Source organism: Pelophylax lessonae (genome assembly GCF_965119305.1).
Source record: "Pelophylax lessonae genome assembly, chromosome: 4".
NCBI lineage: Eukaryota > Metazoa > Chordata > Amphibia > Anura > Ranidae > Pelophylax > Pelophylax lessonae.
In genome coordinates, this window is record NC_138771.1 from 351,133,468 (window position 1) to 351,205,556 (window position 72,089).

Below are 72,089 nucleotides of genomic sequence, written 5' to 3' on the forward strand. Positions count from 1 at the left end.
GGGATGATCTGGGATAATCTGACGACTGAATTGGGTAGGCTGAGCTATGGTTGGCCATTGCCGGATATTCTGTTAATCCACCTGGGTGACAATGACATCGGGAGATTGCAGACCGTGAGGTTATTGTTTAAGATATGTTTTATCATCAAGAAATGGAAGTCATTTTCACCGGGTACAGTCGTCATTTTTTCTGAGATCATCCCTCGTCTTATTTGGTTACAAGATAAAGTAGGGAAGGTTTTTGAAAAAATGAGAAGAAGAGTAAATCATAAATTAGAAAAGTTCATGAGTTTGGGTTATGGCTTGTCCTATAGGCACGTAGATTTAGAGGGTGGAATCCCGGGCTTATATTGGAAGGATGGGATACATCTTTCGGATATAGGTTTGGATATAATGAATCTAGGCTTCCAGACAGCAATAGAATTGGCCGCGGGCTGGTGGGGTAGTCAGGAGGTTAGCACCTCCTGACTTAGTGGAGGATTATTCTATGGTTAGTGATAACCCGAGCGGCAAAGCTGGGTTGTTGTGTTATGTGGTGTGAAGTTATGGTAATGTTTAAAGTTAATAATGGTTGATTAATGGTTTATTGAGTTAATAAAATTTGGAAAAACCAATAAATAAAGGCTGTGGCCAAATTATTATCCAACAATGCTGTCTGGTGTAAATTATTTATTAAGGTTATACAATAGATGCTTGCCATCCCATATTTAGTGTTATGCAGTATTTGCAGTCTTTCCTTTTGCAATTTTTTGGGAAAAAATATATTTCACTGGATTTAAAAAAAAAAACTAAACAGTAAAGTGAGCTTCAAAATTGCGCACACTCGTGGAATGGAGACAAACATTGATACCTAAAAATCTCCATAGGCGACGCTTTAAAAATTTCTACAGGTTACCACTTTAGAGGTACAGAGGAGATCTAGGGCTAGAACTATTGCTCTCGCTTTAGCAATCGTGGCGATACCTTATGTGTGGTTTGAACACCGTTTACATACGTATGTGGGTTTATTCTTGAATTTTGTGTTTTTCACGCATGGGGCACTTGATTTACTTTACTATTTTTCATCTTTTTCTCTTATGCTCATTCACTTTTATCATGGCATTCCTTATTCACCTAATTTAAGCTGATACATTTCGGGTAACTATTTACATTTTTTTTTCATTACGGTAGTTTTTCTGGTCTGATCCAACACACATGACCACTTTTTTCTTTTTTTCTTTTTCACCCTATTATATATTTTATATATATAATCACATATGGAATATGATAAATATATAGTCAAAATTATTTTTTCAAATAATCTTGATTCAGAATATTTTGGTCACGATGTGCTCCCACAATTCCTGCCTATTGGTGCGATGTCCCTGCCTGCCCATTCCATGGGACCATTTCAGCTACCCCTTCTTCTCTTCCCGCCCCTGTTCTGACCTTGGCCAATATACCCGCCTCAGCCCCGGGTGAGACAGTTGCTATTGGGGTGGCTCCTTTTCCTCCCAAAGTTTTTGGGCTACTACAGTAAGTAGCCAAAATCTTTTTTATTTATATTGGAGCATGTTGTTATATTTCCTACTAGATATCTGAAAATCACTGTATTTTTATGATATTTGCAGATTCAAGTTTTAATCAGCTCCTGATGAGTGGACGCAGAGCCACGAAACGCATCGAGCTTATAAGATATGAAGATAGACTACTTGAAGACTGTTTACATGTTTATATATACTATGTACTATTGAATTTAGTTATTTATTGACTTATTACTATGGAAATATTTATATGAATTTATATACTTCATGTTTAGTCTTTGATTTGTGTATGTCTATTTTTTGTAGTCTTTATGAAATATTAAACAAATTATTCATTATTCTACATCTTACATATAATTGATATCTACTAATGACCAACCTCACTCAAAGTCCCATAACCCTTGTTCCTCTTTTGTTTTAATAGATACCCAATATCATGCTTCAAAATTGTGCACACTCGTGGAATGGAAACAAACAATGATACCTAAAAATCTCCATAGGCAACGCTTTAAAAATTTCTACAGGTTACCAGTTTAGAGGTACAGAGGAGATCTAGGGCTAGAACTATTGCTCTCGCTTTAGCAATCACGGAGATACCTCATGTGTGGTTTGAACACCGTTTACATACATATGTGGGCTCGACTTGCGTATCCGTTCACTTCTGCGCGCGAGCTTGGAGGGACAAGGAGCTTTAATTTTTTTTTCTTATTTTTTATTTTTACACTGTCCCTTTAAAAAAAAAAAATGTGACAACTTTTATTTATATTACAAGAAATGTAAACATCCCTTGTAATAGAAATAGGAATGTCCTTTTTAATGTCAGATCTGGGGTCAAAAAGACCTCAGATCTCGCATCTAAAAAGCAAAAAAAAGTATTTTTTTTTCATCATGAAAAAAATGGGCCCTTTAAGGCCGTTGGGAGGAAGCGATGTATGACGTCGCTCCGATCCTCAAAGGCAATAGAGTCGAGTGGGGGCCATCTTGCCCTCACTCGACTTTCTGCCTAGAAGGGGAAAGGACCAGATCGTTTTTCCCCGCTACCAATGGTTACGGTGCATAGGGAAAATGACAGGGAAGCGGCCGGAGTGGGGGGGCACCTCTCCCACCGCCCATAAAAGTGATTCGCCGCTGGGACAACTTTTATGAGAAAGAGGACTGTCCACCCAGAAAAAAAATATTGGGGTTATGACAGCTATCTGCAGCCATAGCCCCGGTATTTACCGTCATAGCGTCATATAACTGCGGTGGACGGTCCGGAAGTGGTTGGTACAGGCATCACCCCGCTATAACCACTGAAACCAGGGGACGTCCATATACACCCTGCTGGCGGGAAGTGGGTAGTTAGTTCATTTCTATTCACTTTTTGGATTTATATAGTATTTTTCATTGCACACATTGGTATATCACAGCAGCGCAGCACTCCTTATTTAAATATCTGGATATTCTTTTCTCTATCAAAAGCTGAAATAAAAAAAAGTCAAATTTCACTAGCCCATCGGATAACAACTTAACAGGAGAACAATGGCAGGCAATGAACAAATTACAGAATGATGAAATTCTAACCCTATGTCAGGGACACAGCCGTACTGGCATTTCTGCCAGTACTCGTCATGGACACTCCTGGCTCAATCGACACAGCCCTCTGCTGGTCCGTCAGGAAAATGGCCGTAGGACAACTGGCAACATTGCCAGTAATAGCAATGGTCGCTCCTGCCTCAATTGACACTGTCCTCTGCTGGCCTATAAAAGGTGGCCATAGGAGCAGACTCATTGCTGGATTATCTCTCAGATTCCTGTTTTCCTGTGCTTCCTGTTTGGACTTCCTGCTGTGACCCGGCTTGTTTCTGAACCATCTGATCTCCTCCTGGTGTTTGACCCTCAGCTTGCCTCTCGGACTTTGCTCTTGCTACTACCTGCCTGTTTTCCCAGTGTATGACCCCCGACTCTGTTTCTGCCTGCTCACCTGTGTATGACCCCGGCTCATCCCTGTTCTGCTACTTACCTTGCTCTTGGACTGATCACTGGTGTTTGACCCTCAGCCTGGCTTTTACTACTCCTCTAGTTGCCTGCCTTACCCAGATTTTCTGAAATCATCTGGTGCTCACCACAGGCGACCTGTGCTACTTGGGACGCTTCACCTCCTGTACCACTTCCAGGGGTGACTCGCACTGAGCTGCAAGGGAAGCCCTCTCTGCACTTCGGCCTCCATCCAGATTGTGACACCCTAAAAATGGCTGACAAAGGAGGAAATGTAGTGGTGATGGACACGCAGATGTATAAACAGATGTGTTTTGATATTCTTTCCAACAAAGACTGGTATAGAAGGATCCCTGAGGATAGAATTGTGGATTTTATAAAATAATTTGATGTATTGATTATTGAGGCATATGGGAATGGAATTATCCCTTCTGTGTGGGGGTCCATCCACGCAGTGTGGCCTCGGCTACATCTACAGTTTGAGCGTACCCTCATTGCATCCCAGACGGGACGCCGGGTCGATCCCATATACGTATTGCATTGCTACATGTTGTTTGAATGTTATATGCAGCAGTTTTGTATCTCAATGCGCCATGTTTTACCAAGGCATGTACCTAATATTTTCACTGCATATTGCTGTACCATGTTTCTTTTGCCTTCAATAAAAACCATTTAAAAAGAAAAAGAAAGAAAAGGAATTATCAATAAAGAGATATATGAAGCTCTTCAAGTCCCACGCTAGTTTTCCATCATTCTATGCTTTACCCAAAACGCAAAAGAATCTGATAAGACAACCGGGGCAGCCTATCTTTTTTAGGGATTGGGGATAAAACAGAGAAAGGAAGCCGTCTAGTTGATGCATTCCTATGCCCCATGTATTGGGTCTTCTATCCTAAATCCAGGATACTTTGGATCTGCTCAAAAAATGACATGGTGTTATGATACCACTAGATAGTCTCTTAGTGTCCATTGATGTGGAAGCCCTCTACTGTAGTATACCCCATGGGTCTCCACAGTGAAAAGATTCCTAGATGAGAGAGATTTGTTGGCCAAACCATTAAGTGCATTTATCTTGAAAGTGTTTATGCATATCCTTACCTGGAATGTTTTCACATTTGACAGCTCCCACTACCTCCTGGTGCCGGGGGTTGCGATGGGGACATGTTGTGCCCCATCGTATGCCAACCTGTACCTGGCGGGGTGGGAGCACAATCTGTTTTTGCTGACGAGTCCATATCTGTATACCTGTCCAGCAAAATATGCTGGTACAGATATATAGATGATATTTTTATGGTGTGGAACTCCAATAGTGAGACTCTACACAAACTCACGAATTGTCTGAATATGCAAATAGATTTAATTTGAAATTCACAATGCAGTATGATCCACTTATGCTACCTTTTCTTGACATAAATATTCTCAAACAGGAGGATGGCACATTGGGCACATCTTTATATAGAAAACCTACACCTGGAAATATGATACTCCATGTGGCAAGTGCCCACCTACAGCAACTGATTAAGAGTATACTATACGCACAATATTTACAGATCAAATAAAATTGTTTTAGGGAAGAACAATTCCTTAACAATTTGTTAAGGAAGCAGGTTTGTTAAAGTCTAGACTTTTTCAAAGGGGCTATACCAAAACCACCTTGAGGAAAGCATATAATCATGGAAAACAGAAAGACAGACATGAAATGCTATTTTGTAAAAACCAAAGTTCAAAACAAGTTGTCAGAATTGTAACTACGTTCTTTAGCCATCACCAGCTAGTAAAATATGCCATATCCAAACATTGGCATCTCCTAACTAGAGATCCTATACTAAGGAAGTACATAAAAGATAAGCCCCAAATAACATATAAAAAAAAGCTAGATCACTTAAAGACCACGTGGTTCATGTGAATACTGTGATTGGATTTTAGAGGGACCATCTTTTGTTTTGCCGAATGGATGCTTGCACACACTGAAACAATATGTGGATTGCCAGATCCAAGGCGTTATTTATCTTATGTTTTGTAAATGTGGAGCATTCAACATCGGCAAAACAATTTGTAATTTTTGGAGAATATATGACCATATATATTACATTAGAAAATATCTCCTCTTTACACAGATAGGTAGACATGTAGCTTTAAAACACAACCACGATACCTCGATGGTCCAATTTACCATTCTTGAAAAGTCCTTGAAGACTCAGGAGGGGGTCATTTAGACAGGAAATTATTACAGCGTGAGACCAGGTGGATATATAATTTGAATGCCACCTCTCCGCCTGGCCTTAATGATGCTTTAAGTCTTTTTTTTATGAAAACCACCGCTTAAATTCTAATTTTGTCCCCAGAATCTAGTCTGTCAATGTAAAGGGCAGCTTTCAATGAAATAGTTATTGATCATTGCTTTGATTAGGGAATTTTGGTAAATTGTGCTTCTTGGAACAATATATGTAAATCTGTGCTTTATGTAATGGCCATCGCGTGGCATCCACCTGGGTGTTTTTTACATATAGATGTATACACATACATGTGTGTGTGGGTGGCAAGGGATAGACATGTACATGGTTAGAGATATGGCCTTATGTATTAAGAAGGACCCTGGACATGTTTGTCACACTGGGAGCAGGATGGTACTATTTTACCATGTCTGGTTTACCCTAGGAGGTGAAGATGAGGTGGTTGCTCTAATATTGCTTAGGCTGTGGGCTCGTGGTGGATGTCATCCACTCAATTGCTATGATGGTGGAAGTGGAAATTGCAGGCACTATCTGCTAATGTGAATAGTGTTCTCCGTCTTTCAGCCTGAAAGGCGAGCTGCGGTGATATTGTATTGTGCATGCATGAGCGGCGGAGTATTGCGCTACTATGCATGCGCCACTGTCGCACTGTGATTGGTCCCATAGGCACGGCTGATGATTGGTCAGCCATAGCGCTGCTCAAAGTATTGTCTTATACCTAGGTCCTAGTATCAAATTATCCACCCATACCTATGTACATCTGCTGCCCTATTCAACTGTTTAATATCCTATGTCACACTGCATATGATACCACCATCTCCAGTCAATACTATTCAAGCGATGCCTAAGTTGACACAGAGAGATATTATACGTTATACTATGATGTTTTATGTATTCCATGTTGTTCATTATGTTCATTATGCCTTCTTTTTTGGCTATGCCATTTTAAACACTTAAGCCCCGGAAGATTTTACCCCCTTCCTGACCAGGGCCTATTTTGTGATTCGGCACTGCGTGACTTTAACGGACAATTGTGCGGTCGTGCGACGCTGTACCTAAACGAAATTGACGTCCTTTTTTTCCAACAAACAAAGCTTTCTTTTGGTGGTATTTGATCACCTGTGCGACTTTTTGCTCATGCGCTATAAACAAAAAATAGGGTCAACTTTGCAAAAATAACAATATTTTTCAAATTTTTTTATATGAAATTCCCCAAAAAAAATGTAAAAATCAAAATTTGTTAACATTTTCGGCCAATTTGTTTTATGCTACATATATTTGGTAAAAAAAAATCGCAAAAAGCATATTTTGATTGGTTTGCGCAAAAGGCATCGCGTTTACTAACAAAGGGAAAGATTTTTGTCATTTTTGTTGTTTTTTTTCTTAATGAGTAATGGCGGAGATCTGCGTTTTTTTTTGCGGGACTGCAACATTGCGGCAGACAGATCGGACCCTTGACTGACATTTTTTACACTTTTGGGGTTACCAGATACATTACTGCAGTAATCAGTGCTATACATATGCACTGTTACTGTAAAAATGACACTGGCAGTGAAGGAGTTAACTGTATTGGAGAGGGAGGGGTTAAGTGTGTCCTAGCGGCGTGCTTCTAACTGTGATTGGACATGGCTACTGGTGTAAGAACAGAGATCAACAGTCCTACATAGTAGAACCATCTGATCTCCATTCTTACACAGGGAAGAATGACAGGCGGCTTTGTTTACATCAGCCGCCTGCCTTTCTTCCGGTGTAACGGACGATTTACTCACTTCCGGTGTAACGGATGATCACGAGTGCCCGCCGGGCACACGCGCAGGGGGGGTCCGTGACCGCGCGGGAGTGGGAACGCGCCTCCGGCGGCGTGCGCTCGCTCCCTAGAAGCCTCACAGGCTAGCGACGTAGTACTACGTTGCTTTGCCTGTGAGGGGCTGACCGCTGCAGTAAATAGTCGTGCGGCGGTCGGCAAGTGGTTAACCACTTTAAGACCAGGCCTTTTCTGGAACCTTTTGTTTACAAGTTTAAATGATTATTTTTTGATAGAAAATTCCTTAGAATCCCCAAACATTATACATTTTTTTAACAGTGACCCTAGAGAATACAATGGCGATCATTGCAATATTTTATCTCACACTGTATTTGGAAAAAAAAAAGCTTTTTTGACTAAAAAAACCCAAAACAGTAAATTTATCCCAAATGTTTTGTATAATGTGAAAGATAATGTTATGGTGAGTAAATAGATACTTAAGATGGCATGTTTTAAAATTGCACCCGCTCATGGAATAACAACGGGATTTAGTGTCAAAGTAATGAGGTACATATACTGTGAGCAGTCGTCAAGTGTTAACTTTGCTGTCAAGATGACGAGGTCCTGAAGAATAAGCAGAACACGTCAACCTGTTGCATCACTTCTGCAGAGTATAATGATGATGGTGTAATAGTATGGCCTCTTATGTTATATCTATAAACATTACGATGGCTCATTAATATGGCCAACTGTACATGTATTGGAATTAATGATTTTATCCTTTATTTTTAATGTTTTGAAATAAAAAATATTTTTTTACAAATCCTATGTGGTCGTTTCTCTCTGGTACCAGTAAAGTCCAATTTTTATAGGTTCCTTTCAGTAAATTGTCACAATGGATGTGGTATTATTATAAACAGCCATAAATCCTCCCTTTGTGCTATATGATTATATGATTGATTTAGTTGACTAAATTAATCGTTTAGACATTCCCTAATAAAGGAATCACTGCAATGAGTTCCACTCTTTTTTTGATTGTAGTCTTCTGAGAAACCTAAAAATGGTGCAGACTGCAGGAAAGGTCTATGTTTTGTGTAATCTCCACTGATCTGTCGGTGCATTTACTTCCACGGTTTGCTTTCATAGACCCCTGGTGTAAAACCTTTTTGCAGCCTGAAGATTCATTGGCATAAAAACAGATTCCCCTCTGAAATCATGCCCATTGACAAAATACACTTGAAAGAGTCTGGATGTAGAAATCACAAGTTTTTTTGTCCAATTGGGAGCATGATAGAAAGTCGGCCTGGGAGTTCTGGATTCCCAGAATATTGATTGCAGAAATGTTGAAGGTTAAGGCCCGTACACACATACCGATTGTCGGCCGTAAATATTCGGCCAACGTCCGATCGGCCGATTGTCGGCTTGTTAGTATGATGCTTCCGACAACCGACTGCAACTTTTCGGCCAAACAAAATCTGGTCTGCATGCTATAAAATTTTTGTTGGCCAACACCAGAACGGCGGATTGTTCATCAGTCAGTACAGATTTCGGCCGACAAAAGCCAGATGAGCAAGACTGGGCATGCTCAAAGAAGAAAAAACACACAGAAAGTTAACCATCACATGACATCACTTCTGAAGTTGGTTGTTGTTGGCCGACAAAATTCGTGTGCAGTCTTGAGCACTTTTCAACCAACACGACAGCACTGGACAAAAGACGGCCGATCGTTCGGCCGACAATCGGTGCGTGTGTACGGGCCTTTACTCTCTCTTTAAACCATGATAAACTCTACCTTGTTTACTAGACACAGGCTGTGAGTTTTAGCCAACCTCTTGATTATTTGAAACAGCTGTGGTATTTTCCAGCCTCATCAAGCCTGAAGAGCCTGCAGTCTGGAAATAAATAGTACAAAGAAAGCAATAGGCTGCCCTGAGTTGAAAAACCTTTGAGAAAACACCTTGACCAAGGATGTTTCATTGAACTTGTAGGACCTCTGCTTTGCAGTGGGCTCTAATTGTGGTCTATATGGTTGGAACACAGTAATAGCAGTTGAAAAGATTATTTTCAAATAGTTTTTTTGCATTACTGGAGAAATACCTCTTGGAAAGGGTACATCCTCCCCCACTTCACCATAGGAGCTTTAGAGAACAAGGTCCACTATAGGAGCAATAGAGCGCATCAGACACTGAGAATCTGAGAGGTGACAATAGGGAAAGAACCAGGGCAATCCAGCTTCTTGGAATCTTCTCTGGGGCAGGAATATCATATTCTGAATCATGTTGAATTGGGCTCCCATAAACCCAAAGTTTTATGTAGGAGTCAGATGACTCTTTTCTTGTTTCACTACCCAGAAAAACTCCTGTAAGGTTCTGAGAAAACAATCTCTGTGTTCTAGGAGAAGATCTTTGTCCTGAGTGAAAATAAGGAGGTTGTCTAAGTAATGATAAAGGTGTAAGCTCTTTCTTATATTTCTTATAATCAGAGCTACTACAGCCAGGAAGACTTTTGAGAAAATGCAAGGGGAGGTTGAGAGGCCAAATGACAGATGTGTAAGTAAACTGCAGATGTCCTTGACCCATGGAGAAGTGAAGGTACTTCTGAAAAGAGACCACTATGGGTATGTGGAAATAAGAAACCTCTAAATCTACTGAGATAAGCCAGTCAGCTGGATGAACTGCTTGTTGAATGAGTAATAGTGTTTCCATCTTGAATTTTTTTTTCATTTCAAATTAATTTATTTATAATGAGCCAAATCTATAACAAACATCAGTCTTATGTTTTTCTCTGGACTCTGAACAATGGGAAGAACATGCCCCCTGAAGTATTTGAGTTTTGACAGAACTGGTAATTTTTTCAGTACAAATTTGAAACACGAAGAATGACTGAACGTTCCTCCATGGCTTAAAGAGACAGTTCTAAGAGTCTGCATATCCTAGATTGAGTCTTCCTACAGATGTTGAAAAAGGAGAAACTGAGTGCCCACAGGGCATCTCTGGGCATGCACACTCAAAAAAGTTTGTAAACATCTAAGCCTCATTGAGTGGAGCTTTTTGCTGATTTATGGAATGAAGACTAGCTCCTTTTTCAGCTCTTTCTGAAGTTCTGTCTCCTGAATTGCGTTTTTTTTTTTCAACAGACATCTGTCTTGTGACTTGAAACCAGGCTTACAGACTTTGGCCTTGAGTTATGGTAGGGTTTAGTTTGTTACAGAAAAGTGAGAACTCTAGAAAAGTGATCTTGCATCAAGGCCGGATCCACTTAGTCAACAGATGAATGGATGATGTTATTCAAGTCAGGAAAAGAAAGGTAAGTTTCATCTTTTGTACTACAGATATGATCTCCAAAATATTCTTCAGGGCTGAAAAATAGCCATGAGGGCTGCATCGACTAAAGGAGGTGACTCTGGACACTGGACATCCTCATGCTTAAAGGGATATTACTTTGACACCCTGTTGTGAAGAGACGATTTTTGCAAAATTTTGCTCCATTCTTCCAGAATGATGACTTTTAGCTCAGATATCACTGAGAAATTACAATGTTCCTTTTGACTTAGGTTGAAATACTTCTTCTACTTTTCAGGGGACTCTGCAGGATCTTCCTATTTCTACAGACAAAAGGTTTTAGATAGCTAAATAAATAAATAAAAAAAAAAATTCTAATAAGCAATGCCTTTTTGGCTGTGTTTCTGCCTTTACTATAAAAAAATATTCCTAAATGTACAGTAATTTAAAATTATATTGTACCATAGTTTAAAGGATTAGTTCAGCTTTTGGAACATGCTACATGTTGTACCCATATTTAGGGTGGAACATGTAACATGTTTCAGCTCCTGCAGCCACTGCTCTTATTCATCTCAGTTTAACAGCGGGCGGGCGGGCAATCTTATCCCTGCACCTTCTATCACAATTTAAAAACAGCCGGACTCTGTCCACATGGCCGTGTCATTCATTCACAATTTCTTGTGAATGAACAGGCTACAACTACAATAAGTCCCCGTGGCTGACATCTTGTAGTTCTGAATGGACAGCGAGGGCGTTGATGAGCACCCCCTAAAGTTCAATCACAAGCCCTGCAGCTTGTAAACAGTCAGCCCCTATTGGAGGTGTGGGCTGAAATCTACAGGGCTTGTCTGCCGAAGCCTGACATTGTACCCCTGATCCACTGATCAGGGGTGCAATGCTTTCCAAGCTACTGTAGGAAAAAATAAATGCACATTTTTTTCTGCAAAATATGTGCATTTATTATTTTTTCTTAAAAGGTGTTAGCCTTTAATGATTTGCCTTTTGTAACTTTGCATATTTTAAAGGAATGCTCTACCTCTAAATAAAGTGAATGATCCTCTACAATGCCTTTCTGAAAGCATAGCAAAAAAAGGTGTCCCTAGAATATTTTTTTAAATTTTGGTAACCATGCTAGATGTAAAGAGAGATTCAACAAAACAACCAGGTTAAACCGAAGCTGTGTGTTCATGTGCATTTTCTCTTTTCTCCTTCTTAGTTGTGTAAAAAATCTGCAATGTGACTCATCACAAAGAAATGCTGGACATCCTTGATATAAACTATGAATCAGCTTTTCTGCAACTAGCTCAAGACATCCATCAAAAACAGATTTGTGTGTTGCAAAAAAGTTTTCCATGCTGCAGTGTCTACAAATTTAAATTTTTACTGTCTTTAAAGTTTTAGCTATAGACAAATCTTTAAATCCTGAATGTGGTCTTATAAACATTTTACTTCAGATGAACCTCTCCGGAATATATTGCACTGCTTCTACTTTGCCTTCTTAGAAGTAGACAAACTACAGTATAATTGTATGAAAAATTGTTTTGTAGGAAAGAAGAGGATTTTAAAGATTTTCCTAGTAAAGGTTTCTAAGCAAGTCATTTTTGACTAATGCTCATTGGCTTCTGCAGGTCAAGGTATATAGAAATAGTGTGAATTTTCTTGAATAAAAATTATTGAAACAAGAAATAGTGTGAAGAGGGGTTAAAATACTCATCTGGTTTTTACTGCTGAAACTGTTGGAGAGATTTGTGTAAAAGCCTCTTATGCCTACGCAATGGTGGAGGACCCTGGGTGGCTCAGTGATGTAGCATTTCACTTCATAGCAGAATTCTTGACTCTTGATGGGGGTGGAAGAAATTGGAAACAGGTTACTTTTGGAAGTTTACTAAAGTTTATTGTAGTACCATATACTCAGAAAGAGAGGGTCTAGGGAAGAGAATACTCAAAAAGTGCTAAAAAATGTAGACTCAAGAATCTACTTTTATATTTAATATAGAAAAAGGACCTTTAAGCCAAACTCATCACTCTGTATTCCTGGGAGGCACCTCTAACACACACAGCCCCCTTTCCTGGCAAATGCTCGGGAGACAATAGAGCTTCCAGAGGGTCACCCCAAATACAGTATACAGTATATATCCTCCCTCAGCATGCATCATCCAGGTAGCAATGTGGACCCTGAAGAAGAACCCTACCACTCTGCTATAGGAAGAGGAGAAGACTTGTGACTTGTCACATTTGGGTAAATAAAAGAGGCTGCAATCTTGTAGAAGCTCTAAATTGTATCCATACATCTCACTGTTGTAAAAAATGCCACAATATCCATTTGGCAGGCCCAAAACAGTAACATTTTAGCAAGGCCGTAACTGTACCAGGTTAACACCAGGACATGCCAGAATCCCCAATTTTAAGACAGACTGACCAATGTATCAATACTGAGGTGTGCATGTATTTAATCTGGCCATATAAATATAGGCACGGCACAAAGTTGTCAGATCAGGCACACATGATTACAAAATGAATCCTTTTATTTTTGGGGCAGACAATTTATATAAATTAGGTAAAAAGAGGTGTATGTGTGTGTCTGATCTACCTGTTTATACTGTGAATGCAGTTTGTGTCTCCTCTATGAGAATTAGTGCACTGCTAGGAGTTTGGAGCATGCATAACAACCATTTTTCTAGATACAGTACATGCTGTGAATCCTTTTGCTCGTGGACTCCATCATTTCTACTAACTCAGTTGGGCTGATTAAGGCCTCATTAACACCAGTGGATTCCTGCAGATCGATTCACAGGTTGATGATTGTGTACAAGTCGATATTCACTGAATTTAAGTGTAGCACCCTCCTAGATAGGTGCTAGGTAGTGAGTATTTCTTGCTGTGCCTGCCTACCAGGGGAGTAGCAGGCAAAACCTAGTTGCTCTTTCTACTTATCAGGGAGCAGGTTTTCTAGTTAGGCCTGTTACATGTGTCCACTGTCTGATTCATCTGGGATGAGGGAGTGTCCCCACTGTATCCAATAGGGGAGGCACATTGGACAGTGAAGGAAACCCAGCCAGTGACACACAGGTTTTGTTACTGCCCCAGGGATTGGCACAGACTGCTGTCTCGGTGCATTATGGGGCAGGGTATATAAAGCCAGGGGGCACATGTGCTCAGGGTCTTTTGGCGGTAAGCCAGGTCCCGGAAGGAGGGTGACGGCTGTCTCTCCTTCTGTTGCTGTGCATGATGATCACAGGCGGTCGGCCTTGTGAGCCAGGAGTGTGAGGCTGAATCCAGAGGTCCAGGAAAGCTGACTGGTGGAGTTGAAGGCAGAGTGACTCTGGACAAACAGTGTCCATGAGTACAGAGAAGCTTGCCGGGTTCTGCCCAGGAAGGGGACCACTCCAGTGGATAGAGTCAGGGGACGGGTGTCGGCACACACAGTAAGAGAGAAAGGGGATGCCAAGTTTAGAACCCTGAAGAGATAATTCAAGCAGGAACACTTAAAGTATCTTCACTTCAGTGGCAAAGTGAAGCAGCAGCCTTGCCGCATCCTAAGTCAGTTGTCCTCAACATTGTGTATAGTTATCATTTGGAGTATCCCACTCATCCCTTCTCCTATCCCAGTTCTACAATAAATTACAAAACAACATCCCCTGGACTGTTCATTGTCTGAGCCAAGCATTTAAAGTGATAAGTTTCCACAGACAGGTAACCCAGGGGAATTCAGAAAAGACTATATCCAGCAGCCCTCTAGGGGGCAGTGCTACATAAGATTACATTCGAACATAGTGGACAGCTGTGGCTGCTGTCAGCCTGTCAATGCTTTGTAAAGGTTCAGCGGCCACAACTCTCAACAACTATCTGTAAATCCAGCTGCAGGAATCTGCTGGAATCCTGTCAAAGCTGACACAGTTTTGCTGTGTGAATGGGGCCTTGGTAATACAGACTGCTCATTTGGGAAAGTGAACTTTTACTTTACAGAGTAAAAGTTCAGTGAGCTTAGTACATAAAACTTTGTATACTATGCATACCTAATCCAAGTTACAGCACTAGGCTCAACCCCCTTGATGAATCAAGCCCAACATTTGCCAAAATATTTTTCTACAGGATATACATATGGAAAAACAGATTTTGATATCACCTACTAGGGATTTTTAAAGCACAGTAATTTTTTAAAGAACAACAAATGCTAACAATAGCCTAAATATTTGCTAAAATAACCTGTGATAATGGCACAGCGTATATATATATATATATATATATATATATATATATATATATATATATATACCCACATAAAGCATAAATGTAGACTTAAACTGTGTACAGTAAAACCTTGGATTGAGAGTAACTTGGTTTGAGAGCGCTTTGCAAGACAAGCACATTTTTAAAATAAATTTTGACTTGATATACAAGCGATGTCTTGATATACAAGTAGCGTCATGTATAAAAAAGAAGAGAGGAGCCTCTAAAGTGTAGCAATATGGTTACATTTAATGAAGGTTCAATATTTAGCAACTCACATGGTTGATGATTAAAACAGGCACATCTAAGTATGCAGGCATTTGGGGTAAAGCTGTCCACATAGACCATCCTCTGCACAGCCATCTTCATCATCCCTTCCCCGCTGCACTCCACGAGTGATTCAAAGCCTCACTTTCAGATCACTCTACTGCAGGCTATTTTTCCCGGTAACGATTGCAGACTGACAGTGGTGAGAGCCGGTGGTTTAGAAGATGGACAGCTTTACCCCGGATGTCTGCATACTTAGATGTGCTTATTTTAATCATCAACCATGTGAGTTGCTAAATGTTGAACCTTCATTAAATGTAACCATATTGCTACACTTAGAGGCGCCTCTCATCTCTCTTATATTCTGTAGCTCTGCTAGATTTTGCTTCTAATCCCCTTGGGAAGGCTGCATATTGTGGATGGACATTTTATGGTTACACAACCTATCACATTGCTATAATCTTTGTATATAGACTATAAACTGAAGGACTTGTGGAACGAATCATCTGAGTTTACATTATTTCTTATGGGGGAATTCACTTTGATATAAGAGTGCTTTGGATTACAAGCATGTTCCTAGAACGAATTATGCTCGCAATCCAAGGTTTTACTGTATATCAATTTGCAGTATTTACCTAGGGTACATGAGGTCACAGATCATGTTCTTTATCACAAGCCGAGAGGAGTTCTGTGCTATAGAGACAGCTGTGTGGATTAACAAATGTAATATTTAAATTAATGCAACGTTAACTTCCGTATCTGGTGAAAAGTCTATATATACTGTCAATGCCTGAATGAGTATACTTGTCAGAATAACAAGTATGTTTCTTATAATGTGTGCAGGAACTGGAAAACTTGTGTCATCAGAACAAAATATGTCGTTTTTTCCCTTCCAGTTAGAAAAAAAATATAAACATACATGATGACTAGGACATTTTCACAACAGGCCAAAACACACTTCTGCTCAGTCCAAAACACAGGAATTAATGTGGGGAAAAAAGCTCCAGTGTTTATTATACCTGTCCCTAGGTACTATACACATGGAGACCCGAAAACATTGAAGGCTGACTAGCTGTCATTTTTTTTTCTGTTGCATATCTTGGTATATTCTAACCTGACTGATCCATATACCTGTATACTGGAGATTCATGCCTTCTAAAGATGCCTTTCGGGGGCACATGAATCTTTTGCATGGCCACGTGCCATTTTAACAGTTTGTAGGGATCTTTTAGCCATCTGGAAGAGTTTCTTGAACTTATTTTGATTTCTATATTGTCCAAAAACAATAAATCCACTGACTTTCCTTTGATGGTTGCAAAGAGAATGGTTTGTTTTGATGTGAGACACTATAGGCGCTTTTCCACTGCATGGAACCGAACGGTTCGGCTCGCTTTTGTGCTTTTCTACTGCTGGTACCGCATGGTACGGTGTAGGAACGGTTTGGTACGGTACGGCGGCGCTTTTCCACTGCATGGAACCAAACGGTGCGGCTCTCAAAAACAGTACCACCTCGATTGTGGTTCCAAGAGGTACCATACCCGGTACCATATCCCGCAATCCTTTGCATGCAGTCACTACTAGCCACTGATTGGTCAGAGAATCGTTGTTATCCCACCCACTTAACTTTAGTACTACTTTAGTGGAAAAGCAAACCATACCTTACCGTACCGAACCGCTCCAACACCATACCATGTGGTACCAGCAGTGGAAAAGCAAACCGGGCCAAGCAGGGCCGAGTAGAGCCGAGACGGTACTTGCAGTGGAAAAGTGCCATATTATTTGAATTTACTGTATTGTGTGTGATTTACGAAACACATAAAGAAAAACCTAAATATTTGTTGCCAATTGTACCACTGTGGGACTGTCTGCATTTACAGATAGTCATCTCTTACAACATATATAATAACACTTCTTGGCTATTTTCCTCTGTTTATAATAACTTACTTTTACAGCTGCAATGAGAATGGTTAGTTGGCTGAGAGACACTATTATCCATTTACTCAATCTATGGATTTATCTCTGTGTGATCTATTCAATCTCAGGGTATAAGAGAGCATCCCAAGAAAAGCAAAAAAGTATACATTTGTCGTATCATTGGAACTGCTTGCGTTTTTGGACAAGAGCAATCTTTTATAATAATGCATAATACTGCTGGGCAATCAACAGCGATTTACGCTCTGTAATCCACTTAAAAAGAACATCATTATTTGAAATACTGAGAAACTATATTTTTTGGGAAAGGGGTTTTCCCCATTTCACATTATACTGCTTAGCTGTTTGATCTTCCTAGCTGTTCAGAGTCTCTACCTTGCAAATAATGATGAGCTCAAGTTTGGTCCCAACTTGGGTTCAAAACGAACCCAGAAGGAAGCCCACCCACTGCTGCCCAATCAATTGTGGTCAGAGCATTTCCCACCCTGCTGCTGCACATACACAAAAAAGCTCATGACATAAGTGACCTAATATGGCCATGTGGCCATTTTGGGTCACTGATGTTGCGAGCATCCCTCTCCTTTGTATACAGTGCATCCAGAAAGTATTCACAGCGCTCCACTCTATCCACATTTTGTTATGTTACAGCCTTATTCCAAAATGGATTAAAGTCATTCTTTTCTTTAAAATTCTAAAAACAATACCCCATAATGACAACGTGAAAGAAGTTTGTATGAAATCTTTGCAAATGTATTGGAAAAAAAAAAAATTCCATGTACATAAGTGTTCAAAGCCTTTCCCATGACACTCAAAATTGAGCTCAGGTGCATCCTGTTACCACTGATCATCCTTGAGGTGTTTCTGCAACTTGATTGGAGTCCACCTGCGGTAAATTCAGTTGATTGGACATGATTTGTAAAGGCACATATCTGTCTACATAATGTCCCACAGTTAACAGTGCATGTTAGAGCACAAACCAAGCCATGAAGTCCAAGGAATTGTCTGAGGACCTCCGAGACAGGATTATATCAAGGCACAGATCTAGGGAAGGGTACAGAAACATTTCTGCAGCATTGAAGGTCCCAATGAGCACAGTGGTCTCCATAATGTGTAAATGGAAGAAGTTCGGAACAACCAGGACTCTTACTAGAGCGGGCCGCCCGGCCAAACTGAGCAATCGGGGGACAAGGGCCTTAGTCAGGGAGGTGACCAAGAACCCAATGGTCACTCTGACAGAGCTCCAGTGTTTCACTGTGGAGAGAGGAAAAACTTCCAGAAGAACAACCATCTCTGCAGCACTCCACCAATCCGGCCTGTATGGTAGAGTGGCCAGACGGACGCCATTCCTCAGTAACAGACACGTGACAGCCCCCCTGGAGTTTGTCAAAAGGCACGTGAATTACTCTCAGACCATGAAAAACAAAATTCTCGAGTCTGATGAAACAGAGATTGAACTCTTTGGCCTAAATGGTAAGTTACATGTCTGGGGGAAACCAGGCACCGCTCTATACCTGGCCAATACCATCCCTACAGTGAAGCATGGTGGTGAAAGCATCATGCTGTGGGGATGTTTTTCTGCGTCAGTAACTGGGGAGACTAGTCCAGATCAAGGGAAAGATGAATGCAGCAATGTACAGAGGCATCCTTGATAAAAAAAAACCTGCTCAAGAGCACTCTGGACCTCAGACTAGGGCAAAGGCTCATCTTCAACAGGACAGCAACCCTAAGCACATTGCCAAGATAACAAAGGAGAAACGCCCAAAAATATGTGAGCCAAGCTTGTAGCATCAGACTTGAGGCTGTAATTGGTGGCAAAGGCACTTCAACAAATTATTGAGCAAAGGCTGTAAATATTTTTGTACATGGGAATTTTTAATTTTTAATAAATTTGCAAAGATTTCAAACAAACTTCTTTCACGTTGTCCTTATGGGGTATTGTTTTTAAAAGTTTGAGGAAAATAATGAATTTAATCAATTTTGGAATGAGGCTGTAACATGATGTGGAAAAAGTGAAGTGCTGTGAATACTTTCCAGATGCACTGTACATTCTGCTGAATGGCAGGGAATGCCCTGGCCACAATTAATTGGGAGGGAGTAAGGGCTCTCTTCTGGGTTTGGCTTGAACCAAAGTTCAGACCAAATCCTAGCTCATCCTTACTTGCAATCAACTGCATGGCTTGCACTTGAACAAGTGATCACATTTATTTATAGAAAAAAATACTGTGCAGCGCTAAAAAATATACTGTATAATAGTATATATATATATATGTGAAAAAGCAATAAAGTCCCAAGTGAAATAACACAAATCATCCAAGGTGAAAAGAGTGATCCAAGAAAGACATCTGATCCCAACACCAACAGGAGAGGTAATGTTTGTTTTGTCTGGGATTCTAATTTTTTATGTGATCTGGAGAGAAAGAGGAGACTCGTCTCAATTTGACCCCCTGACTACAAACTTGAATATCTGGTGTTACAGCTTGAAGAATTGCAGGATATACATGAGCCTTCCTGACCCTTTTATCATATGATAAGTTGGGTCCACATGTTCCGGTGAGCGCTTAACCATTACCTCTCCTGTTGGTGTTGGGATCAGATGTCCTTCTTGGATCACTCTTTTCACCTTGGATGATTTGTGTTATTTCACTTGGGACTTTATTACTTTTTCACATATATATATATACTATTATATCATATATTTTTTAGCGCTGCACAGTATTTTTTTCTATTTTGCTTAACAACAACACATCTGTTTTAGTGTGCTAGCTGCTTATATTTATGGGGATCAAGCTGGGACTGCTATACATAAGAGGATACTATAACCATTCAAATTGCTCTGTATGGTGCCTGTATGGAGTCTGTGAAAAGATATATGCTGTTTTCTATAAAAACCATATTAACCACCAAAGCTTGCTTTATTAGACCTAGCCCACCCTTTCTTCATACTAGCTGGTGCAGTACACCATATATATCAACTAGTTTTAATTTTAAATATAGGAGGTAGGATGCACAACCAGAGCTTCCCTGTCTCACTCGAAGTGTGCAAATACCCACAAAGTATAGCTGATACTCCTACATATTTTTTCTTCAGACTCTGGAACAGTTGCTGAGGAGCCTCTATATGGGTCATATTGGAGTTACAGGTGTGGGAACGTATACTGCCTCCCCTCCATCTAGCAAAGGCTAACTTGGTTTTTAACTACTACTGGACCGAAAGGTTTTACCCCCCTAATGACCAGGCCATTTTTTGCCATACGGCATTACGTTACTTTAACTGACAATTGCACGGTTGTGCGACGCTGTAATAAAATAAAATTGATGGGGTTTTTTTTCCCATAAATAGAGCTTTCTTTTGGTGGTATAAAAAAAAAAAAAAAAAACAATATTTTTTACTTTCTGCTACAAAACACAGCCAATTAAAAAAAAAAAAAAAAAAAAATCAAATTTTGGGCCAATATGTATTCTGCCACATATTTTTGGTAAAAAAATCACAATAAGTGTATATTGATTGGTTTGCGCAAAAGTTATCTTGTCTACAAACTAGGAGATAGATTTATAGCATTTTTATTTTTTTCATTTTTTTTTACTAGTAATGAACGGTGATCAGCAATTTTTAGTGAGACTTGCGGTGGACAGATCGGACACCTAACTGACATTTTTGACACTTTTGAGGTGACTAGTGACATTACCACAGTAATCAGTGGTAAAAATATGCACAGTTACTGTACTAATGACACTGGCAGGGAAGGGGTTAACACCAGGGGAGATCAAAGGGTTAAGTGTGTCCCTAGGGGATGCTTTCTAACTGTGTGGTGGATGGACTCACTAGATGAACATAGAGATCTGTGTTCCTGAATAGCAGGAACACAGGATCCCTGTGTTCCTCAGTGACAGAATGGCGGTCTGCCTTGTTCACATAGGCAAACCGCCATTCCATTTCTATGGGGAGCTGGCGTACAGGTACGTTGTTTCGTGTACTAGAGCTGACCTGCCACAGTATATGTGCAGCGGCTGGTCGGCAAGTGGTCAACTACTTACAAATATGGAGCACAATTTGCAGTGAAGTTTCTTGTCCATATATTACTGTTTTTGCATTAATGTCATAAATGTTAAATTCTATTTATAGAAACAAAGTATGTGACCCTCCCTTGCTCCATCCCTGAAGAAAGGATTGACCCCCTTCCTGAAACGCGTTGGAACGGAGGGGAGATATTATCACTATATTTATATTAAGGCTGGCCATACATGTTCAATTTTCTTCTACAATTTTCTGTTAGATTTAGCACAAACCACATAATATGAGGTCAAAGCTAAACAACACTTTCACTTGTATCCAATAAGGCAGGCCTTTGTACTACATAGTTGAAGGTAAATTTCAGGAAAATTGTACAGAAAATTGTAAGAAAATTGTATAATGTATGGCCAGCCTTAGTTTCAAATTATCTCAGCCGTTTTTTTCTTTATTATTCATTATATGAGTTACATAATATTTTAATGACTGTAATAAAATGAATGTTCTCCACAAAGAATATGTGATGTACAAGCTGATTTTAAAGTCCCATTACAATTTTTTTTGGGGGGTAACAGTTTGTTCCTATATATTGGGGATGTCAGCAACAATTTGATGGTCTTCCCTAGTGGTTTTTTCTTTTTTGACATACTCAGGGTAGCAAATACCCATCCCCCAACTCTTGTCTCCACCATTGGAAAAATCATTATAAATGATACTGTGTATGCAATAGACGCTAAATGTTTAAACCTATTTGGAGCCATTAATAATTTAGGTCAATACAGTTTGGTCCAACCATGTTTCGAGGAAAGGACATTGAGGTACTGATGATAGGTTACTACAAGGAATATGGTAAAAAAGAGTCCCAAGTTTTGAACTATCCTATCTATTTTTCCAACGTAAGAGAATAGTTGAGAAAAAAGCTGTTCTCTTTTGGAATATAGAAAGCTTTGAACAAAATATTATGGAAGACATTAACCCTTTTGGGTTGTGCACACAAATCTTTACTTGAGGAAATGGATGACATGTTCAAAAAGAAATCAGAGAATAACTTACAGCAGTGCACAAAAATGATGATGAATCTCCTGATGGAGGAATATCATAAGCGCATTGTTGTACTAGACAAAGAAGTCCATCAATCGTATGTCGAATTAGATCCTTTTGAAAAATTCTTGGTCTTCAAGGAGGGAAAATTCTGGAGGGATAAAATAGCCTTCCAAGAGGGAAAGGATTACAGGTGGCAGCAGAGGAAGGCACAACTACATCATACATCTAATGAATTAAAGGGAACACAAACTGATAGAGAATGAAATTCTTTGTTTATTTTTTCATTCTTTTCTTCTTCACATCGGTCACAGCCAGGGCCATCTTTAATATTGATTGGACCCTGTACTTGCATTTCTAAGGCCCCCCCTCCTGCATGCAATTTTGCTTTCCACCTGTTTTGCCACCTGCAATGGTGGTGGAGGGAGAATGGTACCAGTGGCAGTGGCAGTGCTTAGGGGGATGGGATCAGTAGCAGTGCTTGGGGGGAAGGGGGATGTTATCAGTGGCAGTGCTTGGGGCGGGGGGAGTAGTGGCAGTGCTTGGGGTGGATGTGATCAGTGGCAGTGCTAGGTAGAGACAGGTTCAGTGGCACTCACTTTCTGTCACCTATCAGTCAGTGTCCACTCAGTTCCCTCTGCCTGCATGCAATGGGGGGGGGAGTGGGGATAGGTGAAAGAGAGAGAGAGGAGAGAGAGGGGAGTGAGAGCAAATGGGGTGAGAGAGAGGGTGGGTGAAAGAAAGAAAGAGGGGGTGGGTGAAACAGAGAGAGGGGATTGGGGATGAGAGAGAGAAGGGGGATTGGGGAATGAGAGAGAGAGGGCTGGTGAGAGAGAGGGGATTGGGGATTAGAGAAAAGAGATTGGTGAGTGGAGAGAGAGAGAGGGGGAATTGGGGATGAGAGAGAGAAGAGACCGGGGATGAGAGAGAGGGGGGATTGGGGATGAGAGAGAGAGAGGGGATTTGGGATTAGAGAGAGAAAGGGGGGATGAGAGGGGGATTGGGGTGAGAGGGGGGTGAGAGAAAGGAATTGGGGATAAGAGAGAGAGAGAGAGAGAGAGGATGAGGGAAAGGGGGTGAGAGAGAGGGGGGATTGGGGGGATGAGAGAGAAGGGGATTGGGGGAGGGGATTGGGGATGAGAGAGGGGATTAAGGATGAGAGAGAGAGGGGATTGTGGATGAGACAGACATGCCCATATGGTTGCTTTTATGTGGGTAAAACAAAATTGGAATTTCATATGAGAGCATACCGGTATATAGCCAGTATGAAAGCATCCAACCCAGACCTCCTCCCGGAGAGACATGTCAGGGATGTACATCAGGGAATTTTCCCACGTGTCAAATTCCACTCTGGCACACCACCTGTATTATATTCATTGGGTGCTGTTAGTATTATGTACAACATCTATCCCACTATCTGCATTGTGTTTAATATGACATTCATGTTGCTGTCACTGTTACATACTGGCTGTTGTATTGGTATATGCTGCTGTGCAGTCGTTTTTAATTACATGCTTATGACCTACTATTGTTGACCTATATTTTCAGGTTTGCCCTTCTCAGTTTTTTTTTTGGGATGGGGTTGATGGCTCCTATCTTGGGGTTCTGCCTGTGCCAATGTCCGGGGCACTGGGTCACATGAGTTATGGGCGGCCTTTCTGGCAGTTGTTGTGTGCAGTGGGGAGGACCAGGGGTGGGGTCCCACTCCCCGGGCTCATCTCCTCCTGATGCATAGGCTGCACACCTGCGCTGGCGGTCTTGTGTTGCATGACACTGCCCCGCATTACATTGAGATGACGCTGTGCCTTGGTTCTGGGTGGCTCCCTTCAGCTCTCTTCACATGTGCACCTGCTCCTCACACTGTGCATGCGCGGGCAATCGTCACCATATCTAGGCCAGCCGAGACACCTAAAGGAGGGCACTTTGCCTCAGCATTCTCGGTGGCAAGTCTCTTCCATGGAATTGCAGGTGGGTATTGCACCCTTCAGGTACAAATATGTGGCCAGAGTTATGGTGTTCAACATGGGACTGCTGTCCATAGGGGGATACTATAACTATTCAAATTGCTCTGTATGGTGCCATTTCTCCTGGAGTCTGTGAAAGGGTATATGCGGTTTTCCAAAAAAAAAAAAAACATACTAACCACCCAAGCTTGCTTTATTTCACTCCGTTTCTGCTATATGGCTCTGCTCCTGACTGATCAACCATGCATGACCCCTGGCCTGGCTCCTGATCCTGTTTCCTGTATCGTCCTGCTGCAAAGTATGCCTGGGACTTCTGAGGGATACCTGCTCTTATTCAGTGATCATCTCCTCAGCTCTTAAGGCTACCACAGCTGGCAACCCATACTTCTTTGGTCACTGCATCTCCTGTATCACCTTCAGGGGTGCTCTGCACTCAGCCGCAAGGGGGGTGATCTAGAACCAGGTACATGACAGTATCCAGCCAACATGTCAGAGGCTGACAGAGGTGCTTCCCCACTCAAAGCTTTGTGCCAGCAAGTCACAGTCCTTACTCAAGCAGTGAAGAATCTACAGGAAGGATACTTCCAGTGGGAGGGTCGTCTGCAAAATCTGGTGGTGTCTTCTGCTCCTGCGGACTCTAATACACCTTCTACCTGCCTGCATCTGCCTCAACAGCTTAGGAACGCAGCACCTCTACTGATACTATAGTGGTTCCACCTCCTGAACCATGAGTGCCAACTCCTCAATGTTTTTCCAGTGACTGAAAAAAGTTTGGAGCTTTCAAGAATTCCTGCCTGTTATATTTGGCCCTTAAGCCAAGGACTTTTTCCCTAGTTATTGTGAAAGTGGGGTTCATTATTTCCTGTTATCCAATGAACCTCAGGCTTGGCCCACAATTTGATGGAACAGAAGAGCCCTGTTTCTCCATTAATGCATTCATTGAATCTATAGCATGAGTTTACGATTACCCACAGAGTATGGCCACAGCTGAAGCGGCCCTGTATATCTTGCTGCAGGGATGGCGCCCAGTGAAAGATTACACAATCGACTTTTGCAAGTGGTCTGCAGATACAGGGTTGAATGAGGCTCTTAAATATCAATACCGCCTGGGTCTGTCTGAAGCCCCCAAGAATGAGCTTGTCCAAGTAGAGACCCCCTCTTTACTAGAAGGTCTCATTCAGCTGGCTTTTCAGCTCGATAGATGCCTGCGAGAGTGGCGATCAGAACAGTTCCAAGCTTTCAAACCTACCTGGATGTTGCCTTAAGTTCCACCTGCTTTTACATATGCGTCTGCACCGCGGCTGCTTCTGAAGGAGAATTTATGCGAATTGGCCTGGTTCATTTTGCCTTAACCCCTAACGAGAGATGACATCGTCAGAAAGTCAATCTTTGCCTTTATTGTGGAGGAGCCAGACATTTTCTGCATGGCTGTCCTGTGAGTCTTCTTCGCATAGTCTTGCTTACTTCCAGGTCTCTGGATCTTCTCCATCTCACCTTATTCTCCCTGTCTCATTACAGGTGGTGGAAAGGGAGGTTCGGCTTCTAGCAATAATTGATTCTGGTGCATGCAGCTGCTTCCTAGACTTGTCCCTGGCAAAAAGATTTCTCCATCTCAAAAGACAAACTGGACATACATTTAGCTGATGGCACCATGCCCAGCTCAGAACCCATCACTCTGTGCTCACCAATGTTCCCTGTCATCCTGGGAATTTCATGACTGTGGGCGCATAACCCACATCGACTGGGCCAAAAGAGAAGTTTCCTTTACATCCACTTTCTGCCTACAGCATTCATTCCTAACTCCAGAGACTTTACAAGCACTTTACAAGCTTCCTGACCATCCCAGCCAGTACCCAGCACCAGCCAGAATGTTCTGCCAGCCTCCCATGAGTTTCTGGACGTTTCTGACAAAAAGAAGGCTGATAACCTTCCACCTCACTGGCCGTATGATTGCCCAATTGAATTGCTCCCTGCTGCTGAAATTCCTTTTGGATGCATATTCCCTCCATCCGAAATTGAGCTTGAAGCGTTAAGGCAATATATAAATAAAAACGTAGAACGGGGGTTCATTCATCCTTCTCCTGCTGGTGCCGGCATATTCTTTGTTGAGAAGAAAGACCCCACACTGAGACCATGTGTGGACTACAGAAAGCTTAACAAGATACCATAAAGAATCGCTATCCGCTCCCTCTCATTTCCCAACTCTTCCAAAAGATTCAAAGTGCCCGGATCTTACCAAAACTGGATCTGTGGGGCGCTTATAATCTTGTTCACATCCGTGAGGGGGGGGGGGTGAGTGGAAAACAGCTTTCAGAACTCAATTTGGACACTCTGAATACCTTGTTATGCTATTTGAACTTTGCAATGCTCCAGCCATGTTCCAGCACTTTGTGAACGATATCTTCTGAGAACTGTTGGACAACTTTGTGAACGTCTACTTAGATGACATCCTCATCTTCTCTGCCACTCTAGAACTCCACAGAATACATGTGAAAAATGTTCTACTGACTCTGAGAAAGCACAGACATATATGTTAGGGTGGAAAAGTGTGACTTAAAAAAAAAATATCCATCCAGTTTTTGATCCTTATAATATCTACAAATGAAACTGCAATGGATCCACAAGAGATGAAGGCCAGCCCCCTCTGATAAGAAAGGCATCCAGAGGTTGTGAGATTCACCAACTTCTACCGGAGATTTGTGAAGAGCTTTTCCGCCATCATCTCCCCAATTACCCATTTGACTCACCAGCAATGCTGATTCCAATTGACTCAGGAAGCCCAGGTAGCCTTTGTTAAACTAAAAACTTTGTTCATTCCTGCAGCAGTACTACAACATCCAGATCCTGCACTGCCTTACGTTCTGGAGGTTGGTGCCGCAGAAAAAAGACTGAGTGGTCCATCAAGTCTTCTTGCTTTTTTGGTTGTTAATTTGTATACATGTTTTGTATTTTTTTTATTTAGTTAACTTTTTTGTCTGACTATATAGCTATGTTTGTCCCAAGCATGTTTGAAACTATTTACTGTTCACTGACTCGTTACCCCTGTTGGAATTTTATCCAAGCGCCAACTACTTTTTCAGTAGTGTAATACTTTCTAAAATAACTTTGAACTCTCCTCCAGTTCAGTTAGTTTGAGGTCATGTCCCTGTGTGCTTGATTTTGGTTTCACATTGAAAATACTGCCCTCTTGAGTTTTATTCACCCCCTTGATGTATTTAAAGGTTTCAATCATGTCTCCCCTTTCTCTTCTTTCCTCCAGACTGTACAAATTAAGTTCCTGAAGTCACACTTCGTATGTTTTATCACCCATACCTTTCACCATTTTTGTTACCCATCTGTGGACTCGTTCTATCTTATCAATATATTTTTGTAAAGGAGGTCTCCAGAACTGGACACAGTATTCTAAATGAGGCCTTGCTAAAGATTTATATAGGGGGTTCAGGAATCAGAACCTCCTTCCTCCTGTGGTGATCCCTCTAGTGATGCATCCTATAATTCTATTAATTTGTCCCATTGCCTGGCCACACGGTTTGCTCATTTTGCAATCATCTGGAATGTTTCCTCTGTAGTGCTAGCCAACTCCGTGCCTTCAATATTGTACTCTGTCAAGGGATTATTTTTCCCCTTTGTGCATCATTTTACATTTTTAGAAACATCGAACTGCAGTTTCCATTGCTTTGACCAATTTTCCAGCAATACCAAATCACCTTCCATGTTACAGACACCTCTAAGGATATCAACCCTATTACACACCTTTGTATCATCAGCAAAAATACATATCTGGTTCAACAAACCTTTAGTTATATCACTTGCATATAGATTAAAAAGAACATGGCCTAGTACAGAGCCTTGTGGTACACCACTAGGGACCAGCCTCTGTTCTGAGTGAACCCTATTCACAACCACTTTAGCCCTCATTAATGACATCTACTAAATTCTGGTGCCTTCAAAAATACAGTATTTGATGAAACTTAAAAATGTGAATGTGTCCTTAAACTGAAGCACATAGCTAATGCAAAGCGACATGACCTCACTAATGTACAGATGGAAATACCTATATAGTAAATGTGGAAATACATATTTACAAAACAGTCACTACATATTTAAAATGAATAAAGATAAAGCCCTTGGGAAAATGTATGTGCAGAGCTGAGACCCTGTACAGTTTTATAAACAGAATAGTCTTACAAATGAGCTAAATCCAATAGGCATTATTTTTTATTCTATGGCAGAAGTACTACCTTAGCTTTCATTAACCTTGACCTTGCTACAAATTCTACACATTTTCAGCTCTTACACAATATTGAGTAAGCTGAATACACTAAATTGAACAATGGTACAGTTACTATGGATATGAAAAGAGTCAAAGCATTTTTTTTTTATTTTACATTTCCTACAGCTGCCTTGTATTATATTTCCCCCCATGCATCCAAAAAAGACACAAGTAATTGATGCTTATGATTATCATGTGTGTAAACAAAATGGAGACACAAAAGGAACCCTACAATGTAAAAACGCTATTATTTTAGTCTGCATTTAAGAATGTGTGAAATTATCTTAATTTTTTTTTTTCAAGTGCTTTCTGAAAAATGCAATAAAACGCAAAAGCATGAAAGGTCAAGGTGACATGTTTTGCAGGTATTTCTCTTTTTTTTTTTCAAATATTTCCAACATATATTATACAAATGTTTTTCATTTAATTTTAATTTGTTAGAAAAATTATATTTAGCTCAAGAGGGCAACAGCTAAATGCACAATTTAAATTCAAGTATAAGGAATGTAATGTTTTACTTGCAAAAAAAAAAAAAAGGAATTATGTTCACTCAGCACAGCCAAGATCTGACCTTACTCCCCTCTACTGTGGTTAAAGCAGTACAGTCTGGTCAAGACCACACCAGACTGTGCTGTCAATTAAAGCCTACAGTACTGTTCAATAGTGATAGACCGAACATCCCCCTGTTCGGTTCGCACCAGAACATCTCGAACAGTGAAAAAGTTATAGCGAACATGCAAACTCTATTAAAGTCTATGGGATCTATACCATTCCCTTATGCGAGCATGCAGCCTGGCAGGTCAGGAAAGGGAGGGGGGGGGAACGAGCAAGCACCCCCCCTCCTGAACTATACTAGGCCACATGCCTTTAACATGAGGGGGGTGCTCTGACCCTCCACCACCCAAGATCGCCCTGTCCCCATGTTGATGGGGATAAGGGCCTTTTCCCGACAACCTGGGCTGGGGTTTTCTGAGTCTGTGGGTGAGGGACTTATCATAATCTTGAAGCCCCCTTTAAAAAGATCCCCAGATCTCACCCCCCCCCTATGTGAATGGGTATCAGATATATCATACCCCTACCCATTCACCAAAAAAGTGTACAAAAAAAAAATAAACACATAAGACAGTATTTGACAAGTCCTTTATTCAAAAAAAAGAAATAAATAATGTCCCCCCCAATGTAAATCCATCGTCAATCACGCCCCCTGCTGCACTCGCCGACCCAAAAGAAAGAAATAAAAAAGCTCCGCTCTCGTGAACGCTTTCCGTGGACTGCCTATTCGTGGTTTGACAGTTCTTATCTAGGGAATGGGCAGGGCCACGCCAGTGACGTCACTGGGTGGTCCTGCCCCTCGTGACATCATGGACCAGTGCATGCTGGGTCTATGACATCGTGAGGGGCAGGGCTGTTGAGTAACATCACCAGCACATAGCCCCACCCATTCCCTATATAAGAACTGTCAAACCACAAATAAATAGTCAGCGGAAGAGCTTTTTTTTGTTCCGGGTTGGTGGGCGTGGTGGGCGGCATGATTGACGATGGATTTATATTGGGGGACACTATTTTTTTTTATAAAGGACATGTCAAAAACTGTCTTGTGTGTTTAATTTTTTGTACACTTTTTTGGTGAATGGGTAGGGGTACGATGTACCCGATACCCATTCGCATAAGGGGGAGGGGCTGGGATCTGGGAGTCTCCTTGTTAAAAGGGGCTACCAGATTCTGATAAGCCCCACAACCACAGTTCTCCACAACCACAGCCCAGGGTTGTCGGGAAGAGGCCCTTGACCCCATTAACATGGGGACAAGGTGCTTTGGGGGCACCTCAAAGCACCCTCTATATGTTGAGGGCAAGCGGCCTGGTATGGTTCAGGATGGGGGGCACTCACTTTCACCCCCCTCCCTTTCCTGGCCTGCCAGGCTGCATGCTCGAATAAGAGTCTGGTATGAATTTTGGGGGGAGCCTAAGGCAGTTTTTGTTTATTTTTGGCGTGGAGTTCCCCTTAAAACTTATACCAGACCCAAAGGGCCTGGTATGGATTTTGGGGGGACCCCACGCTGTTTTTCTTTTTTAATTTTGGTGTGGAGTTTCCTTTTAAATCTATACCAGACCCAAAGGGCCTGGTATAGATTGGGGGGGGGGCACACCATTTTTTTCATTCTGTCATGGGGTTCCCCTAAAAGCCATACAAGACCCAAAGGGTCACCCAAGTTGTTTTTACCCTATTTTTTTAAGTTAACATTTTCTTTTTACAATTATTTTTTTAAATTCAGCTTTCAGCAGGGGAGCCTTAACAACCTATTGACTGTCCCACTAAGTTGTGGGAAAGTTCAGGTGTTAGATGAGTACCTGAATGGGCGATGTTCAGGCCAAACCTATGCTCAGCCCAAACCGTTCACCCATCCTTAGTGGTGCCTGAACACTGTAACCCCTCACAGTTACTCTTGCTGGCTGCAGGACTGGGCCCTGCTGTATAAAATTTAAAAACAAAAATTGAAATTTCACGCACCTGTCAAACAGCTGCAGAAAAATTAGGCCTGGGTGTTGGTGTTGCCCTAAACCAAAAACATTGTTGGAAGCTAGCATATGTAAGATTCAGGATTAGGACAGGCAGCATAGGCAGTCTTCAAGGGATCCAAGATCCCTAGCAAATTCCATCAGTTACATCAGCATCAGGGGCTTGATAGCTGCTGTTTATCCAGGACTGATTAATTTTGATAAATGTCAGCCGGTTAACAAAGTCTGTGGACAGACACACTCTTTTATCCTTCACAAAACCCCCAGCAGCATTAAATTTCCATTCAGAAAGCACGCTAGAAGCAGGAGAGGCCAGAAGTTTGATTGCATATTGAGCAAGTTCTGGCAAGGGGTCCATCTTCAAGACCCAGTAACCCAATGGATGCTAAGTTTGAAAGGTCTCCAAGTCTGCTCTTGCCCCTAGATAATCCTGCACCATATGAAGAATACGCTGCCAATGGTTGTTTAAACCTAACAGCCCTGGGCGCTGAGGACTAAAGAGTTGTTTAAAGTCATCAGTCAGCTGGCCCGCCTTCTCCACTGCTCCTCCTTTGACCGGACGAAGCCTCAGAAACAGGTTAGTCAGGAAATGGTAACCTCCCAGTGCTAGAAAGGTGTTACACAAATTTTTCTTCAAGGTGTCCTCAAGATGTTTCATGCTCTGCTCCCTCTGTGAAGGCAGCATGAACTCTGCAACTTTACTTTTGTAACGTGGATCAAGAAGGGTTGCCAACCAGTAATGATCCCTCTCCTTGATACCACGAATCCTCGGGTCCTTTCACAGGCTTTGCAGAGTAAGGGAGCCCATGCAGCGAAAGTTTGAGGAGGCATGAGATTGTGAGTCCTCTGGGTCACTAAGGATGACATTGTCAGGAGCAACCTCTCCCCAGCCATGTACTACTCCTGGGGCTTTGAGGTTCTGGGGAATGAAAACAATCCTTTGAAGACTGCTGTATGTTATCCTCTACATCCATGCTGCTGCAATCCTCCAACTTCTTCTCTTCCTCCTGTGTGTTTTGCGGCCCCACAGGAATTGTATCTGCATAAAGGGGATCTTGTGAGGAAAGGAAGTCATCCTCTTTCTCTGGCTGTTCTGCCTCAGGTGTCCATGATTCCATGAAGCGTGTGCTCCAACAGGAAGACCAGAGGGATAGTGTCACTGATGCATGCATCGTCGCGGCTCACCATCCTTGTGGCCTCCTCAAACGGTGACAGTAAAGTGCATGCATCCTTTATCAGCAGCCATTGGCGTGGCAAAAAGAAGCCAAGCTCTCCTGAGCCTGTCCTTGTGCCATACTCACACAGGTACTCATTGATGGCCCTCTGCTGCCACTGCAGCATTGCCAATGTTGAGTTCCACCTGGTGGGCATGTCAAAAATTAGAGGGTTGGTGGTCAGGTTGAATTCTTGTTGAATGTCAACCAGCCGAGCGCTGGCATTGTATGATCGCCAGAAATGCCCACAGACTTTTCTGGCCTGCCTCAGAGGATCTTGTAAGCCCAGGTACCTGTTGAAGAAACGCTGCACTACCAAATTCAGGACATGTGCCAAGCATGCAACATGTGTCAAGTTTCCCTGTCAGAGGGTGTTGAGAAGGTGGGTGCCATTGTCGCATACAACCATTTCTGGCTCAAGCTGCCATGGCAGCAACCACCTCTGAACCTGCCCCTGCAGAGCTGACAGAATCCCTGCCCTGGTGGGGCTCCCTAGACAGGCCAACTAAAGCACTGCATGGCATCTTTTAGCCTGACTGCTTGCGTAGCCATTTGAAATCGTAGGGAGCACTGCTGGTTCAGAGGACAATTCAGTAGAAGAGGCCATAGAGGTATAAGAAGAGGAGGGGGAAGAGCAGACAGATGTGGCAGAATCACCATCAGCTTTTTGGAGGCATGGTGACGGAACAAGTTCCAGCACTGAACCCTTTCCTGTATCCTTTCCAGCTGCCAGCAGAGTTACCCAGTGCGTTGTGAAAGAAAATGTAACGTCCCTGACCATGCCTGCTGGACCATCAGTCAGCAGTAATGTGAACCTTCCTGCTGACCACTCTGTCCCATGAGGCCAAAACATGATCTTCCACAGAGCTGGAATGGCCTTGCGGGGAAATACATTTATTTTTGGAACCTGCCACTGTGGTACAGCATATTCCGCAAATTCATGAAAGGGAGCAGAGTCTACCAGATGAAAAGGCAACAGTTGTAGTGCTAGCAATTTGGCCAAGCTAGCATTTAGACGCTGAGCATGTGAATGGTTGGGACAGTATTTTTTTTACGGTTCAGCAACTAGGATAGCAAAATTTGCCTGGTGGTAAAATCAACAGGTGGTGTACTGCTAGCAGATTGGGTGCAAGTACCTGTGGCACCTATCGATGAGCTTTGAGTACGTTCGACTCAAACATTGGCTGTTCGCTCATTTGTCAAATGACGAACAAATGTGGTTCTTCTCGGGAAATTTGAGCGCCTGCATTCATAATGCGCATGTGCAGTGCATTATGTGATTGGCCAAAGCACCCTGACCTCCATGCTTTGGCCAATCAAATCATCTCTGCCATTATTGGACAAAGGCAGGCTGCCTTTAGCCAATCATGGCTCAGGGGCTAAGTACACGCCCCACACTATATAAAGGCTGCTCACACAACAGTGTCGTGTAGTGTGTGACTGTGCAGGTGAGATAGGAAGTGGTTGAGGCATGGAGAGGATTGTGATTGAGGCAGGGAGAGGAAAATGATTTGCAGTTTATCAGACAGTGCAGTGTAATCAGCAGTGTAGTCTAATTAAGACATTGCTAGTAGCAGTCAGTTAGGCAGGGAGAGAGATTTATGCTTTTTACAATTTAAGAGATCAGATAGTAAAGTATATTCAGCAGTGCAGTATATACAATAGACCATATGCCATAGTATAGACCATACATTTATATATATATATATATATATATATATATATATATATATATATATATATATATAGATATAGATATATATATAGATATATATATATATATAGATATAGATATAGGGCAATTGAGTATATATTAGGCCATTCACTATCTATCGGTCAGTTCAGTATAGACCATACTTTGATATCTATATAGGTGTAATGTTCTGGTACCTTTGGTACCCTAAATTACACTTTCCACAAGTGTATGCGCCCTACCATTTACTTTTGGAAAGGTGCGCATACACCTTTAAGACTGGAGCTGTCATCACTCAGCGCCGGACTAGATGGCTATTTAAGGCGTCGGTTCTCACTCACATGTGTTCGTTCAAACACCCTTATCTGGATGCTAACCTTGCTTGAAGCTTCCATGCTTGCAAGCTTACTTCGCTGACGGAACCTCGCTGCGCTGATCCCTGTATCCCGCTACTGGATCATCCGCCTCTCCTGAACCACCCTTCGGCTGTATCGCTAATAGTGCTAAGTACCCCGCAGGGGAATTCTCTATAAACTTATACTAAGCTTACACTATCTAGCTCTGCATAGTAGAGACTGTTTATCACATCTGCATAAACTAGATTGCTAGCTCTTGAGACTACTGCTACTTTTCTGCACTGGGTTGATCTCTTTTGTATGTCCACCTGCTATTCTATCATCTGCTATCATACAACATTGCTAAACCTTCCTGCATCCATCTGCTACTGTCTCACCTTCAAGTGTCTATCACCTACCACCTCCACTCAACCTATCCCTCAACCTTCATCATTGTGTTATCACATATATAAAGTCACTCTAGGAACCAGCTTGCTAATTGTGTGTATTTACTGGCTGAAATAAGACCTTCCACACATGATGAGTCATTGAGGTTGGGAATGGTATCTCAGCATATCTCTTACATGACTGCTGACGTGGAACTATTTCTGCAGCTGAAAATCCACACCATATAAGAAACGCAGGAGCGTTACAGATTTAACGAACCCAAAAATGGATTCAGCAGAAATAACCACTCAGGTGACACAATTAAAACAGCAAGTATCTGCGTTAATACACGCACTTGCTGAATTAAAAGAAGACAATCAGGCTCTGTCGCAGCAGGTAATTAGACTGACACAACTTACCTCTGCTCAGTCCCCTGAACCCAAGATAAATCCCCCTTTGGTATTTACAGGTGATCACATTAAGGTTTGTACTATTATTTCTTACCTATCAAGCGATCCTCGAGCCTGGGCAGATTCTCTTTTTGAGAAAAACGACAAGCTTCTCAACTCCTATGCCTTGTTCCTGGCAGAGCTCACTAGCCTATATGATGACCCCAATAGGCAGAGTACTGCTGATCTTCAGTTAAGATCCTTGAAACAAGGAAGGAGGCCTGTGGAAGACTTTGTCGCAGAGTTCAAGAGATGGACCCTTGATTCAGAATGGAATGATGCATCTCTGAAAACCCAATTTAGGCTTGGCCTATCAGAAGCCGTTAAGGACGAGCTCGCCCGAGCGGATCTGCCAAAAACCCTGGATGCATTAATACAACTCAGTATTACCATAGATAGAAGACTACGAGAAAGAAAGGCTAAAAAGATGGGAATGCCATTATCCGTTTCCTCTCGGAGTCTGGCCGTTCCTATGGAAGTAGGAACCATACGCCCACCGCTATCAACTATGGAAAAAGCCAAAAGACGAAATAAAAATCTCTGCTTGTACTGTGCATCCCCGGATCACAAGATAAACGTCTGTCCCCTAGTCAACAAAAAGAAGGGTGAGTGTTCACATGTCTCTCTAGGAGGATTGACAACTTCATTCACTAACCGCTACATTTATGTTTTTTTGACATTACAGTGGGACCAGAACAGGATTACTACTAAGGCCATGATTGACACAGGATCTTGTGGAAATTATATGGATATATGTTTTGCTGCTTTAAATAAAATTCCTATTATTTCTAAACTCAAACCTGTCTCAGTAAGTCTTATTACCGGTGTTCCGTTATCCTCTGGTCCGATCACCGATCAGACACAAGCACTTCTAGTCACCATTAACGAGTCTCATAGGGAGACTTCTACCTTCGATTTAATAACATCACCCCACTTTCCCATTGTGTTGGGACTTCCCTGGTTGCACACACACCAACCAACCATAGATTGGAAGAAACGGTCCTTGACCTTCCCTTCTTGTTATTGCGAGGAAACGTGTAACCTCCCGTTTTCCGGGAAGATTCTGTCTGTGGTGACAGATGAGATTGCACCACTATGTTATCAGGATCTTTCTGAGGTTTTTCTTGAGAAAAATGCTCAAGCATTACCTCCTCATCGAGACTATGATTGTAGCATTGATCTACTCCCAAATAGCAAATTGCCGTTCGGTCATGTTTATCCTCTTTCACAGGATGAACTTGCCCATCTCAAAACCTATTTGGATGAGAACTTGGAAAAAGGTTTTATTAGACCTTCCACTTCTTCCACAGCAGCAGGACTCTTTTTTGTTCGCAATAAAGATTCTATCTTCAGACCTATCATCGACTACAGGAAATTGAATGCTATCACAATAAAAGATCGCTATCCTCTACCGCTTATCCCTGAGCTCATTGAGCAGGTGCGTGGAGCTACCTATTTTTCAAAATTAGACCTGAAAGGAGCATACAATCTCATTCGAATCCGTGATGGACACGAGTGGAAGACTGCGTTCAGAACTCGATACGGATTGTTCAAATATCTTGTGATGCCATTCGGCCTATGCAATGCCCCTGCAGTTTTCCAACGATTTATAAACGATATTTTTAAAGACTTACTAGATGTCTGTGTTGTGGTATATCTGGACGATATACTTATATATTCACGGACCCTGTCTGAACACATAAGACATGTAAGACTTGTATTATCGAGATTGCTTGCACATAATCTTTATGTGAAGCTGAAGAAATGCTTGTTCCATAAAGATGAGGTACTCTTTCTAGGCTACATCATATCCAAAACAGGAATTGAGATGGACATGAGTAAAATATCCTGCATTCAGGATTGGCCTACACCAACTACACGCAAGGCGCTACAGCGATTCCTGGGATTTTCAAATTTCTACAGGAAGTTCATAAAAAACTTTTCTGCTATTGTGAGACACCTCACACAGCTCACTAGCATAAAAATACCATTTAAATGGTCAGAAGAAGCAAATAAGGCTTTCCACTTGTTAAAGACAAGGTTTACTTCCGCTCCCATATTACGCCATCCAGACCCATCCCTCCAATACATTCTGGAGGTAGATGCGTCAAACCTGGCAGTAGGAGCAATACTCTCCCAACAACCTACCCCCACTTCACCACTTCATCCAGTCGCCTTTTTTTCTAAATCCCTGAGCAGTCCCGAGATAAATTACCCCGTGGGTGAGAAGGAACTGCTTGCTATAAAATTGGCTCTGGAGAATTGGCGACATTTACTCGAAGGCACCCAATTACCAATAATTATATACACGGACCATAAAAACCTCCAATATCTTCAGACTAGCAAAACTCTCTCGCATCGACAGGTACGATGTTCACTATTCTTTCTAAGGTTTAACTTCCTAGTGACCTACACACCTGCAGATAAGAACAAAAAGGCGGATGCACTATCACGACTAACTGAAGAAAACTACTTTGAAATTCCTTCCGTTCCTATAATACCTCACAAACGCATTATTGGAGTTGTCCGTTCCTTGAAGGAAGAGGTTCTGCATGGTATAAGGTTGGATTCACCCCCACCACAACTAAATACCGATGCAGAAGGCTTCCTCTACTACAACGACAAACTTTACATACCACCTACCCTACGCACCAAGATCTTGGAATTATCGCATGATGTGCCTATGGCAGGACATATGGGTATGACAAAGACTTTCAATTTGATTTCTCGGCAATTCTGGTGGCCTGACATGAAAACATCTATACAAAAATTTGTCTCTTCATGCAATGTCTGTGCCAGGTCCAAAATTGACACTACGAGACCATCCGGTCTACTATGCAGTCTACCAATACCCCAAACTCCATGGGAGGTTCTGTCATTGGACTTCATCGTAGAATTGCCTCCTTCCAAAGGATTTAATACCATCTTGGTGTCAGTGGACCATCTGACAAAGATGGCACATTTCATTGCTATTCGCAGACTACCTTCGTCCAAACAAACGGCAGAACTCCTGATGAAACATGTCTTCAGATTACATGGTATCCCAAAAACTCCTTTGTCTGACCGTGGATCCCAATTTATTTCTAAATTCTGGCAAGAACTATGTCACATACTACGGATTGAGCGGAAGCTCACTTCTCCTTACCATCCGCAGACCAACGGACAGACTGAAAGAGTCAACCAATGCATCGAGCAGTATTTACGTTGTTACACTTCTTACCAACAGGATGATTGGTTGGATCTTCTCCCCCTGGCAGAATTTGCCTACAACAACGCAACTCACAGTACAACCAAGCAGAGTCCGTTCTACTTGAACTATGGGTTCCATCCCTCTATTCTCCCTCCACGCATCCTTCCTTCAAATAACCCAGTAGCCTCAGACTATCTTTCCCAAATAAAGGATTCTCTGGGTTTACTAAATACTACCATTGCACACGCTCACAGTCAACAAAAGAAGTACTATGATCTTCGTAGAAGACCTTCTCCACAGTATACTATCGGGGACCTCGTTTGGCTCTCAACAAAAAACTTGAGACTGAAGATCCCTAGCAAAAAGCTTGGACCTCTGTTCTTGGGACCTTTCCCAATCAAGAAACTTATTGGAAAAGCTGCAGTGCAGCTTACATTGCCAATGGACCTAAAAATCCATCCCATTTTCCATGTGTCGCTCCTAAAACCCCATGTTCCGGACCAAGGAATAAGACCTAATATTCCACCTCCCCCTCCTGTACAAGTTGAAGGTGGAGAAGAATACGAGATAAAAGAGATTCTGGATTCTCGTATCTACAGAAGAAGACTTCAGTACTTGGTTAGATGGAAGAACTATGGGCCCCAAGACGACACCTGGCTAAACACCTCTGACATACATGCCCCTAGATTAATCCGCAATTTTCATGCGAGATACCCAGACAAACCAGCTCCAGAGGCCTTCAGGAGCAGGCCTTAAGGGGGGGGTATTGTAATGTTCCGGTACCTTGGTACCCTAAATTACACTTTCCACAAGTGTATGCGCCCCACCATTTACTTTTGGAAAGGTGCGCATACACCTTTAAGACTGGAGCTGTCATCACCCAGCGCCGGACTAGATGGCTATTTAAGGCGTCGGTTCTCACTCACATGTGTTCGTTCAAACACCCTTATCTGGATGCTAACCTTGCTTGAAGCTTCCATGCTTGCAAGCTTACTTCGCTGACGGAACCTCGCTGCGCTGATCCCTGTATCCCGCTACTGGATCATCCGCCTCTCCTGAACCACCCTTCGGCTGTATCGCTAATAGTGCTAAGTACCCCGCAGGGGAATTCTCTATAAACTTATACTAAGCTTACACTATCTAGCTCTGCATAGTAGAGACTGTTCATCACATCTGCATAAACTAGATTGCTAGCTCTTGAGACTACTGCTACTTTTCTGCACTGGGTTGATCTCTTTTGTATGTCCACCTGCTATTCTATCATCTGCTATCATACAACATTGCTAAACCTTCCTGCATCCATCTGCTACTGTCTCACCTTCAAGTGTCTATCACCTACCACCTCCACTCAACCTATCCCTCAACCTTCATCATTGTGTTATCACATATATAAAGTCACTCTAGGAACCAGCTTGCTAATTGTGTGTATTTACTGGCTGAAATAAGACCTTCCACACATGATGAGTCATTGAGGTTGGGAATGGTATCTCAGCATATCTCTTACATGACTGCTGACGTGGAACTATTTCTGCAGCTGAAAATCCACACCATATAAGAAACGCAGGAGCGTTACAATAGGGCAATTGAGTATCTAACGGTCAGTTCAGTATGGACCATATTTTGATATCTATATATATATATATTTATAAATATATATATATATACATACAGTGCCTTGCGAAAGTATTCGGCCCCCTTGAACTTTTCGACCTTTTGCCACATTTCAGGCTTCAAACATAAAGATAGAAAACTGTAATTTTTTGTGAAGAATCAACAACAAGTGGGACACAATCATGAAGTGGAACGGACACAATCATGAAGTGGAACGAAATTTATTGGATATTTCAAACTTTGTTAGCAAATAAAAAACTGAAAAAATTGGGCGTGCAAAATGATTCAGCCCCTTTACTTTCAGTGCAGCAAACTCTCTCCAGAAGTTCATTGAGGATCTCTGAATGATCCAATGTTGACCTAAATGACTAATGATGATAAATAGAATCCACCTGTGTGTAATCAAGTTTCTGTATAAATGCACCTGCACTGTGATAGTCTCAGAGGTCTGTTTAAAGAGCAAAGAGCATCATGAAGAACAAGGAACACACCAGGCAGATACTGTTGTGGAGAAGTTTAAAGCCGGATTTGGATACAAAAAAATTCCCAAGCTTTAAACATCCCAAGGAGCACTGTGCAAGCGATAATATTGAAATGGAAGCAGTATCAGACCACTGCAAATCTATGAAGACCTGGCCGTCCCTCGAAACTTTCAGCTCATACAAGGAGAAGACTGATCAAAGATGCAGCCAAGAGGCCCATGATCACTCTGGATGAACTGCAGAGATCTACAGTTGAGGTGGGAGACTCTGTCCATAGGACAACAATCAGTCGTATACTGCACAAATCTGGCCTTTATGGAAGAGTGGCAAGAAGAAAGCCATTTCTTAAAGATATCCATAAAAAGTGTAGTTTAAAGTTTGCCACAAGCCATCTGGGAGACACACCAAACATGTGGAAGAAGGTGCTCTGGGGAGATGAAACCAAAATCAAACTTTTTGGCAACAATGCAAAACGTTATGTTTGGCGAAAAAGCAACACAGCTCATCACCCTGAACACACCATCCCCACTGTCAAACATGGTGGTGGCAGCATCATGGTTTGAGCCTGCTTTTCTTCAGCAGGGACAGGGAAGATGGTTAAAATTGATGGGAACATGGATGGAGCCAAATACAGGACCATTCTGGAAGAAAACCTGATGGAGTCTGCAAAAGACCTGAGACTGGGACGGAGATTTGTCTTCCAACAAGACAATGATCCAAAACATAAAGCAAAATCTACAATGGAATGGTTCACAAATTAACATATCCAGGTGTTAGAATGGCTAAGTCAAAGTCCAGACCTGAATCCAATCGAGAATCTGTGGAAAGAACTGAAAACTGCTGTTCACAAACGCTCTCCATCCAACCTCACTGAGCTCGAGCTGTTTTGCAAGGAGGAATGGGCAAAAATTTCAGTCTCTCGATGTGCAAAACTGATAGAGACATACCCCAAGCGACTTACAGCTGTAATCGCAGCAAAAGGTGGTGCTACAAAGTATTAACTTAAGGGGGCTGAATAATTTTGCACCCCCAATTTTTCAGTTTTTTATTTGTTAAAAAAGTTTGAAATATGCAATAAATTTCGTTCCACTTCATGATTGTGTCCCACTTGTTGATTCTTCACAAAAAATTACAGTTTTCTATCTTTATGTTTGAAGCCTAAAATGTGGCAAAAGGTCGAAAAGTTCAAGGGTGCCGAATACTTTCGCAAGGCACTGTGTATATATATATATATATATATATATATATATATATATATATATATATATATAGGGCAATTGAGTATTGATCGGTTATTTCAGTATAGATCATTATTTTATATCTATATATATACTGTATATATAGGACAAATGAGTATCTATCGATCAGTTCAATATAGACCATGCTTTGATATCTATATATACTGTATATATATATATATATATATATATATAGGGCAATTGAGTATCTACCGGTCAGTTCAGTATAGACCATACTTTGATAGATCTATCTATCGATCTATCTATCTATCTATCTATCTATCTATCTATCTATCTATCTATCTATCTATCTATCTATCTATCTATCTATCTATCTATCTATCTATCTATCTATCTATCTATCTATCTATCTATCTATGGCAATTGAGTATCTATGGGTCAGTTCAATATAGACCATACGTTGATATCTATATATATAGGGCAATTGAGTATCTATGGGTCAGTTCGGTATAGACCATACTTTGATATCTACATATATATATATATATATATATATATAGGGCTATTGTGTATCTATCGGTCAGTTCAGTATAGACCATACATTGATATCCACATATATATATATATATATATATATATATATCGGGCAATTGAGTATCGAACGGTCAATTTAGTATAGACCATACTTTGATATCTATCTATCTATCTATCTATATATATATATATATATATATATGGCAATTGAGTATTTATGGGTCAGTTCAGTATACACCATACTTTGATATCTATATATATAGGCACTTGAGTATATATTAGGCCATTCAGTATCTATCGGTCGGTTCTATATTGACCATACATTGATATCTCTATAGATATATAGGCCACTTGAGTATATATCAGGCAGCAGCAGTGCTGAACTTTCTCCATTAATAGACAATTTGTCTTACCGTGGACTGATGAACAGCAAGGCTTTTGGAGATACTTTTATAACCCTTTCCAGTTTTATGCAAGTCAACAATTCTTAATCGTAGGTCTTCTGAGAGCTCTTTTGTGCGAGGCATCATTCACATCAGGTACTGCTTATTGTGAAAAGCAAATCCAGAACTGGTGTGTGTTTTTTTTTATAGGGCAGGGCAGCTGTAACCAATACCTCCAATCTCATCTCATTGATTGGACTCCAGTTGGCTGACATCTCACTCCAATTAGCTCCTGGAGATGTCATTAGTCTAGGGGTTCACATACTTTTTCCACCTGCACTGTGAATGTTTACATGGTGTGTTCAATAAAAGCATGGCAACATTTCATTCTTTGTGTGTTATTAGTTTAAGCAGATTGTGATTGTCTATTGTTGTGACTTAGATGATTAGATCACATTTTATGACCAATTTGTGCAGAAATCCATATCACTCCAAAGGGTTCACATACTTTTTCTTGCAGCTGTATGTATATATATATATATATATATATATATATATATATATATATATATATATATATATATATATACAGTCAGGTCCATAAATATTGGGACATCGACACAATTCTAATCTTTTTGGCTCTATACACCACCACAATGGATTTGAAATGAAACAAACAAGATGTACTTTAACCACTTTACCGCTGCTCACTAGAGCTCTACTGCGGCAAAGTGGCTCTTGTAGGTCTGACAACGTAGACCTACGTCGCCAGACACTCCCCCTTCTCGGCGGCACGCGCACGCCGCCAGAGGCTCGCTCCCGCTGTATTCACTTACAGCGGGAGTCGGGCCAGGGGAGGAGCGGCGGTGATCGTCGGGGAATCGAGTCTGGAGATCCACCCGCTTGTGTAAACAAAGCAGGCGGATCTCCTAAGTGACAGGCAGGGTCAGATTGCAGGGTTCAGCATAGCTGAACCTGCGATCTGTCCCTGTGTCACTCAGTCACCTCCCCCCACACACGTCAGTAAGCACCAGGCATACATTAACCCCTCCCTCTCCTATAAAATTAACCCCTTCCCTGCCAGTGTCATTTTTACAGTAACAGTGCATATTTACAGCACTGATTACTGTAGTAATGTCACTGGTAACCCCAAAAGTGTCAAAAATGTCAGTCAAGGGTCCGATCTGTCTGCCGCAATGTCGCAGTCCCACAAAAAAAATTGCCGCCATTACTCGTTAAAAAAAAAAACACCAAAAACGACAGAAATCTTTCCCTTAGTTAGTAAACGCAATAACTTTTGCGCAAACTAATCAAAATACGCTTATTGCGATTTTTTTTACCAAAAATATGTAGCAGAAAACAAATTGGCCTAAAATGATAAAAATTTTGATTTTTACATTTTTTGGGGGGGAATTTCATATAAAAGAATGTGAAAAATATTGTTATTTTTTCAAAATTGTCGCTCTTTTTTTGTTTATAGCGCAAAAAGTAAAAATCGCACAGGTGATCAAATACCACCAAAAGAAAGCTCTGTTTGTGGGAAAAAAGGACATAAATTTAGTTTGGGTATGGCGTTGCATGACCGTCAGTTGACAATTGTCAGTTAAAGTCGCACAGTGCCGAATCGCAAAAAGTGGCCCAGACGTAAGACAGCAAAATCCTCCGGTGGTAAAGTGGTTAACTGCAGAGACTTTCAGCTTTAATTTGAGGGTATTTACATCCAAATCAGGTGAAAGGTGTAGGAATTACAACAGTTTGTGTATGTGCCTCCCAGTTTTTAAGGGACCAGAAGTAATGGGACAATTGGCTGCTCAGCTTTTTCCATGGCCAGGTGTGTGTTATTCCCTCATTATCCCATTTACAAGGAGCATATAAAAGGTCCAGAGTTAATTTCAAGTGTGCTATTTGCATTTGGAATCTGTTGCTGTCAACTCTCAATATGAGATCCAAAGAGCTGTCACTATCAGTGAAGCAAGCCATCATTAGGCTGAAAAAACAAAACAAACCCATCAGAGAGATAGTAAAAACATTAGGTGTGGCCAAATCAACTGTTTGGAACATCCTTAAGAAGAAAGAATGCACCGCTGAGCTCAGCAACACCAAAAGACCCGGAAGACCATGGAAAACAACTGTAGTGGATGACCGAAGAATTCTTTGCCTGGTGAAGAAAACATCAATCACAACAGTTGGCCAGATCAAGAACACTCTCCAGGAGGTAGGTGTATGTGTGTCAAAGTCAACAATCAAGAGAAGACTTCACCAGAGTGAATACAGAGGGTTCACCACAAGATGTAAACAATTGGTGAGCCTCAAAAAAGGAAGGCCAGATTAGAGTTTGCCAAACAACATCTAAAAAAGCCTTCACAGTTCTGGAACAACATCCTATGGACAGATGAGACCAAGATCAACTTGTACCAGAGTGATGGGAAGAGAAGAGTATGGAGAAGGAAGAGAACTGCTCATGATCCAAAGCATACCACCACATCAGTGAAGCATGGTGGTGGTATTGTCATGGCGTGGGCATGTATGGCTGCCAATGGAACTGGTTCTCTTGTATTTATTGATGATGTGACTGCTGACAAAAGCAGCGGGATGAATTCTGAAGTATTTTGGGAAATATTATCTGCTCATATTCAGCCAAATGCTTCAGAACTCATTGGACGGCGCTTCACAGTGCAAATGGACAATGACCCGAAGCATACTGTGAAAGCAACCAAAGAGTTTAAGGGAAAGAAGTGGAATGTTATGCAATGGCCAAGTCAATCACCTGACCTGAATCCGATTGAGCATGCATTTCACTTGCTGAAGAAAAAACTGAAGGGAAAATGCCCCAAGAACAAGCAGGAACTGAAGACATTTGCAGTAGAGGCCTGGCAGAGCATCACCAGGGATGAAACCCAGCGTCTGGTGATGTCTATGAATTCCAGACTATAGGCTGTAATTGAATGCAAAGGATTTGCAACCATGTATTAAAAAGTGAAAAGTTGATTTCTGATTGTTAATCTGTCCCATTACTTTTGGTCCCTTAAAAAGTGGGAGGCACATATAAAAATTGTTGTAATTCCTACACCGTTCACCTGATTTGGATGTAACTACCCTCAAATTAAACATGAAAGACTGCAGTTAACCACTTAAGCCCCGGAGGATTTGGCTGCTCAAAGACCAGGCCCTATTTTGCGATTCGCACTGCGTGACTGTAACGGACAATTGCATGGTCGTGCAACGCTGTACCCAAATGAAATTGATGTCTTTTTTTCCCACAAACAGAGCTTTCTTTTGGTGGTATTTGATCACTTGTGCGATTTTTAGTTTTTGCGCTATAAACAAAAAAAGAGCGACAATTTGGAAAGAATAACAATATTTTTCAAATTTTTTTATATGAAATTCTCGAAAAAAAATTTAAAAATCTAAATTTTTTAACATTTTAGGCCAATTTGTTTTCTGCTACATATTTTTGGTAAAAAAAAATCGCAATATTCTGATCGGTTTGCGCAAAAGTTATTGCGTTTACTAACTAAGGGAAAGATTTATGTCATTTTTATTGTTTTTTTTTTTAACTAGTAATGGTGGCGATCTGCGATTTTTTTGGCGGGACTGCGACATTGTGGCGGACAGATCCGACCCCTGACTGACATTGTTGACACTTTTGGGGGTACCAGTGACATTACTACAGTAATCAGTGCTATAAATATGCACTGTTACTGTAAAAATGACACTGGCAGGGAAGGGGTTAACTTTTTGGGTGATCAAGGGGTTAAATGTGTCCCTAGGGGCGTGATTCTAACTGTCAAGGGGCGTGGCTTGTTAGATCATAACAGAGACATACGATCCTACATAGCAGGATCACAGAGCCTCTGTCATGATTTAAGGGAGAATGACAGACGGCTGTGTTTACATCAGCCGTCTGTCTGCCTTTCTCCCTCTCCTGAGCGAGATTGCGAGTGGCCGATGGACATCGGAGCTGCCGGTCACACGCGCGGGGATGTTAACCACTTTACCACCGGAGGATTTTGCTGTCTTACGTCCAGGCCACTTTTTGTGCTTCGGCACTGTGCGACTTTAACTGACAATTGTGCGGTCATGCAATGTGGTACCCAAACGAAATTTACGTCCTTTTTTCCCCACAAACAGAGCTTTCTTTTGGTGGTATTTGATCACCTCTGCACTTTTTATTTTTTGCGATATTAAAAAAAAGAGCAAAATTTTTGAGAAAAAATGACATTTTTAACTTTGTCTTTTCAAAAATATGCAATATACTCAATTTATGTCATATTTTTTGGCCAAAATGTATTTAGCTACATGTCTTTGACAAAAAAAATTTCAATGAGCGTATTTTTATTGGTTTGCGCAAAAGCTATAGCGTCTACAAACTATGGTGTAAATACTGAAATTTACGCAGCTTTAATTTCTGACTGCCTAGCTCATTTCATGAAGTGCTAAAATGGCAGGACAGTACAAAACCCCCCCAAATTACCACTTTTTGGAAAGTAGACATCCTAAGGAATGTCCTGAGAGGCATGTTGAGCTCATTGAATATTTCATTTTTTTTTTTGTCACTGGTGTTTTAAAAATGACTAAAAAAAAATGTTTTTTTTTTTACACAAAGTTGTCATTGAAATGATATATTGCTCACACATGCCATGGGTATATGTGTAATTACACCCCAAAATATATTCTGCTGCTTCTCCTGAGAGCCTAGTTGTGTACAAAACCTCAAAAACCAATCCCCACCATCAGAATTTCAAAGGGCGTACATTTTTCATTGCATTTTCTCACTACCTATAACGGTTTAGGAGGCCCTGAAATGTCAAGATACTACAAACCCCCCCCCCCCCCCCAAATGACCCCATTTTGGAAAGTAGACACCCAAGCTGTTTGCAGAGAGGCATGGTGAGTCCATGGAATATTTTATATTTTGCCACAAGTTTTGGGAAAATTACAATTTTTTTTTTAACACAAAGTTGTCACTAAAAGATAAATTTCTCACACATGACATGGGTATATGTGGAATTACACCCTAAAATACATTCTGCGGCTTCTCCTGAGTATGGGGATACCCCATGTGTCAGACTTTTTGGGAGCCTAGCTGTGTACGGGGCCCTGAAAATCAATCACCATCTTTAGGTTTTCTAATGGCGTAAATTTTTGATTTTACTCCTCACTACCCATCATAGTTTTGGAGGCCCTGAAATTTCAAGATAGCACAAAACCCCCCCAAATGACCCCATTTTGCAAAGTAGACACCCCAAGCTATTTGCTGAGAGGCATGGTGAGTCCATGGAATATTTTATATTTTGCCACATGTTCCTGGAAATATATTATTATTTTTTTTTTTCTTTTACACAAAGTTGTCACTAAATTATATATTTCTCACACATGCCATGGGTATATGTGAAATGACACCCCCTCTGAAACTGTGACAGGTAGTGCAGAGGTAAAATAAGCAATTTACGCCATTAGAAAACTTGAAGATGGGGATTGGTTTTCGGGGTCCTGTACGCGGCTAGACTGCCAAAAAGTCTCACACATGGGGTATCCCTGTACTCAGGAGAAGCAGCAGAATGTATTTTGAGGTGTCATTTCACATATACCCATGGCATGCGTGAGCAATATATTATTTAGTGACAACTTTGTGTAAAAAAAAAAACAACAAAAAAAACAATGTCATTTTCCTGAAACTTAGGGCAAAATGTAAAATACTCCATGGACTCAATATGCCTCTCAGCAAATAGCTTTGGGTGTCTACTTTCCAAAAAGGGGTCATTTGGGGGGTGTTTGAACAGTCCTGGCATTTTATGCTCAATCTTAGCAACACATCACCCATTTTCTGTGACTTTTTGATTACATGAAAAATATTTTTTTTTACAAGAAAATTACTTTGAACCCCCAAACATTATATATTTTTTTAAAGCAGAGGCCCTACAGAACAAAATGGTGGATGTTGCAATTTTTTTTGTCACACGGTATTTGCGCACACATTTTCCAAACGCAATTTTTGCGTAAAAAAACACTTTTTTTATATTTAATGCAGAAACACACTATATAATTCCTAATTGTTTGGTAAAATTTAAAATATGATCTTATGCTGAGTACATAGACACCAAACATGACATGCTTTAAAAATTGTGCACGCCCGTGCAGCGGCAACAAACTACGTACGGTTTTGAAAGCCTTTAAAAGTCTTTACAGGTTACCACTTTGGACATACAGAGGAGGTCTACTGCAAGAATTACTGCCCTCGACCTGGCGTTCGCGGCGATACCTCACATGCATGGTGCAATTGCGGTTTACATATGACACTAGACCAACGCTTGTGTGCGCATTTGCGAGCAAGAACGGGGGGACAGGGGGGCTTGATTTTTTTTTTTTAATTTTGTTTTTTCTGTTATTTTGACACCTTTTGTTTCATTTTTTTTTTTCAATCATTTTTATTGTTATCAAAGTGAATTGGAATTTCCCCTATGATAGAAATCTGTAGTGACAGGTACTCTTTTTTAAAAAAATTGGGGTCTTTTAGACTTTAGATCTTTCCTCTGACCTTAATGCATCTGACCACACCAAAATTGGTGTGATAAAATGCTTTCCCAATTTCCAAATGGCGCTGTTTATTTCTGGCGAAACAGAAGTCATGAATTGCTCATAGCTTCCGATATCTTAGGCCATAGAGATGATTGGAGCCATTCTCATCTCCAATCAGCTCTATGGTTAGATAACTGCACCACCGACTGCACTCTCGGGTTAACCGGTGGGACAGGAGAGCCCGAGAAAAACCGTGGAAGGCGGCGGAAGGCGGCAGGAGGGGGGGGAGTCCCCTCCCACTGTATGTAAAAGCAGTCTAGCGGCCAATTATCTGCTAGGATTGCTTTTACATGTAAGCCGACCGCTGGCTGTAAAAAATGATACCAAGATGATGCCTAAATCTGCAGGCATCATCCTGGTATAACCACTCAAAGTCCAGCAACGTACTAGTACATTGCTGGTCCTTGTTTGGCATATAGTTTTTTTTTTTTTTTCATGCAGCCTGTGGGCTGAACGAAAAAAAGAGAACCTATCAGAAATCAGCACAGGAATAATGTGTAGTATTACTCATCATTAACCGCCCAAACATCCACCCACTTAATTTAATGATGGGTATACACGACACTATCCACTTATACCAAAATAGGATTTTAACTGCAGTGCTGAAATCAGAAAATCACCACAGCTGCTGCCAGCAAAGGTATCCATATATGCTGAGCGCAAACGCTGTTTGTGTCTGAATATATAAAATCAATGTGGCAGCCGACGAGTACCTGCAAGAGAAACAGGTCACAAAAGAATGAAAAACAAACAAAGTACAGCAAAAGTACAGTAGGAAGTGTAGAAGAACATAAAAAATGACTGAGACGACAACTATTTTTGGCTTTTTTATGTATTTTTTTTTTTCTTCAAACGTTAGAGTTCCAGGTTCCAGGTTTGGGTCTCTCAAAATGACGATAGCCATCGAACATCTTTTGAGACCCTGTGTAAATGTGCCCTAAACTGTGCTGTGCTGTACCCTACGCTAATAATCCACTAGTGTGTGGTAGCGACAGAAACAGTCACCGTGGGCAAAGACCAGGTCGGTAAGGACAGTCGGGACAATAATTCCGGGTGTCACGCCTAAATCCGCGCTTGCTGCAGACACGGCTTTTTTTTTGGAGGTATCGTTGGGTAGGGGTACTCGGGAGGAATTCCGGAAAATGCCTCTCATGCAGCCGGCTCACTGCATCTGGCTGGGGAATTGGGGCAGGAGCACCAGCTGGATACAGAAGGGCTCTGATTATCTCTTCTTGGAATTGAAAGAAAGATAATATTCCGGCAGACGCTTTGTATAAGACAAAAGCATTGTAAATAGCCAATTGAAATAGGTATACAGACACTTTTTTGTACCAGCGTCTGGCCTTACGGGCAATTAAGTACGGTCCCATCATCTGGTCGTTGAAGTCCACCCCTCCCATTTTACGGTTATAGTCGTGGACACAGAGGGGCTTCTCAACAACAACACCGGTGACCGTAGTAATTTCGACTGCCGTGTCTGGGTGAATGGAGGACAGAACGAAAACGTTCCGTTTGTCCCTCCACTTCACTGCAAGCAATTCCTCGCACCTCAAGCAGGCTCTCTCCCCCGAGCTCAGTGGGGCATTTACTAGCCGTTGGGGGAAGCCCCGGCAATTAGATCGCACGGTGCCACAAGTGCCAATTTGCAATTGGAAGAGGTCTCTAAAAAGTGGCACGCTTGAATAGATATTGTCCACGTACAAGTGGTACCCATTTCCGAATAAGGGTGACACCAAGTCCCAAACTATCTTGCTGCTGCTCCCCATGTAGTCTGGGCAGTCGGGGGCTCCACAGTGCTATCTTTTCCCTCGTAGATACGGAAATTAACTGTATAACCTGTGGCCCTGTCACACAGTTTATACAACTTGACCCCGTATCTGGCACGCTTGCTGGGGAGGTACTGTTTGATAGCAAGGCGGCCAGTAAACTTAATCAGGGACTCGTTAATGCAGACATCTTGTTCAGGGGTAAACAAGGCTGCGAACCGCTGATTGAAGTGGTCTATGAGGGGCCGAATTTTGTGGAGCCGATCATATTCAGGGTCTCCCCAAGGACGACAGAGTTCATTGTCGCTGAAATGCATGAACCAAAATATTTGTTCGTATCGAGCCCTGGACATAGCAGCAGAGAACACGTGCATTTGATGAATTGGGTCAGTGGACCAATATAACCGCAATTCATTCTTTTTTGTAATGCCCGTGTTGAAGGAAAGGCCCAGAAAGGTTTTAAACTCTGGAATCGTAATAGGGGTGAATTTGGGTTGACGGCAATAAATTGTTGAGCATATAAATTTGATTGGTCCACAATAGATCCAAAAAGATCTTCAGTGAAAAACAGCTCAAAAAAGTTAATGGGATTAAAACCAGCTGTTTCCACTTGGATTCCGGGTTGGGCAGTGAATGGGGGAAGTACTGGCGCTGGGGAATCTGTGGGCTGCCAATTAGGATATGCCAGCGCTTCAGGGAGGACACTATGGGCTCTACGGCCTGTCTTCGGATACTGCACTTAGGTGACTCGCCACGTCACCAGGTGATACTGCCGTGCTGGTTGTAGGTCCAGGGTGTACTATGCCGCTCGTGCTTGCCAGATCATGAGAAGTGTGAGCGGCACTAGTACTGGCACTATGCTGCATACGAGAAACTCCCGGTTCTTGCAAATCAGCAACTCCAGAATGGGGTCGGGTACGCCTGACCTTAGCAGGGACCCCTCTGTCGGAGCTATCTGTCAGGGAGCCGCTGCTGTCATCTGGTTCATATACTGACCCTGATTCTGCCAGTGAGGCTTCCCCATCGCTCTCATCTGACATGGCCATTATACTGTAGACCTCTTCACCACTGTACCAACGTTTTGTCATTTTAGTAACTAAATTTACCGGTACAGTAGTGTGACTACTAGGTAATAAAAGCACCTGGTTGTCGAGGACTATTTGGTCGCTACAAAAAAAACCCGCTAGTGCTAACAGAGATCAGGCCTGACTCTGCTAACGCAGCGGTTTTGTGTGATTTGTGTTTTTTGGAAGTGTCAGTAATCTATTGATTACTACACTTGCCTGGGTAAGGGGGTCTGGGCAGGAGGGCTAAACGCAGGTGCTAGCAGGAATCAGTGCTGATTGTGCAAACACTGCGTTTTGGGAACACTAAATTATGAGGACGCTAGTATAGTTCTGATCAGATCAGATATTGATCTGTTCAAACACTATACTAGTAATGGAGGTGTGTGTGTGTTAGTGTACTTGACTGTAACTGACGCTAAGTAAAGGTGGTGTAGTGGGACCCTGACGCTAACTAGCCTAAGTTGTGTCACCCAAACACTAATACAGTGATCGGTAATCACTGTATATAGTGAACACTGTGACAGGGCAGTGACGGGGTTAACTTGGGGAGATCAAGGGGTTAAACCTTTATAGGGGATAGATGGCGGGTGGCCTAAACCTATTTGGGCTTAGCGCAAGCGCAAATTAGGGTCACAAGTGACACTAAATTCAGTGATCAGTAGTTATCTGATATACTGTATATATTAGTGCACTGTGTGATAGGGAGTGAAGGGGTTAACGGGGGGGGGGGATCAAGGGGTTAAACCTTTATAGGGGATAGATGGCGGGTGGCCTAAACCGATTTGGGCTTAGCGCAAGCGCAAATTAGGGTCACAAGTGACACTAATATAATGATCAGTAGTTATCTGATATACTGTATATATTAGTGCACTGTGTTATAGGGAGTGAAGGGGTTAACTGGGGGAGATCAAGGGGTTAAAAGTTTATCAGGGGATAGGTGGCGGGTGCCCTAACCCTATCTGGGCTTAGCGCAAGCGCAAATTAGGGTCACAAGGGAACAAGCTGAACGCTGCACACAACAGACTGATAAAAATATTTTTTTTTCTCCCTCCTTCTCCTCAGTGGGCTCAAGTGAGGGCAAAAAGATCGTTCACTGCACCACCCCCCACACAGCAAAAATCGATGTAGATCGCTAACGGATGATTGTTCTGTCCTGTGTCTCCTAATCTCTGCCTGCCTAATCTCTCCAGCCTGTCCCTCAAATGCTCAAATATCTTTCCCTGCCTACACTCCGACCTGTCCCTGCATTCTTTTCGGGCACATGGTTTTTTCTCCCTGTCTGTCCCTAATCAGCAGCAGCCAGCACCGTTATGTGTGCTCTCTCCCTACACTACAGCAGACTGACGCACTGCGCGCTGTGTCTCGAGCTTATAAAGTCACATGCTTCAGCTGGCCAATCACAGCCATGCCATTAGTAGGCATGGCTGTGATGGCTTCTTTGGCACACCAGTTAAATGCTTGTTGATTGGCTGTTGAAAGCTCGCCATTAAAATCGCGCCATTACATACAAAACAGGAAATAAAATTACCGAATATGGATTTTAAACCCGAACATACAGTAAAGTTTTCGGGTCCGTGTCCGGGTAGCAAAAATCCAATTATCCGGTACGGACCCGAATAATACAGTCCGTGTTCGCTCAACACTACTAATGACCCTTTGAAAATATGTTTGCTTAATGCTTGTTACTGTCTGATACTTTGAATACTATTTCCATTATTCTGTTATTGCTATTTTCATTAAACTTATATGGACTTTTTTCTGATTAAGTAAAACAAAGAAGGCTGAATTCTGTTTGCATTGTGTCGGTGTCTTATTGAAAGGTATACCCATCATGTCTGAACCTTGAGTCAGAGGGGCTGGAAAGTTCAATGGGTCAAGGCTGCACAGAGGAACATATTGTATTAATACTAAAATGCTCTTGTTTCTGTTAAATTATACTAGACCTTAATGTATAAGTTCACTTAAAAAAAAGATAAAATGCACATTTTTTTGCAGGTAAATAAATGAGCATTTATTATTTTTTTGTTGCAGGAGTCTGTAAAGCATTGCACCAGCAATCAGCAGATTGCTGGTGCCATGTAGGTCTCCTGCAGATCTGTCAGTGTATCCACTTGCTCGTACCTCGTACGAGGAAGCCGATACATTCTGACAGGAGGACTCAATGAAGTACCACAGCACTCACAGCACTGTGTTAGTTTATGTAAAACTACAAGCCAACAGCCACAAAGGCCTTGTAGTTTTCCATTCACCGCCCGGGTGGGAAGCGCTCTGCATGGCTGTGTCTTTTTTGAATTGTGGCAGCAGAAAGAGGGATAAAGATTCCTGGTCTGCTGTCACAGCAGGGATGGGGGTACGAGGCCGGTGCATTTATAACATGTCACATGTTACACCCTGAATATGGGTGTAACATGTTGTGAAAGGTAGCTTTTGATATAATGTATAATAGTAGGAAAGATAGTAATTACCACTGGCTAGTTTTCACCTGCTGTCAGAATCACACAACACAAACAACAGAAGCCAGTCACTAGCCGCCTAATATGGGAATATATCTAGATCCGTATAACCCATAAGCGCGGAGTTTACCATTACCTATTAATATGGGAATTCCCCCCAATGTGTCTCCTTACTAACCCCTCTATTTCTGAACTGATTCTGACACGTCAGTGCAGAAACTTCACAACAATAAAAAATTACAACAGCACATAACCTGAGAATACCCAAGCATACAGATAACGGATCATGTGCAAACAAAAATAGCTTTTTTTTTCCTTGCATGTGATTGGGTATTCTTTGCAAAGTCAAATATCACCAAATTCACTAAGCTCTAGGGTAAATTTCCTTGCAAAGTGCAATTTCTCTCTCAAAATGAACAGCCTTTTCCTCTTAGTAAATAAACCCCATTGTCAGAGATACCATTCTTCGCACTGTTAGCATGATTTGAAATATTTTAAAACATTCTACAATCTTCACAAGGCTTTCCTTTATATCAGGGGTCTCCCAACTATGGCAAGGACTCCACCTCTCCATCTATAAGCCCCACCACTTTTTGTAATCTGAATGCTTTGACAATAACTTAGTCAACAGCTTTGGTAAGTCATAATAAATGTTTTATTTATTGACATTTTTGTAAAGTACATGTAAATCAAATAGTTGTAGCAGAAAAAAAATAAATAAATAAACAATATTATGCTAATAGCACTTTGATGCCCAGGCCCAGCCCTAGAAGACTTCACTTACCTTAAAAAGTGGGTACTGGGGCCTCATTCTGGTCCTCCTGGGGCTGGCTGCTGATCCTGGGTCTGGGATTCTGGGGCTGGGCTTCTGGTTCTGGGGTCTGGCTGCGGGTGCCTGGGGTCTGGCAGCTGGGGTCTGGTTGCTGGGGCTTGGCCTTGGCTGCTGGGACTGGAGCTGGGGCCTGGCTGGCCCTCTTAGCTGCTGGCACTCTGGGAGGGGAAAGGGCAAACAGATCATTCTGCGGACTGTGACCTAATGTAAAGGGCCCATGCAGGCGGCGCATGTCATGAATGTAATGTGACAATAAGACATTGCGAGCCTCTGTGCATTATCTGGGGCCTCCTCCCCCTCCTGGCTCCAGTACTACCTCCCGGCTAGAATTAAGTCTTCCCAGAGCTAGGCCCTGAGAGGCAGTGTGCATCTAAATGTAAGTGAGTGTCACTTGAGCTTTGGCGCCCCCTCTGCCTCAGCTCGCGGCACCTGGGCGCGATGCACCCTGTGCACCCAACCAGGCTCGGCTCTGGTCTTTGTCCTATCCTTAGACTCAATGCAAACTAAGGAATTAGATCAGTTGGAATCTGCTTCTGAAGGGGACACTAATGTAAAGGGGGGGTGAGGTAGTTTTGATGGAGAACCTGATTGATGGGGGAACTCTGATACGTAAGGAGGGCACCGAAGTAATGCATGCACTTCTGATGTGAAGCGGAAATGTCTAATGTGATGAAGGGGTTCTTACATAGTTAGTGAGGTTGAAAAAAGGCATCAGTCCATCCAGTTCAACCTATGATGTGTGTGTATTTGCTGTTAACAGTACATTATATACCCCTGTATGTTGTTGTCTTTAAGGTGCTCATCTAATAGTTTTTTGAAACTATCAATGCTCCCTGCTGATACGACTGTTTGCGGAAGAGAATTCCACATCCTTACTGCTCTGACAGTAAAGAACCCCCTACGTACTTTAAGGTTAAACTGCCTTTCCTCTAGTTTTAGTGAGTGGCCACGTGTCTTATTGTATTCCCTTTCTCTGAATAGTTTATTCCTTATGCTAGGGTCGCCAGTACAGTATTTTTACATTGATATCATATCTCCCCTCAATCGTCTCTTCTCCAGAGAGAATAAGTTCAGTCATTTTAGTCTTTCCTCATAGCTGATGTCCTCCATTCCCCTAATTATTTTTGTTGCCCTTCTCTGGACTCTTTCCAGTTCCAGCACATCCTTCCTAAAGACTGGTGCCCAGAACTGGACAGCATACTCCAGATGTGGCAGGACCAGAGTCTTGTAGAGTGGGAAAATAATCTCTTTATTTTTGGAGTGAATCCCCTTTTTTATACATCCCAGTATTCTGTTGGCTTTGCTTGGAGCGGCTTGGCATTGCATGCCGCTTCCAAGCCTGTTGTCTACCAGTACCCCCAGGTCGTTTTCCATCTTAGATTCACCCAGAGGTCCCCCCCCCCCTAGTGAGTAGCTTGCTTTTTGGTTTCTGGCACCCAAATGCATTACTTTACATTTTTCAACATTAGAAGGTTAATAGATTGGTTTGGCAAGAACAATTTTTCATGAATCCATGCTGATTACTACAAATAATACCATTTTCATTACTAAAGTCTTGTATGTGGTCCCTTAACATCCCCTCCAAAATCTTGCAGACTACTGATGTTAGGCTGACCGGCCTATATCTCGGCCCTTTTTTAAATATTGGTACCACGTTGGCTTTTTTCCAATCAGCTGGCACCATACCCATCTGTAGACTATCCTTAAAAATCATGAATAATGGTCTGGCAATCACCGGCTGAGCTCTTTAAGAACCCTCGGGTGCAAGCCATCCAGTCCCGGTGATTTATTTATGTTAAGTTTCTCTAGCTTAGTTCTAAGTCTATCTTCTGTTAGCCATGGCGGTACTTCCTGAGGTGTATTATTTAGTTTGGCCTTACAAGCTGGGTTAGTGTAGCCCCCCGATTCTTTTGTGAAGACTGAAGAGAAGAAATTATTTAACACTACCACCTTTTCCCTGTCCTCTGTGGCCAAATCTCCCCTGTCGTCTTTTATGGGGCCAATGTGTTCTGGCCTCGCTTTTTTACTATTTATATACTTAAATCATTTTTTGGGGTTCTTTTTACTCTCTTCCGCTATATGTCTCTCGTGTTCTATTTTAGCCGCCCTGATTTCGTCTTTACATTTCTTATTACACTCTTTGTAATGCCTGAATGCTGCCAATGACCCCTCAGTCTTGTATTTTTTGAAGGCCTTTTCTTTAGCATTAATATGCATTTTTAAGTTGGAGTTTAGCCACTCAGGGTTTAGTTTTGCTCTTTTACATTTCTTTCCCTTTGGAATGCACTGGTCAATCCCTTTGTTTAGTATGCTCTTGAAGCACTCCCATTTTTCCTCTGTGTTCTTTGTTCACAGGGTTCTGTCCCATTTGATATTTTCTAGCAGAGAGCGCAGTTTTGGGAAATTGGCTCTTTTGAAATTCAGTGTCCTTATATTACCCTTATGTTTCCTATTACTATGATTAATACTGAAACTAATTGACCTATGGTCACTGTTTCCTAAGTTGCCCCGTATTTCTATATCCATGAACAGGTCTGTATTGTGGTAATCAGTAGGTCAAGTACCGCATTGTTTCTTGTCGGTGCATTCACCATCTGACCCATGAAATTGTCCTGCAAAACATTTAGGAACTGCCGAGCCTTGGCTGAGTGTGCGGTTCCTTCTGCCCAGTCTATATCTGGATAATTAAATTCCCCCATTATAATGACATTTCCCATCCTTGCTGCCAATCCTATCTGTAAAAGGAGGTCCGCCTCCCCCTCCTCCCTCAGGTTTGGGGGCCTATAGTATACACCCAATATTAACTTCCCCACAGTGCCTTCCCTTTGAAGTTCTACCCATAGGGATTCTGCCTCGACCATAGCTCCATTATTAATATCATCCCTCATATTTACCTGTACAATGTTCTTAATATACAGACATACCCCTCCCCCTTTTTTACCTTCTCTATCTCTGCGATAAAGGGAATACCCCTGAATGGTCGCCATCCCATCATGAGAGCTGTCGAACCAAGTCTCTGTTATACCCACAAAATCGAAGTCCTCCTCAAACATCAGCAGCTCCTGCTTCTGATAAAAAACTATTTCTTGGAGCACGTTTATTTATTCATTTAAAGTCTTATTCATTCATTTTTGAAACTTTTTTTTTTGGCCCATGAATATTTGTAAATGATATGATGTGGCTCTTGTACTGAAAAGTTTGGAGACCCCTTACATATATTGATCCATTTCGACCATCCAGTGCCCCTATTATGAGTAGGCAGTTCTCATACCAGCAGTGAATCACAAGCAGGTGCACAGGTGCACAATGCTGTGAGAATATTCAATCATTTTGTCAGAATCCCGTACCAAAGTGTAGTGGCTGCACCTGCATAACTGATAAACACAGCAATATTTGGATTTGGGTTTTCAGCCTATCTAATGTGGTATGGCTACAGATTGCCATGAACAGCAGTTTATGTACATCTAAGCAATTGACTTCATCCTCTCTGCACAGACAGAAGTAGTTTTTATCTGTTTTGCTTGTCAACATATTGTCTTTAAAATCAAAGCCAAGAAGCATTATTTCCTCTTGTACCGTGCCTGTGTGTATACCCCTACGAATTTGCATATGAAATAAAAATGATTTCTTATGGCTCTGAAAATAATTGTAGTATTCCAGGAAGTTTTGGGGGCAGGATTTCAAAATTATACAAAGTAATGGTACATTTGAAATGCCTAGGCTGTGCTTAGAACTGTGTTTTTATTGCGTGAGAAAAATTAATTAGGCATGCAAGCTCAGGTCTGTGGGAGACAAAACTGGCCTAAGGGGGCATTATCAATTCACTTTAAAATTATAGAAGTTACCTGTTTTTTTAGTCCTGACCCAGCCCTCTACATTGCATAGATACCACATGTCCTGTAGTTTGCAAGACAATCCCAGTATTTTCATGATTACGTATGAAGAGCTATATATGCTTAAAAATTGCTCCCAATCAGGACTCTGGTTCTAAAGGATAGACTCCTTGCTCTTTATTCTGGGTGTCATTTTAAGTATCTGTGCTTATTCTGTATGTAATGATGCTGCATAGTATTAGTTTTCTTGTTCTGTATGCTGGGTGTAATTCTCATTTGCATGAGGCTATGGTGGCTATGAATATTAATCGCCCAGATGGCAGATGGAATTGGAGAGACATGTGGAGTAAGGGGAGAGATGTTTAAGGGCTGCTGCTGCTTTATGAGGATCATGTGCTGCTGCAACTATTTACCTGTGCTGAGCAGCTAGGAGAGAGTACCACAAGGCTGCATGGATGGGGAAACAGTGATGTGTGTTGAGAGTGTGCTGGAGCTATCTGATGCTGTGCTCCCCAGGAGAAAAGCACTGATCAGGGACTGCTGCTGCTATCATACACTGTGCAATGCTACATGTGGGGGGGGCCTGGATCCAGAGAGTCTGCACTGGTGATCAGTGTTTCCTTGTGACCATCAGCAGACCCTTGACCTTCAGGAGAGGACCAATGCCAACCTCTGCTAGGCGCTAACTTGCAAAGGAGGTCCCTTTTGCAAATCTATGTGGAAACGCCTGGAGTTCATAGAGTACCTACTGTGGTGAGAAGCCTCCTGGCCACTGACTTTTCTTGTTTCCTGGTTCCGTGAAATAGTTCTGCCACAGTGGGGTTGTCTTGACTCTATTTAGGAACAATTCAGTGCCCCTTGGAAAGACTGTAATAAAGAGCACTCCCACCACTTTTAAGGAAATAAAAGAGGAACTGTCTCACTAGGACTAAAAGAGAGAAGCACAGCAACTTTCTTCGCTGTTTGGCTTGAACTGGAATTTTGAAAAATAAATAATAATAAATTCCGTGCTATGATATACACCACAGGCTGCAGCTTACCTCATATATTACCCCCAAAGGGATATACAATCATAAATAGGTAAAAGGAGGAATAAATGGTGCTGTCTGTTAACAGGAAAGATGTAAAGCAATTAGAAAATTTTAAAAAATTAAAAAAATATCAAGACATAAAAAGTAAAATGTTAAAGTGCTAAAAGTCCAGGATAGGTGTGTGCAAATATATACACCAAATATATAAGCAAAAACAATTGAACAATTGAAATGCTAAGGTTAAAAGTTAAAATATAATTAAATACCCAAAAAAGGAAAACATCAGTAAAGTGACAAAGTGCAAAAAGTGAAATCTGTGCAAAAAATAGATGAATAGAATTAAACTCCAAAAAAAAAATATTTTTATATAAAATAAGTCCATATGAAAAATTATTAATGAATAAATTATTTGCCACTGGTTAATCAATTTTCAATGGTGAATCATGATTGTGAATGCATGCGTGCTCCCCCTCTTTCCCAGGACGGCACTCACCAAAGAGACAAACACCTACAGGGGTAAGGAGCATCAAACACAGTAAAAATGGCTTCTTTAATATATGCCCAGTTTTGGAGACCTTAAATACATGGACCACAAATTCCAGCTTACTTGAAAACCCATTCCCACTGACCACAGGTGTACCATGATGGAAATAACTCATAGCGTGATTCCATAAACATAAATGATTTATTAAAGTAAATCAAAATACTTACAAACAGACAAGAAATCGAGCTGTAAAAGCAGACAGTGTTTCCAGAACGTTGTGCGTTCCACTGACTGGAAGTAGGCACAGCGGAAGTGACGTAGTGACATTCTACACGTTTCCATGATGTGACGTCATCAGGAGCAGCCTTTCCGGAATGCACGGCATTCCGGAAACACTGTCTGCTTTTACAGCTCAATTTCTTGTCTGTTTGCGAGTATTTTGATTTACTTCAATAAAGCATTTATGTTCATGGAATCCCACTATGAGTTATTTCCAACTCATTTTTCATCATTCACTGGCCAAAAATGTGTGAGAAAATGGGGACTGTTATAGCAATTTAGTGCTGTCTTTATATACTTTTGCTTGGAAAATGCAGTTCAGTCCTGTTATAGCGTTAAACGTAATTTTTTTTTTTTTTTTTACCCTGTAAGTCAATGGCATAACGTGCTAGTGTGCATTGCACACTAGCACATTATGAAATACTTACCTTAGAATACAGCCCTCCTCACCGCTGAAAGCACTTCTATCTTCACCCAGGCTTCCTTCTGGGTTTCTGTCCTCCGGCCGTCTGATTGGCCGTGCCACAATAACGTCACTCCCGCGTATGCACGCAGCTTTCACGGACCATGGCACGGAGCTCTGAAGGGACAGCATGGTATGCCATCCCTTCAGAGCGCATGCGCCTCTGATGTCACCTGCTGCATGCAGTGTGAATATCCCCTAAACCAGGGGTCGGGAACCTATGGCTCGCGAGCCAGACGTGGCTCTTTTGATGGCTGCATCTGGCTCGCGCTGCGGCCACACTGGTTGCTAGTATGCCGTTTGGCGTCTAGCAACCAGTGATGTCACGTGATGTCAGTGTCGTCACGTGACAGCGGGAGAGCGAGGGCAATGGTCAAATTCCTCCTCCGCTCCTAAATTTACTCCACCCACCACCGCCCACCTCCCTCTTCTCCAGGCCGCAGCGCGGGCTCAGCGTAGAGCCGAGGGAGGTCCTGAAGCGACAGGTCAGTCAGACTTGTCAGTGTAAAATATTTTGCGTTCTGTGCTTCCCCTGTCTCAAGTAATCGCAAATACTCTTTCAGAAAAAGTATTTGCAATTACTAAGTTGAGACAGGGAAGCACAGAAAGCAAAAAAATATAGGCTAGCCTGCAACTTCTTTTTTATCTTTTATTCACAGTTTACAGAGGCTCCCAATACCCTCACTGAAGAAGTGCTGCAGGCCTGAAGCCGTATATACAGTGGAATTTTTTAATAACATTTCCCCAGACATTGACATTTTGGCACATATGGGCTACACATCCACTTTCTGTTTGCGCTAAGGTTTTTTCTCCTTTCCATTGTTGTGCCCTGCAAATCGCACTAGTGTGCACAGGGGAAGTAAACTTTATTATTTCAGCTCCTTTAACCACTTCAGCCCTGGAAGGTTTTCCCCCTTAATGACCAGGCCATTTTTTACAATTCGTCACTGTGTTACTTACTTAAATAAAGATTCCCGACCCCTAAAATATAGTGTATGGCTCTCACGGAATTACATTTGGAAATATGTGGTGTTCGTGGCTCTCTCAGCCAAAAAGGTTCCTGACCCCTGCCCTAAACCGTGCAGGCTTAGGAGATATTCACTGTACCTACAGTTAAGCTTTGTTATATTATATGACTACTACTAGCTTTGCCACAGTTATTAAAAGATTAAAAAGGTCAAGTAGCAATGCCCTCGTTCTTGAAAATCTTCAGCTTTAACATTTTGTAGAAATATAGGTTCCAGGTCCTTTTTAAGATGCTTTGAACACAGATGCTTAAAGTAGAACTAAAGGCAAAAAGTTTTTTTTTTTTCATTTTGAATTGAGTAAGGGAGAGTTATAACCCCTGTCAGTCTTTTTTACCATTTGTCTCCAATCGGGGAATGAAGGCAATCCTGGGTTGTCACCAGAACTAGTACCCCATTGGAAGATTTCCCCCTATTAGTGTTCTGGTTTCAACCCAAAATTTGGGAATTGCTTTTACTATCGATGATAATGTTAAGCAGGACGAATTGAGAGGGTGAATCTCTAACAGGGACACAGACAGCAATAAAAACTATTTCCTCTCCACTTCACCAGCCTTTAGTTACACTTTAAAGCTGAACTCTAGGTAATCATCAAGGGCAAAGACTAATGCAGCTCTGTAATCATTAATAGATGATTAACTATATTCTTAAAATGCAGGCTGTGTAAGCATCTGAATTTGATTTGCTATGGGCCTCTTGCGGTGACTGTACAGCAGAGTTTAGGCTGTAAATGGAAGAAGCAGCACAAGAAGCCAATCAGTGACAGAAAGCATGCTGATAGTAAGAAAAAGCTGAGTGATAGAGAGATAAGATCATCACTGGCAGCTTAGCCTTCACTGTGTAGTCACAAATTAGGAGCACCAACATAACAGCCTGGGTTCACTAAATGTGGATTGAATGATGCTGACTGTCATTTACTTTGAAAGGCTGAAGACGTCTTGGGGCAGAAAATAAGTATTGTAGGGCAGAGCTCCAAACCTAAGACAAATATTACAGCAAAAGTGGCTTTTTTAGTTTATCTTTTATTAAGCTATTATTTTTTTTTTTATTTTGACTGGAGTTCTGCTTTATTTAACTGCTGATGTCTTTGGTCTAAACTTCCTAATATGTTTTACACTGACATGGTGCTATCCACCTACTAGGGCTACTATTGGCCCAGACAGCAAGCATACTTTCTTGTTCTGCTTTGTAACTTGCAGCAGTGGATGGAAAATAGAAAAAAATTACATGAGTAATATTCTTTCTGATTACTAGAAGACTTACGCCATTTAATATGGAATGTTATTCTGAACTTTTGACTGCTAAACAGCTGTTATATGTCTAGTATTTTTAAGTGCTGGTGCTATTTCATACTGTTGATTGTTTTTTTTTTATATATATTTTTTATGTGAAAATTCCTGATAACAAATAAGAAACCATGGTTATTTTTTATGGATTGTTCTTTTCATTTGAAGGAAGGTGATTTTTAGTATCACTGCTATTATTTTGCTATTATATTTTCTTAGTTATTATTGATTACCCACAAGTAAAATGACTCTAGCTTAGGACACACCAAATGATTTATTCCATTTTAGGCCAGATCATTTACAAAGACATATGGAAAGCTTTATTAAGGAAATATAAATTCAGCGTCCTCCTGTTTATTTTCAAAGCAGTTGAAAAACTGCATGGAAGAAGCATGAAAATGATCAGAGTTTCTTATGTACTCTTTGTCTATAATTCAAAAGGAGTAGGTGCCATGAACTGTATATTGTTTGTCTACTGAGTTAGACTCGTTCCAGCTATCTTAGAGTTTGTCCTATGTAGTAGGGATCGACTGATTATCGGCAAAGCCGATTATCGGAGGGCCAATATTCACTGTTCCCAATATATCGGTATCGGCCTGGAACTTGCCAATATTACCGATATTGTCGTGATGTCATTGCGTATGTTGCGCCATGTTGGGACTAGTTGGGAGTGTTACACAGCCAAACAGTCCCCCACCCACAGCAGCCCGGTGCCAGACAGCCACCCACAGGCCCTGTACCAGCCAGCCAACCACAGGCACTGTACCGGCCAGCTAGCCACCTACAGGCCCTGTACCAGCCAGCCACCCACAGCCCCTGTGCCAACCAGCCACCCACCACATGGTTCCAGCAAGCCAGCCACCCACCACAGGGTGCCAGACAGCCATCCACCTACCACCACAGGGTGTCAGCCAGCCAGCCACCCACCATAGGGTGCCAGCCAGCCACCACAGGGTGCCAGCCAGCCAGCCATCGACCACAGGGTGCCAGCAAGCCAGCCACCCACCACAGGGTGCCAGCAAGCCAGCCACCCACCACAGCATGCCAGACAGCCAGCCACCTACTACAGGGTGCCAGACAGCCATCTGGAAGAGCAGGATGCTGCGAAAAGAGAAAAATGTCCAAAAAGACAAAGGACATATAAATATAAATTAATTTTGAAAACTCCACCTAATGCCACATACTTAGGAGATCCGAAATGTCTCCCAGGCTTACATAAAAAGAATATTTTTATCCCTTGGATTTCCAAAGATTTAACTACTCTACATACATTTATTGAAAACTCAACATTTACCTCTTTTACATCCCTACAAACAAAATATGATATCCCACATAAAGAATTTTGTAGATTCCTACAAATCAGACACTTTTACACTACTCACTATCTAACTTCAAATACAGACCCTCCTACCTTTAATGAAAAAAAATCTGTTTACAAAACCCAAGAGGGAAAGGTCTGATCTCAGAGATATACAATAACCTAATTAATATTATCCCATTAGAAAAACATCCATACATGCCTAAATAGGAATCTGAATGCAATATCTCTTATTCATTAGGAGAGTAGGATGATGGCATTGTAAACCTCAGAAAATGCACTAGATCAATAAGAGAAACAACCACTAAACTTTTTACAAGATGGTACCTAACCCCTACAAAGTTACATGCCATTTTCCCATCAATTTCCTCAAAATGCCTAAGAGGTTTTTTGCAAAGTCCTCAGTGGATATAGAGTGATGGGTCACTCTATAACAGCGACGCACGCATTATGACTCAGAATCAGGGTTGCAAATTCTTCCTCCAAGCAAGCTTTGTGTTTAGCACTATTTAATAGAAAGAAATTGTTTCGAAAGCCATAAACATGGCGACCAGAGAGAAATGGTGTCTTATTCCTCAGGAGAAATGTAAGCAAGTGTCAACAACAGTTTTTTTGTGCAAACAGAAAATATAGAGAGGGATTTTGAGACTCCAGGGCCTTTAGAAGGCACAATTTTTCTCAATTCCAACAGAGAGGAACTCAGGGTTCCTTCCAATGAAACTTCAAAGCTAGGGCAGCTTAGTCCACAAAGCCCTCAGAAAAATTGTCCTCCTGACAGCGTGAGGAGAAAAAAAAATGCTGATCTCCGGCTGCTGTTTACATCAGGTGATCAGCTGTCATTGGCTGACAGCTGATCACTTTGTAAGGGGCAGGGATCGGCCCCTTACTCAGATCTGTGATCAGCGGAATCTCATGGACTCGCTGATCACAGAGCGAACCGCGTGCGATCCACAGGGAGCGCGCAGGCAGCTCATGCATGGGGGGACGTACATGGACGCCCTCCCGGCAATTAAGGTCCACGATGTAACTGTCTTTCGGCTAAAGCACAGACATGAAGTGGTTAATTTAAGAATTTTTCTAGTGAGAAAGGCCTCGAGGGGCTTCAGGACAGTCCTCAATTTGAAGAATATAAACAAGTTCATCAAGATAGAACACTTTTGCATTGAATCAACCAGAAGCTTCAATACAACCAAGGAAAAGGGTTTTCTACTTCAAGAGAAGGTCACACAGCTGATATCCTGGTCAAGAGCAATATTACAGTCCCCGTATTTGAGTGCAGAAAAACTCTATGGTTCTACTGGGCATAATGACATCAGTATTCCCGATGGTTCTGTGGTCTCAGTGGCATATGAGGCGCCTTCAGAATTGCTTTCTCCTGCAGTGGGATCGAGCATCTCTTATCAGAGAATCATCATACCCCAATGTATTCGCCAGAATTTGGACTGGTGGACATCGTGGGACAAGTTGTTTTAGGGAGCGCTCCTCAACCCTGGAGACTGGATCATTGCTACTTTGAATACCAGTCTCCAGAGCTGGGGAATGCAATGCATTGGTGGAACAGCAACACATGGCTGAGATAGGAGTGGACCTGACCAAAGTGTATACTCTACTAATTTATACTATGCAGAGTGTTTCTTTTTCCCTTTATGAAATAATTCCTTATTAAGTTTGGTAGCATACTGATTAGCTGGAATACAGTGGTGTGGCCATTTGGCGAGGTGCTTGAGAAGATTTGGAGGTCCCGAGGAGAACAAACTAAGTGTTGTTTAACCACTCTTTATTGGGGGTCATCTGTTTTCAGTAAGCCCCCACCTTTTCAAACACTGTGGTGGTTCGTGTTCCTATTGTTGTGAAGCTTAAAGGCTGTTGGAAGTTACATCTGCTCTTCTCTGTTCACATATAGAGAAGATTGCTTCAGCTACCTTCTGGCTCTTCATTGGGAATTTTTGTTCATCATTTGTCACGTGCACTTGAATGTTTCCCACAGTTCATCATTTTTTTATATTTGTTTTATGTAAATTTTTAATGTTGGTATGAAGCACTAATGTGATTCTTATAGTGCTGCACTGTTGTTTCCCATATTTTATGTACACCATGCATTAGGTTATCGTGCTAGCTGCTATCACATATTACATATATTGCGGTCCTAGCTCGATTTCTCTTAAGTACACTTTGGGGGGTGCAATTACCAGTTAAAGCAGCGCAGTGACAAATTGCAAAAAGTGCTCTGGTCAGAAAGGGGGTAAAAACCTTCCAGAGCTAAAGTGGCTAAATAAAATGATCTTTGAAACATCTCATATTATCTGTGTGGTGCCTCAATAATACATTTTCTTTCTTTATGAAATCTTATTGACTTATGGATGTGGCACTTTCCATTACTATGTAAGCTGTATAGAAAATTGTATCATTGGTGCAAACCAAGTTCCTAAAATGGTAACATACAAAATGAAAATGGTTGAACTAAACTATAATTAAATTGGTGTAAGAAAGATAAGTAGTATTTATTCACATTCAGTTGGACATGTTTAGAAAGCTATTCTTTGACTTCAATAAATGAAAATCTTTAACAACAAAATGTGAAAGTGATGATATAAAGAAAACGATATACTAATGCGATAACGAAATTACTGATAAAGGTATTTCTATATATTTTTTTTTATTGGAATATTAACTGTTATCTGAAATGAGCAAGTGACAACTAACATGTAAAGTTTTTGCTTGTATGGTTATTTGGCTAGTGAATATGTAGTATATTCTAAGTATGAGGCAGATAAATTATGTGACTTTGTAGATGTGTATCTGCAAATTGAGAAATGTTAGAGGATGCAGAATTTATTTCAGATATAGAATAATCTGGCAAAAAAAGGTTAAAAAAAAGTTAAAAAAATTCTTATATTTTAATGGTGCTTTTACATATCCACTGTGTTCAATTATACAGTGACAATCACAGACAAAACTCAAAGGGTGAGAATGCAGGGTCAATTACTTAGAAATACTGGCTTATGTTTTTGCTTTAATTTCATGTTTTAAAAAAAAGTTCTAATCTACAGTAACAGCATCATTATAATCAAATCAGTAATTATTAATTATTTAATAATACCATTTAATTGCATGAGAGTCTTTGTGATATTGGATATAGATTTCAAGTGTATTCATTTTAATTATTATCTACACAAACAGCAAAATGCACATTGGAAACCTGCATGGAAACATACAGTATATCTGTCATCAGACATGTATCAGAAATAATGTACCTAAGTTTCTCTAAGTAACCAATAGGAAAAAAGTTAGTATTTCCTTCCTGGCACTCCAAATTGATAGATTGAAATAAACTGCTAAAAGACATTGAGACAAGAAATGACTATTATTAAGCGCATTCGCGGAAGACTCCAAGATGTCCGCTTAGCCTCAGAGCTCCGCACCGCTCCGGTCTTTGATTACCGCCACAACCTTCAGAGCACTCATTCCACTAGCAATCGACCTGGGAACACCGAGGGAATAATCGGATTCCCGGAGGCTCTGCTATGAAGAACCTATCCGGTCACCTGGACCACATCCCACGGCAGGCCGGTCTATTTAAGATGGTGGCCGCTACCGCACCAGGCCCAGACTGTGATACAGAGGAACCCATAGCTGACCAAGATGCCTCAAGCCCTGCACTACCTCCTATAGTACATGTCACAGTGAGTAATCAGCCTCATCCTGCACCTTCCCCAGCATCTACTGAATCACTGTTTTGGGGGACATGTGAAGACCTTAATCTGACACCCATGAGTGACTTTCTGGCCACCCCAGATGCATGTGAGAAGGGGGCCCACAATCCCCATATCACCCCTACTGATTTCCCTTCCATGATAGTCGCTTTTTCCTCAATTTCCTCCCTTTTTTGGGCGTCATGCGATGTTTGCGCGATGTTACCGCGATTCGGCAGGCGGAAATGGCGGCAACATCGCACAGCCTTTGGGGTGCTATTGCAAAAAACGGGCAACGCACAGGCGTCCCGCAATTTGCAATGATTTCCGGATCGCGGTCAGAATCGCGGTGATTCTGCCCACGATCGCTACGCTCACATGTGAACGTTATGGGTGTCAATTTCTGGGCGCTGATGAGGTGACTGTTGGGTGACAGGTTATATTGGGGGGGGCTGAGGACTGTGTGGGGACAAGTTTATCAGTGTGATTTTACTTTTGCAGGTTCACAGAGCAGTAACTCACTATTTCTAGCTCTTCTCCCCTCATACTGGAAGCTGTATGAGGGGAGAAGAGCTAGTAACAGTCAGTTACTGCTCTTTGTTTACATTTTATGATCGGCTGTGAATGGATTCACAGCCGATCACATAGTAAACAGTCACTGTCAGTGACTGTTTACTACTGCCGTTGACAGCTGTGTTCCTACGGAACACAGTGCCACCGACATGACCGCGCTGCACGCTCCCGATCGCGCATGCGCGGTCATCTCCCGGGCGCCTCCATTGTGATCGGCTGTGTCATTGGAACACAGCCGATCACGTGGGAAACAGCCACGCCCATTGGCTGTTTCCCCCCTGCCGGTGACGGGGGGTGTCCCGGGGACACCCCGACACCGGCAGTGCAGGGCGGCGCGCACGCGATCGCGCGCATGCCCTGTATCCTGGGATCACGTCATATGACGTCTTCCCAGGATAATGGTCGCACCGCTCCACCGTCAATTGACGGCGGGCGGGCGGCAAGTAGTTAAACAAAACTGTTCAGGCACTATTCCCTCCATGTTATAAGGAACAGTGCTCTGTTTATTTCAAGTTATCTATAATACAGAATTTCACAGAAGTGAGTACACCCCTCATATTTTTGTTAATATTTTATTATATCTTTTCATGGGACAACACTGAAGAAATGACACTTTGCTACAATGTAAAGTAGTGAGTGTTCAGCTTGTATAACAGTGTAAACTTTCTGTCCCCTCAAAATAACTCAACAAACAGCCATTAATGTCTAAACCGCTGGCAAAAAAGTGAGTACACCCCTAAGTGGAAATGTCCAAATTGGGCCCAATTAGCCATTTTCCCTCCCCAATGTCATGTGACTCGCTAGTGTTACAAGGTCTTAGGTGTAAATGGGGAGCAGGTGTATTAAATTTGGTGTTTTTGCTCTAACTCTCTTATACTGGTCACTGGAAGTTCAACATGACACCTCATGGCAAATAACTCTCTGGGGATCTGAAAAAAAGAATTGTTGCTCTACATAAAGATGGACTAGGGTATAGGAAGATTCCCAAGACCCTGAAACTGAGCTGCAGCACGTTGGCAAAGACCATACAGCAGATTAACAGGACAGGTTCCACACAGAACAGGCCTCGCCATGGTCGCCCAAAGAAGTTGAGTGCACATGCTCACCGTCATATCCAGAGGTTGTCTTTGGGAAATAGACATATGAGTGCTGCCAGCATTGCTGCAGAGGTTGAAGGGGTGGGGGAACAGCCTGTCAGTGCTCAGACCAAATGCCACACACTGCATCAAATCGGTCTGCATCATCCCAGATGGAAGCCTCTTCTAAAGATGATTCACAAGAAGCCCGCAAACAGTTTGCTGAAGACAAGTAAACTAAGGACATGGATTACTGTCATGTGGTCTGATGAGACCAAGATGAACTTATTTGGTTCAGATGGTGTCAAGCGTGTGTGGCGGCAACCAGGTGAGGAGTACAAAGACAAGTGTGCACCTGTGGGGCATCCTCAAACAGAAGGTGGAGGGGTGCAAGTTCTCTAACATCCACCAGCTCTGTGATGTCGTCATGGAGGAGCGGAAAAGGACTCCAGTGGCAACCTGTGAAACTCAGGTGAACTCCATGCCCAAGAGGGTTAAGGCAGTGCTGGAAAAAATGGTGGCTGCACAAAATATTGCCCAATTTGGACATTTTGACTTAGGGGTGTATTCACTTTTGTAGCCAGTGGTTTAGACATTAATGGCCGTGTGTTGAGTTATTTTGAGGGGACAGCAAATTTACACTGTTCTAAAAGGTGCACACTCACTACTTTACATATATTACAAAAATGTGAGGGGTGTACTCACTTTTGTGAAATACTGTATATATAGGCGGAGCAAGGAGTGTTGTCTCCAAGGGTAAGAGAGGCTGGATTCACCCCTTTTTTATGGATAGTGTAGGACCCACCGATAATGGGGTACTTTGACGCAGTGGTGGGCTTGAGCACGATATGGCCATAAGGTGGAACTAAATCCCCATTTTTATTTATGGATTGTCTCCATATTTGATAGTCATTTCTTTTGCATGGTTGCGCTATTCTTTTTTAATATACATGTTGCTTGGTCCATAGCTGCACCGGCTTTAGATATACATGTTCAGGGTTTGCTCCCCCAATTTTTTGCTTGTTTCTTATATAGGCGGGTGGACTGAAGTGGATACAATGCGCCTCCATTTGCTGCTGATGTGTTTATGTTTTACTCTCAGTGGCAGATTGATGTTCCCCACTTTTCGGTATATTAACATTCTCAGTTTTTTTGGTGGGAAGTGGCTGGACTGTTCCTCACTTGGGTGGGTTACTGGGTTTTTGGTTTAATCGTTTCTCTAATTGTTGTCTTGTATTTTTTTGCTTACCCGTCTCTACCTCTTTTATTTTTCTTTCTTTAACCTCTCCCTTTCCTATGGTCAGCCCAGAACCCCTCCCACATCGATGCGCAGGATTGAGACATTGGAAAGGCGGTGGATGCACTGCTTGGCAGGGCACCCTGTCTTCACTGGGTGAGATTTTTTTTTTTATTTTGAGTTGTCCAAACCTCTGATCCATGGCTAATTCTAAACCTTTCAATATGATCATGCAGATTATATCCCACAATGTACAGGGTCTTAATTCACCAGTAAAACGGTGGAAATTGTTTCAATTATATCATACCCTAAAGACAGATGTTATTCTCCTACAGGGAATTAATTTTCCAATCTCTTAGGAAATTAATTTCCCAATCTGAAATCAAGAAACTGAATGAGGAATTCCTTGAGCTGAGCAAATGTCACAAAGGTAACCCTACCACCCTGGCTCAGCTAGACTCTGCCAAGGGGAATTTAACCTCCCTGGCAGTATTCTCGAGTGTGGCTTGGGGTTAACTTTCAGTACAAAAAGTGGTAACCCCGGGCCACACTCTGGGGGATTACCCCAGAAGAACACTCACCTTCCCTGCGATCCCCCGCTGTCCTCCCGCCGTCCTCACACTCT